Genomic DNA, 72089 nt, shown 5'->3' with positions numbered 1-72089 from the left:
TTTAGGTCCCTACAAAGGGCTAATAATGTACCACCTCATCTGGGTGCTGTGAAAATTAATCCATTCCATTTGTGAAGTATCCAAACACTCTGACACTGAGCATAGCAGAACAGCCATTGAGAAAATTGACAAATCTCTGTTCTAAGGAGGGTTTAGATAGCACAAATTAAGCAAGATGTCTAAGGTCACATACTGAATAAAATAAAAGAAATTATGCTATGTACATGAACTGAATGAGGGATGGTAACTGGGGGAAAAATACCATCATGTAATGAAAGTCTGAATTGTAATGCACACACCCAGAAGGTCAACAGAAAGTTAGAGGTAACCTTTAGTCTTCCCTTCTGAAACTTTTAAATCCTTGGGTTTGCAGTTTTAGTGCTTGGGAAATGCATTTCAAACACATTTTGTTTTCATTCTTTTCCATGAGCCAGGTTGAATTGCAACTTCCAAGTTGCAATGTGGTCTTTATTCCTCTAAAAAGAAGCATAGCAGGTCATTGGAGAAAAAAGGGTAGTAATCAATCTCAAAGTAACTCATGTCTGGTTGACAATATAATGATTCTACAAAACCCAAAATATTTCCTATGTGAGTATTTATATTTAAAATCATATGAAAATCAGAAATATAGTAAAATACAGAAAACTGGATACGATAGGTAATATTTTACTATATTTTTATTTATTGGGTTTTTTTCTATTTTATTCTTTTTTTGTGTGTCTCACCCTCCCTATAAAAACAGAAATATCAGCTGAGCTCTGAAAGCAAAGGCTATGCAGATTTGAAGTCATTACCATTGCCAGTATACAGGATCATACAACTAAGGCTGATGCTTAAATAAAACTAGACCTGAGGATGTATTCTTAGAGCAGTGTAAACCAATTTTATCACTTAAAAAAGCTATATCTAGAATAATATTTTTTTAAATTCCATTTTTTTCTTTGTTTACAGAGGATTTTTATATGTAGTATCAAGGGGAGTTTTTTGCATTCAAGTACAACCCCCAAAAAGCCAGACTATCCTAGTACTGCAGAAACAGGGATCCTAAGTTGCCAGAAATTTTATGAAAATGGCTGAATCAAAAGGGAAGAATTTCATCAGTTTATCCATCCCCAGAGAAAAACTCAGTAGTAGTTCTGGCCTTGCTATGAAAAAGAGAATTCAGGGAATACAGAAATGTTAGAAATATTCTAAACACGAGGAAAATGAGTGGGAACTTTACCCTATTAGGCACTGATGAATGCATTCCTCCCTCAAGATTTTTCTTCCATGTGAGTTCCCTTCACCAATGTTCTCATTTAAAGCTAAACACACATCCTTTAAAATGCTGTTCTCTTCCATTTGTCCAGCAATTAATTTTTTTCCTAGTTGATCTTATTTGTATTTTAAGATTCTAGGAGCTTATTGATGTTTAGAACAAAAGTTTTGTACTTTGGAAAATTTTGTGGCAAGTTTTGGTGGCAAGTTTTTAAGTAATTTAATCAAATGTGTTAAATACTTCTGGAAAACCTCAGCTCTTCCTTTATTTTCTTTGCTAGATAGCACAAGCTGCAATAAAATTTCCTCTCTCAATAGTACATGGTGTTTAATGAGGTTGCAGCTAAGTGGTTGCAGCTATCCCTTTTATTAATATGAGCAGACTGTAAAGACTGTCTGAAAAGATTAGTACAATAGTGACATATTGTACATCAGAAGTGACATCCCAAGATCAAAGGCAGTGAAACTGAAGCTATTCAGAACAGAAAGAATTTTCTCTCATACTAACTCTGGGTGTTCATGGCTTTTTATGTTTTGTTACTTAACTTCAGGAGGCCTTTTGAAAAATATTTGGCATCACATCTGAAAAAAAGTTTTAACAGATGATTACCTTATTTTTCAAAATAATAAAGAAAACAAAGTAAGAGTTGATATTTATTGAGGTTTTTCAAAGTTAACAGGGGAAAAAAAACCCACCAAAAATAAACAATAGTCCCTTAACAGTCTTCTCCTCAAATCCCTTTTTTATACAATTGATAGATAGCACATACATGCCAGCAGTGTCATCAGAAAGGGCTCACAGCCTTAGAAAACCAGATACCATTTTTGCAGATCACCTTTAAGACAGGTCTTCAAATTTGCAATGTCCAATAAACCCCTTTATCTTACTATGAGTTCATAAGACATGAGAAGTTTTCCTTTTAACAGACTGAGACCTCAGCTGACATATACAGTCTATAAATAAACAAACATTTCTCTCCATGTCCAGCCAAGATATTGTAAAGAAATGTTTATAAAAAATATGTGTCTAAAATGAAAATTTCAGGATAATACTACAGAAATTGGAGCCTTGAAAACAATTTTTATTATTATTTTGGGGTCAGCTGCTGTGAAACTGAAATAACCTTAATCAAAATTGTGTTGACATCATTTCAAAAAGTTTCTGCCATCTTTTTAATCCAGTAATTTTATACAGCTGGACTTAATATTTTTATGCATACAGGTCAGGAATTGGCAGAAGATATTTTACTGGCTGGGGAGGAAAGTGAAGGTTATCTTATATATCAAGTTTATTCACATGTGTACTTGTGCATATACAATGAAGGCATGAAGGCAGTTCATGAGAGATATTAAAACCTCATTTTGGAAAGTGCTGAAAGAAATCTTAGTTCTTGTTTAATTAACAATTAAAACATCAAAAAAATCCTCAGAAGAATTGTGTATTTTCTTCCATCCTGGTATTTTTGGAAATGCAGTAACTTTATTGGTTCAAACTTCCCTCAGTATTTTGAGAAGATGCTGCAATTTAATCTCAAGGAAATTTTAAGGAGAGCGTCTCTTCATTTCCCAAAAGACCAAATGTTGCCTTCGGGCTCAAGAAAGTAAAATTCAGCCCCCAGCCCACAGACTGAGATCAGGAAAGCCATCTCTGAGGAACATTTGCAACACCCATTCTGGCAGAACTTAATTTAAAGCTGGAGAGTGCAGATCAGGTAGAAAGACATGAAAGCCATCCAATGTCCAATATTTGGTCTCATAATCAAGCATCATTACCAAAGCCTTCAAACACAAAATCTGGGATAATTCAATTCATCTGGAATGAGGAAATGGAAACAGAGACCTATGCCTGCATTCAGGAATGTATTTAATTGTCTTTGGCCTGATACCCAATTACATGTTTTAAAATCTCCATTTTCTGTTTGTGAATGAAACTAGCTTAGAGCTGTTTTATCTGATTTGTTTACAATTCAGTAGGAATGATTTGGAGATTAGATCTGATTTGTTTACAATTCAGTAGGAAGGATTTGGAGATTAGATTTATCTCCCAGAGAAAGTTATTACAGAAGAATGAAGCAGTTTGAAACAAAATAATAAACAAGAATATGTATTCATCTCAGCAATACTGACCTTGCAGAAAATTATTTTTCTGTTTATATTACTCTTTCTGAGCAATTCCACAGAAAATGTTACTAAACAATACACAACTTTTTTTTACTGAAATACATTTTTAATTATAAATGTTTGGAGATAATTAAACAGATTGAGCGTTTGTATTGGGAATCAATCCAGCCTTGTGGTGTTAAAGCTGGTTAGTCTTCACCCAGCAGCACATTTTTAGGATGGGGTCCTAAAATCATAGCCAAAGTCCTGCAACACATTGACTCACACTTTTGGACATTAGAATCTTCCAGAAAAATGAGCAGGAGTTGGCAAGTCTGCTCATCATGGTAGTCTGCAAGTACCAAGACTGAGCTGGGAATTTTCTGAAAACCATTTTTCTTTTGTCCATTAACAATAGACTTTTTGGCTTTTGGGATTGTTTCCATTTAAAACTTTCTTTTTGGCCATTCTTTGGGCAACATTTTTTTAAACTTATGTTCTGCCATATTTTCCTTGATTCCAAAAAAATAAAAATTAACTGTGAGAGAGATCTGGATAGTCTTTAGAAATAAGACAACCAAGGCCAGCCATACTGTCACTATATCCATATATGTCTCATGAGACTCAAGGAAGCAAATAGTCCTTTCTGTGTGTACAGAGTATTTGCCAAGACACCCCATGTCTATTTTGCTGTTGCAGCCCTACCAGCTCAAACTCCTAATCAATGTTAAAGTCCATGAAAAAGTGTCTCCTGTTCCCACAGCAGCATGGACGCAATTGATTCTTTCTACCCAGTTACTCACCCAGCACTGGAGAAAACTACGTGCTCCCAAATCACTAATTGGTGCTGCTTGAATCAGATGCTTCATTGACAAAAGCATGAACAAGAATCTCTTCCAGGATGCTGTTCACCGACTGTCCAAAATCACCAGACATTCATATGAGGACAGCTTCCTTCAGGAGGTTTTTCAGTTCTTAGCAGTGTCTGCAAAAGTTATTCTCTCCTTTGTGCTCTGTATTTGTTATGAGGAAGCCTTTTTCTCCCAAGCATGGTTTTACCTGTATCATTATACCTGAGAGCATCATCCCTTTCTTCTACAGGGCCCTTTGGAAAATTCTGATTTTCCTTAATAGAGGTGTATTGTCTCTTTTTGTATATTCGGGCTCATTTTGTTCCATCACTTTTTAATGTTCAGCCTGTGTAAGGAGTTGTGTTAAATGGACATTCCTTGCATTAGTTTGTCTTAGAAAAACATGATATACCATAGGAATATCAGGTTTGTGCTGCCAAGAGTTAATGAAGACCATCCTGGAAGATCTTTCAGTTCAGCCTCTGACACAGGCCAGCCACGCTGCAGTAATAGGTTGCTAATACAAATTTTTTGGGGGAGAGTAGAGAAATTCTGTGGGTCATTCCAGATATGCTGCAATTCTTTGGAGCTCCAGTTGTGAATATTATTTTAAACTTCTAGCATGAGGGGATCCATGTACTGTATGAAGTATGTTGTACCTGAATAATTTATGGAATAAGTGGTATAAGAGTAAATTTATGTGCCAAATAAAATATCAATTGAAATAGGTCTTTCTGTGCTTGCTGGTTTGGGAACAGAATGTACAACAGTCTTGGCTAACACATATTTCTAGTTGCTGTTTCTGCCCTTTAATAAACTCTTTTGAGGTTGGTATGATTTCAGTTTTCCATTTCCTTACAATTAAGTGGACACAAAAAGTGCTTATGCAAACTTTGGATGATAAATATATTATCATAAAAATATTAATAATTTTGCCTGTCAACAAGAAATAAACATGCACTTTAAACTAGTATTTACTAATGTGTATACAGTTACTGAAAGTGTATGAAAATCAAAAGGGGAAACTAAAACTAAAACTAGTGTGGAAAAAAAAACCTAAAAGGCAGAGTTTTGATACTGCCTTCCCTTTCCTATAATTTGCTTCTTCATCTTTCAGTGTCTTCTTTCATATTTTGGGTAGAGATGAAGAAGAGTTAAATAAACAGGAATTATTGGCCTCATTTGTTCATCTTCCAGGGAGTAATTTTTAATCCTAAATCCTGTGTAGATACCAGTTATTGAGGATGATTCTGGAGAAGGAATCTGCCCTCTTCCTATTAACTACCTGCAAAACAGCTAGCAAAAATTAATTTGCTTCATAAAACCATTGGAACATAAAAGCTAACACCACCAGGACTCCATACTAATCCAAAACGCTGTCTCTGACAGCAGCAAACAGCAAATATGTACAGAAGAGGGTTAAAATGGGACAGCTGAAAGTGTTTCCTAAGCCAGTGGTAATATCTTCATGCTTAGCCCTCTGTGAGCTTTCCTTCCATTAATTTATTCAATTTCTCTCCTGTATAAATTTTTAGCAACCAGCATCCTCTGGAAAGGTCTAATAATCTGTGCATCTGTGAAAAAGGCAACTTGGCAGTTTAATTTCGTGTCCTAACTAATCTTTGTATTGAGAGTATCAGTAAACTTTCATTATTCATCTTCATGACATCCATACTCATTCCCTGGAATACCTTTTAAAAGTTTGTATCATATGATCTCACTGCCAGCCTTCTGCACCAAAGATTGAAGTGAAACATCACACACTATTAGCAGCTCAGTTAACAGCTCAGTTCTTTCACTTGGAAATTCATCTAAGATCTTTTGGGAATATTGCCAGATCTGGTAGTTACTGTTCTTCCTGTCTCTTTATTCCATAAACTTCTACAAAAATCTTAACTACAGACAGATTTTCCTGAAACATCACTCATGATCAAGGTTCTGCCATGGTCAGCTCTCTATACTCACTTCTTCACTGTGTACACAGGTGGAATGAATCCATTTGGGTTTTTTTCTAAGGCTTATCTTTTTAAAAATGTTGATGCATCTTGATCCTCTGTTTGCTATAATGATGCTTCAGCAGGCTTCCTGCTTCTGATGTGTGTGGAAAAGACTTCATTGGTGTTGATGCCACTTGGAAGTTAATCTCCTTCCTCTTCTGCTTCTTCATGTGTATCATATGGAGTTTTATGATTTTTCTAACTATTCTCTTTTGAGCTTTTGAAGGTTCTTACATCTATTAACATTCCCTACCCTTTCTGTTCAGCCATGCTGGATTTCTTTATCTCTTTCTAAAATGGGATGGCCTGAATTCCCATATGGTATCTTTGAAGAGCCTCTGCTGCTTGCCAGGGCTTTACCCTTTGGCTATCCCTTTAACTGAGCTTCCTCCCCTATATGTAATTCTTGTTTTTGAAAATAAGAGTTGTGGCATTCTTGTTTATATACTTTGTTCCAAATTTGAAAGTTACATAATATTTAGGCCTTACACAGAGACATCATTTGTTCTTTAACCCAGAGGTTCAGGGGCATCACACTCCATACAAAGTGACAGACTGTTGAGTATCAACCTATAGACCTTTCCATACTTTATCATTCCATGACCATTTATTGGATTGGAACATTCCACAATGAACTGACTATTTCTTCAACTTTGTATTACCTCCTGGAATTTGATTTTTCTTTTATTCATCATTTCTGCAGTGTCACATCTGCATCTTTCTTCCCTTCTGCATTAACATAATCAATGCACTCAGCCCTTGGCAGAATGGCAAGCCCTTCATATTTCAAAGTATCTACAAGAGAATAGAAAAACATACCATTAATTTTCAGAAACACATAATTCAGAAATAACTGAAAGGCTCTTAGTTTCACATTCAGCTAGGTAAGTGACCTCTATGAACAATATATTCAAAATGAAGTTGTACTGAAGTTGCAGTGGCTACTGCATTCAAAATCATAGCCACTGTCTATTCTAATAAATTCATATATTGACCAAACACTGCACTCCCAAAATAAGTTATCATCACAGCTTGATGAGGGAGAGGTGGAAAATGACCGTAAGTGTTGAGGAAAAAAGAGTGAAATTGCTACCAATGTTATCTAGTGTCCAGCCAGTACAAGGCAGACAGACAGCAGTGGAGAAAGGCCCATGCCAATAATCGTTGAGATAATCAAACACAACAAAAATTGAGAACATGAGTAGATGACACTTTGAGCCTGAAACCTGTAAATCATCACCAGTCTACAACCAAAACACAAACCAGCAGCACAGAGTGATGACCAGCAGTGAAGGGACAGAACTTACAAAGACACAGGGTGAGAGTTTGGGGCTGTTTCAGTAACAGAGAAGGAGTATCAAGTATCATTAACATGGAAGCTTAGCCCTGCATGAAAGCTGGTATCAGCATTTGACCTGACAACCTTTCATGTCTTCTTGTGCCACTGTGGATGGAGATACTCGCATTGAGCAGATGCAGTTAGTTCAAGCATAATGTAATTTGAAGCTCATTTACCACAGAGCAGTCCATGCAATCAAAGCTCTGTGATGAAAGCTGTTTTTCAAATAAAAAGCATCAGCATTAAATGTTTGTTACCAATTGGCACATGCAAATGCATTAAGAAAAAGCAGGGGAAAGTGGAATGACTAGCAAGGGAAAGCGTGCACTTTGGGTGCTCTTGCTATGTTCTGTTTGGACAGAATGTCAACATTTCAATCCTGCCTAAAAAGATAAAAGATTAAACCTTAAAATCCCTGTAGACAATTGCTCATAATAATCTTCTAGGACATTCTGAGCTTGTTCCTTTGTTTTGTGTTCCTGTCTTTTTTTAACTGCTTTGTGTCCTGTGTCATTGCTTACAAGTGTGGAAGGAATATATAAAATACTACCAAATTTGGAAAATTAGCACATTATATCCACTCCAGTCATTTTTCTCCAATGTAAATCACGGCACAAGGCCCAAAATAATCAAGACTGAGCGCCATTGTTATTTCCATAGCCTGACCTTAATATTAAATCCTATGACTGGTGAGTCAGTTTCTGTCTGGTGTTTTGACATTTGCCTCTCACTAATCATTCTGCACAATTCCATTAAAAACAGTATATATTAAAGCAGAGAAATTACTTCTAGAATCAGTTTCTAGGTTCTCAGTCCAAAACAGCATTGCAACTGGGGAAAAGTTCAACTGGCGTTTCAGTTGTGGAGACTGAGTTAGGTAATTAATTACTGGCATATTTAGTGCATATCATTCCTTGGTACATGAGATGCCCACACTATAGCTGATGTAGGATACTTAAAAAAGGAAGGGTCTGTGCCATCATTCCTGTGGTGATCAGAAGCCCAGCCAGCTATGTGCTCACCTTGAAAAGAGCAGCATGATTTGTGTAAATTTTAGATTTGAGTAGAATTTACATGGTTTCACAGCCAAATGCTTGATTTTGTTCCCAGCTGAAGCCAATGGGACTATTGCCATTGATCTCAAGGTGAAGAGGGCTGGGCCAAAAGTGAAGGATTAAGGCAATACCCAAGTTTCTCTTGAGGGTTCCTTGATTCCAGTCTGAGCTTTCTCAATATCTAGTGCAGCTGCACAAACCCAAGGACTCTCAACAACTCCCTAGGACCAGAGATAGAGATTTCAGAATAACATTTTCAGGGTTTAGCTAGCACTTGTTAAAAGAATGGTTGTGGCAATATGGGGCCTCATCCATGGACACCCATTTTCCAGCAAAATGCAAGCATCTAGGGCCTACAAGCACTTTATTTCATCTGTTCAGAGACAAAGTTGTTAATACCTATATTCTGTGTAATACCACAGCAATAAATGCACCTTTCCAGAAAGTGGGAAATGTAGGCAATCCAGGGTTATGAATGGGAGGTCTGAGCATGCAACTCCTGGCTGTCCAATCCACCAGGCTCTCTGCTCAGTGACATCCCCCCTGTGTCCCCCTGGAGCTGGGCCACTCTGCCACCATGGGTCTGGCTCTCATTTTCTATCCAACCCTTTCAAACCAGACAACCCATCTCAATCCAAGACACAGTACCAAAGATGTAATCTAGAGAAGGACAAAGCACACCTCTGCTCCTATTACTGCATTTTCCAGAGAGACACCTGCTCACCTGAATGCCCATCTGTCTACACCCATTAATGCTGGCAGCCCAAAGTACAACTGCCCTGCCCTATCCTGCCTCTCTGGTGTTTTCTGTTTGACTTGGGTCCTGAAGTGGGTGGTGGTACAGATTCTGCCTATGGAACATTCCTGTGCATTACAAGGGCTTGTTTTGTCAATATCGATTTCTTTTACCCTCCTGCTACGTGGGAAAATTCTGCATGCAAGCCTCAGTAATCCTTTCCTGATCAGAGCGTCATTCAGATCACGTTACAAGGGACAATTAGGCTTCACTTACAGTGTTGTTACTTTGCTACATGATGACTTTTTCTCTTAATGGAGACAGTAAATTTAGAGTGTTTAAAAGTTCGATTACATCAATGATGACATTTTTCCTTTCCTATCTCCTGGGTAGGCTTGAGCTAAGCAACAGAAACCAAGCCTCATATTGATAACTACACTGAAATCACATTTCTCCTCTTTCTAAAATTGTTGCTTTATTTATATCCATTATGCTCATGGTTAGTCAAAGTTTTTGACAGAATGATGTTCTTAATTTCAAAGGCATTTCAGTCTTCTTCTTGAAGTGTCAAAAAAACCCCACCACAGTGTAAACAATGTTCTGTCCTAAAGATACAAAAACTTGACAATCAAGACAACTTCGAACTGCAACTTACTCTGACTGAAAATTCATTATACGTTTAATTGGCTCTACTCCAAGATTTAAAATAATGCAAAACTAGCACCTAATCTTTTGACTACATAAAAGCAATTCTCCCCTTCTCCCTTTACCAAGACTAGTTATTGCTGGGATTCTTCATCTCTTTTGTCAAACATCCTTTAGTACAAATCTAAATCTTTTATTTTCCCCTATTTCTGGAGAAGTGGCCAGTACAGATTTCCTGATACAAATACTCCCACATTGCCAACAAGTGAGAATCCAGATGAAGTTTTTGCAAATTTGCCTAAAATCTGCTCTGCTCCCAGAAAAGATTCCATTGAACAAGAAAACTTCAGAACGTAGAGCCTAGTAGTGACTTCTGTTTCCCCTCTAGCAAAATTTATGCTTGTTTTGAAAAGCCCCAAATAGAAATATTTATCCAAAAGTTAAATATTTGTATTTCTGGCAAAGAAAGAGATTTTTGATGAAAAATAGAATTTTCCACAAAGGTGTGCACTCTGTATAGAAAACCACTTTTTCTGTGTAAAAATTAAAAAAAAATCCATCAATTGATTTTCTGTAGGACAGTGATTTTGACAGAAAATTTGGAGAAGGACTATTTATGACAATGTAGGATAGGGGCTTGGAAAAGGCCTAGAGAAAATCACAGTCTATTGTTTGTGCACAGAGCCACAAAAAAATCCTTTCAACTGGCTCATCATGAAAAAATAAAATTCTTGGCCTTCACTGTTAAAATATTTATCCAGAACAGGCACCTGGTTATGAATCTGCACATTTACTCTCACCTAGATTAATCCACCCATTTCTCTGCCAAATTTCCTTTCCTGATGACAGTTTACATTTTCACAGGCAATTGAACCAAACATTCTCTAAAATCCTTAGGTCTTCATTAATATATTCTTTATCTGCTGAATTAATCTTTCTTGACTGCAGATTGCTAAATTTATATGCAGTGCTCCAGATAAGACCTGGCCAGACCTCTGTGTGTGACCTGACCTCCTTCATTGCTTTTTAACTCTACAACAAGCCTCTGTCCCATGTGTCCTGAGATCACATCTATTTTTCACAGCCATGTCACATTAATACTCATATTTGCCACCCACTGACATGCATACAAAGGACTTCCTGCTATTGCCTTTTAGCTTATGGTGGTAACATTAATTCGCTGTTTTTAGCACATGATGTTCCATCTTGCTTTATTAAATTCCCAACTACTTCTTAGGACTTCATTTTCAGGTGATCCAGTTCTGTTGGATTACCTGAATATCAGGTATACTACTGACAGCACCTTGAATCACCAGCAAATTTTGTTTTGTCAAAGATGAAAAAAATTACTGAAAAGGATAAAGCAGGACCCTGGCCTGATCTCTCAGGAACTTTACTGCTATTTCCTTTTTTCCTCCTGTTTATACATCAGCCTTATTAGCCTGGCTTATTTAATCACACTTTAACCAAATAGATGTTTCAATAAGCTCTATCAATTCAACTAGCAATTTCTATGGTAGCATATCAAACACATTACTGACAGCTACCTAGAACAAATCTAATGACTTTTCTTTGTATAGGAAGACATTTTCGTACTTTTTCTCAGTAAAGTATCATCTCATGCTAGCACTAACTCCCTTTGATAAACAGTATTTGTATTTTATTTTATTTTTCATTTCTTCTGCACTTACTCTTGTCTATTCTTCCAAAGCCTTTTATACCACCTTATCAGTTAATTTTTTCTGTATTTTTTTTGGGGTTTTTTTTTGGTTTTTTGTTTGTTTGTTTGTTTGTTTGTTTTTTGTTTTTTGTTTTGTTTTGTTTGGTTTTGTCTTTACAGATTTTGGGAAGATCTACCCTTTATTTTAAATTGTTAAAAAAAAAAAAAAAAAAGAAAACCAAACATACTAACTAACCATTACAAAACCCCTAAAATTAAATGGGAGAATTTTTTTCTCATTGTATCAGAAGAAAAAGATTCGATATTTTCATGTCCAGTAAACTCTCACAAAAAAGCACTGACCAGATCTGGAGCTTTGAAACAAATAAGAGTTAAATTAGCATTAGCCAAATACTTTCCATTATGCCAAATACATGACTTCTTTATTTTAAATTTAACCTATAAATTTAAAAGATCAAATTCTACTTCACCTACACATGTGAATGTAACTGAATGCCTATTAGTTTAATGAGTATAATAAGGATCTAAGGATAATGGACATCAGAAAAATTGGATACCCTGGCCAAGAAATTGAAAGAGTTCATTATACTAAAGGGATCTCTCTTGCTCTTTTGAAATTATGTGGAAGTCTTCTAAATTTGAAAGAGAGAAAGAACAAAATTGCATACTTTACACAGAGTACTGTAGACTACATGCTGTGTCTTCAGTGAAAAGCGTCCCTGTGCCATTTTCTGACTGAGGAGTTCACAGTTACAGACATCACTTTCAACAAGCTATTTAGCAGTCCTGAACTTAACAAACCAGACAGGAGAGTGTCTTTGTTTTCACTGAATTTCTTTGTGTTTGTGATCTGCAGGAACATCTTTTTGTAGCCAAGCTACTCACCCACTACAGAAAGACAGCTCTGGAGGGTTCTCCACGTCACTGTCACTGGCTGGGAGTCTCTGCATTGGGGTGGAGTTGGTGTGCTGATATTGGCAACTGCCACTGCACAGACCACTGCTAAAAGTGTTTTGTGGAGTAGTTTGAGCCTCACCACTAGAAGATGCACCCTTAGCTACATCATTAAGGTATTCTTCATGGCCAGACATAGCAGGACACTGTTGGAGATGCTCAGAGGGAGGAGAATGAAAAAGCTGAGGTGACACAATTGAGGACAGCCTTTCCTTAGAAAACCCTCTGGCCGTGTGGTGTTGCTTCTCTGCCTAGAAAACATCAAATGGTTCAGGAGATTATGGGGACATAATATGATCAGTAATGGTGACAAAATTTTAGAACTCCTGGACACCATCTGGATCTTCAGATAAAACACAGAGAACCTGAATTTCATTTTCTCATCTCACTGCAGCTACAGTATTTGATGCTGGAGATTTGGATAGTAGCATCACTGTGCTCCTTCTCAAAGAATGGTGCTGTTGCTACACATCCTCCAGGGTGTGCCCAAGGTCTGAAATCCCAAGTCATGAGCAGGACACATACTCTGCCTCACTCAGACCTGGAGCCTTCTTTGTCGTATTCTATCTGATTATTGAGAGAGGCTTAGCAAGATCAAGTGTGTTAATAGTTACTGATACTAAAATTTTAAAGAACTTTCATTTTCTCCAGCATAAAAGATCCAAACTGCACATACATTAGTCACATTCTTTCTTTCCTGGAAACCCTTTCTAAAATCTATTTCCAAGCCTTAATGGAATCTTTCCTTAAATATTTGGGCTGCAGGAAAAAACCCAAACAAACAACTGAACAAAATGCAGGATGACAGTAGAGAGTGCCTTTGGGAGATTTAGGAATATCTGATGAAAACCTAGTGTCTTTGAAAAGTGTGAACACCTAGGAAGAGCACTCCTTTGGCAATGAGACTTAGTGCAGCATTCCACATAAAATCCCTGTGGTCTGGAACACAGGGCTCAAAACACATGAAACAGCTTGAGCAGCTCGAGAGACAGACAGGCTTGCAAGCAGCACGTTGCTCAGGATGGCTTGTACACATGCTTTGAGGGAAACCCTTCAAAACTTTTCATGCAGTTTAGGCATTTCTGGCAACTCTATGTTATGGATTGTGCAAGCAATAATTGTTAGATGAGTAAACAAAAGAAAACTCATTTTAAACAATGAAACAATGGATCTGGAGACTTTATACGCAGAACACAAAGATTTGGTGGTAAAATATAAATTTTCAAAGCATCTTGAATTCCATCAACAATTTAAATAAAATTGAGCTCAAAGAGGATTTGTGTCATTACTTCAGTATGGAAACTCTAATCAGCCACTTACTGCCAGCACTGTAATAGAGGATTCCAAACAGACAGATGGCCAGGCAGCAAGTAATTGTTACTTATAGCTCTACTGGCATGTACCTTTCCCCAGCAGGCAGACTCTTCCAACAACTGGAACTGAGGAAAAGCTTCTGGGTCCTGACTGTGTTGTGAGAGCAGAGAACTTGCCGTACCTTGGCACTGCCTGCCACTGTGAACTTTCTGTTTCCACTTTTACTGCCCACTGAGGAACATCCAGGCTCAGCTGATCCAAAATACTATTTATTTCAGTCAAAATGCATTTACTTCTCTATCACCTCTATTGTGATGAATTTTTGTCCATGTTTGGACTCCATTCTCTCTGTGTGTTTGCAGTCCTATGCCTCACGGATATCTCCACAAATTTTTTCCCTTTAATTTGTCAATCCCTTCTCAGAAATGTCATCAAATCAACTCTGTCTAAATTTATGACTCTTTTGTTCTTTCATAAACCTATCTGTTCTTTGTTGATTAGGAGTATCAGTCTCATTTATATTTACCTCTATATGTCAACAGCTGTTCTAGTTTCATTCTTGTTCTTTATTTCCCTTCTACATCCACTGTAACAGAGCACTAAACCATGATATGTTTAAGTGAAAAGAACCTGAACCATGATTTCTGGACTTCATCCATCAAGAATTTGTTTTATTCTTAGGGAAAAAAAAGCCCTTAGCTATATATAAACAAAAATATTAGTATTTGATGCATCCCTTCGTCTGCTGTCTCTTTCATGTCAAAGAGTCACTAGGAACAGCAACAGAGGAAAGGGTTGAGAAAAAACTGATGATATTTCTTTTCACCTGAAAATGTTGATTCATTGAAAACAAAACATCACAAAAATCTGACTGTGTACAATCTTCTGATAGAACAGATGTAAATTTCAAAATTTCTTTTCTAGTTCTAGTATATGTGGACTATTAATATTTGAGATATTAGTTTCCATCATTCCACAGAAGGAATAATGATGACAGTTCCCAAGACTGTTTCTACACAGAACGTTAACAGTAATTTGTTAATTGGTTTCCCAGGCTACTCAGCTTCAACAGCCTAATGAATTATTTGCTCGAAGAATTAAACACTGGGGTTTGGTGTCTGGCATCTCCTGTGTCCTCAGCTGCTGGGGCAGCCCAGCTGGGGCACAGCCTGCCTGGTGGCTCCTCTGCACAGGGACTGCCCTGGGGTTTATTGCTGATGAACCTGATGAGCCTTGGCATGTATTAATTCCACTCATGAGAATCACTGCTCTCTTAGCGGGATGCCAGTCATCACAAAGAGCAAGAAAGAACTTCTAAAGAGACAAGACAGGAAGGATTTCCAAAGCCTTTCAGCTTCTTATGAATGATAAAAGAAATAGTTTGTAGATTGTTATTTTGGAAAGACTGATAGCTCTTAAGAAATTGATGCAGAATGCCTGTGTCAGCCAAGAGCCTGAAGAGGAATCTCAGACACCAGTCTCAGGAATCAGAGGGGCTGCACTGTGCAATTCTCCGTGTCCAGGAGTCTTGATCTGAGAGCTTGCCTGGGAATCTCAGAGCTAACTGCATAACCAGCCTCCTCTGCAAACCAGCTGTGCCAGTAGATGCAATCTGGCCTTTCAGTCCACCTGTCACATACAGATCACAGTCAATCCAAAGGGGTATTCTTTTCTGCTAAAATGAGAATATTTTCATTGCCTGAAAATTTGCATATGCATGAAAAAATTTTAAATTCTCTTTAGCTTTTCTCATGGTAATGTTCTTGCTTTGCTTGTAGCTGGTTTTTTGGAGTGCTATTTAGGAGAGTTTTATGCTGCCTCCTCAGTCCCTTTTAGTACACAATACTTATATTACAATGCATATTAAGTAAACGGAGAGGCAACTGTAATATATTACCATTCTCAGCTAAAGCCAATATATAAATGCTTCTTTTTCTGTAACACAAGGCATGTGCTAACATGCCACTTAACTGTGTACTTTCTATGCCTTGTGAGGCAAAACCCAGATCCATGCCTGGAGTAAACTGCCCAGGGAATATAATGTAGTTGCCTTAAAATCTTGGTTCTCTATTGAGAACTCGAAAAAAAAAAGAGTTGTGGGGAAGAAAGATTTAGTAATACAGCTGTTGCTCTACACAGTGGTAAAACGGACCATGCCAGGGATCACTTCACTCATCCCTCAACGTTTTTCGCGGGGTCTGTGTTCGATGATCTTACTGGTTTCACCGGCAAAAGGCACCCCGGTGCGGGCACGGATGCGCTGCCGGGACGGCACCCAGGCTGCCCGGGCGTGTATCACGGGAAGGGGGGTTCTCGGGAGCCTGAGAGAGGGCAGCGAGGGCTAAGAAGCATCCAGTGCCCGGCAGCAGCCCGGGGGTGGCGGTGGGCACCTGCGGGGCGCAGCGATGGGCGGGGGGCGTCCCGGCTCAGGGCAGCGACTCGCACCTCTTATGGGGGGAGCGCCGGCGGCAGCGACAGGGAGGAGGAGAAAAGGAAGGCGAGGAGAGGGGCTGGGGAGACACGGGCGGGAGGGCAGGAGCCGGGGGCTAGAGGAGGAGCTCCGCGCAGAGCGGCGGCGGCACGGCCGCGGTCGGGCCGGGAGCTGAGGCGCCGGAGAGGGGCAGGTGCGGGGGAGCCGGCAGCGGCCCCGGGCCCTATGGTGCCGGGCGGGACCCGGACCCCGCTCCCCGCCTTCCAACGGGGCCCGCGGAGCGCCTTCGGACGGGCACCGGGCGGGCATGAGGACCCTGCCGATCGTGCTGCTCTCGCTCTGCTGGAGCCTGGGGCCGGTAAGTGTGGGGCGCGCAGCCCGCCCAAGGCAGCGCTCCGGGCCGCGGGCCGGGCTGAGCGCACGGCGCTCACCTGAGGAGCCTGTGCGGAGCCCGCCGGGCTGGCCCGCAGCTCCGCGGGGCGGGGGCTCTGCGCGGCAGGTGCGGGGACAGCGCTGCCTCTCGCCGCTGGCTCCGTCTGTCCCCGGGCAGAGAAGGCGAGGGGAGCGGGCGAAGCCCCCGCCCGGACCCCCGGGCACTCCCCCGGCGCTCCTGCCGCATCCCCGGGCGCTCCGCAGCGCCGGGACCGCTCCGCTCAGCCGGGTACGGTCCCATCCCCGCGGAGCCGCCACTTGAGCCCCGCAGTTTTCTCCGTAGCCGGTGGACACCGCTGGTTTGCGAAGAGTTTTCAAGGAGCGCTGCCCGGGAGCGGTCCAGAGGCCACTGGCCGTCATCGTGGGGGGAAAAGCCCCACATCCACAGCTGCTCTGTAATATGTGCGATGGGATTGCGATGTACAAAGTAGTCAGAATATTGAAGTCTTCTTTAGAGGGCCTGCTTTTATCATCTTTATATTTTCAAGCGTTTCTTAAGTAGTTTGTAAAAGTCAGTTACATTGATGGAAATACGATACACAAAAACGCCTTTTTTTAAGCCTTGAGCCAATTTTTTGTTACTGTATAACACCAAAAGTCGGGAAACCATACTGAAGGTGAGTGCAAGCTGCTTGTCAGAGGAAATGTTTATTCATCGAATTGCTGGTCTAGATGCTTTAGAAATTCCTAGGCTGCTTAATATGCTGGGATACTTCTGAGCTGGATTTCCAGCTTGGTGTGCACCTTTACATGTGGTTCTGTATTCACTGGTGACTAAGGATAACCTGCTGTTGGTTAAGCAGAGGGAAATATGCAGGAGCACAAGTCCTAAAAAGAGGTGAGTGCCCTCAAAATCTTGATGAGTTTCACAAGGTAGTCAGAGCCACATAGTCTGGAACCCTCTAAATCTCTTTAGCTTTGTGAAGTCCATCTGAATGAACTGGATGTATTAGAACATAGCACAGTTCAGTTCAGCATGTAGCTCAGCTGTGAAAAGTAACATTGTACCTTTGGGTAATAACAAATTTTTAACAAAACTTTACTATTAATCACTGATATTACAGAGGTACCAGAAAGAGAAATTGTTTATTCAGCAGGCTTCTTAATTGCAGTAGCTGGTTTGACTTAGCCTTCATTTATTTAACATTTTTATTTAGTGAACCTTCTTTTCCAAGATCCAGTAATTGTAATACTTCTTGATAAGTAGGAAATCTGCTGTCAAGTTACAGAATGTTAGCACTTGGAAATGAAAAATAGCCAAAAATAAATTTTGTGAGAGGAAAGTGCTATTAAAAACATTATATATACATGGGATTTTATTTTACGTGGCTGCTATCTGCAAAAAAGATTATACATATCTAAATGTAGGTATCTTCAGTATAATGCTGAACTTTCAATTATAAATTCTAGAAATCCTAATTTATGTTAAATATGTGTCTTTGAAAGGAAAAGAATTCTGCATTTGAAGCTTATATTTTCAACGCTCAACTTAGAGAAGAGACATGGAAAAGGAAATCAGGTTCTGATGTTGCAGACAGTAAAATGAGACATTTGGGGAAGAGACAGATTTTTGTGAGTTTTCATAACAGCCCCTCCTATTATGCTCATGGCTCTTGCACTGTATTTTTAAAAGCTGTGCAAGTGGTTTGTCCACAAAGAGACTGCAGCATCACCAGGTTCTCAGTCCTGACTCTGGATCCGAGGTTCTGAGCCCAGATTCACAACTTAATTAATTATTAACATTTTTTTAAATTGCTGTGTCATGCATCAGAGAACATTACCAGATTCTGTTATTAAATGTCTCTTAAAAGATGTGAAAGAAAAGACAGAAACTTGGAGAGAGACCACCTTTTTCTTGGTAATTACAAGTGTGAGGTGTGAGATGACTGAAATACTGCATATTCCCATTTTATTTATTTAAAATGTGATTTCATTTGGGCTAATCAAACTGTCCCATCAGCTCCACTGAAATTTCCAGCTTTTCCATTTGCCACCTCCTGCAGTAATTTCTGCCATGCACTCTCTTTCAGACTCCATGTGTTTCTCTGTGAGGCTCTGACTGCCTCTCTGAATTCAGCTGACTCCAGCACAACTTTCCAGAGTCTTGTTTCTCTCTCCACTACTGCTGTATTCCTGTCTCTTCCTGTGGACATACGTAAACTTTTCTGAAAACCAAAGAACTAAGGGCAGGACTTTGAACCAGTAAAGGCATGAGTGTTTTAATTTTTAAGTAGTGGGGTTTTCTTCCTGTTTAGCATTTGCTTGAATCAAATAATCATGGTCTGGGGTCTTCAGGAGATAAAACATATATATAGTGGAAAAGGGAAGAAAAGCAGAATTTACCATGTCAAAGGGAATGAAGTTTGATCAATTTTCATGTTCTGTGATTTGTATTAAATTGTCAGCTCTCTAACTTACTACAAAGGGGGAAAAGAGCAAATGTATCTACTCTCCTTTTTCAGTTTCAGCTCAGAGCTTCTCTGGAGAAAAAGACCTGGTGGCACAGTATTGAGGAATGCACTAGAAAGCTAAATGAATGCTACAGGAAGAAGCCAGTAGAGTGTTTCAACATTTTGTTCTGAAATGTCAATGTGTGAGAAGCTAAAATGGGCATTGAGTGTGTCTAGCACCTGCTTGGGTGAAACCTGTGCCAGTTAAAGTCGTTGTTTTCGTTATTAGTCGCTGCATTCCTCATGAAGCATTTTCATTCTAGTTTCAAGACATAACCCATTTGTTAATTTGACACAGGTGAATGGTGTCCATCCAGAATGCAGATTTCAGCTGGAGATTCACAAGGAGGAAACCAGATGCATGGAACTTCTAAAGAATGCAAAGCCGGTGGATTACAAGGGTAAGAAAACTGTAATGTAGAGATAACTGGAGTATTGAAGATTTTCTCTCTTTTCCTTCTTTACTGTAGTGATTGCACATTCTGTAGTTGTCTGAACTGTGCCTGGGATTTTACAGTTTTTAGAATTTATGGAATTTTGCATTAAACACACTGTTCCAGCAAGCATGTGGTGAGAGCTGTGCAGGCGCTAAGAGTGCCCTGGCTGGGACACCAGCTGGGAGCAAACACACTCTCCTGTGCTGAGATGTTGTTTTAGCATTTTCTGACTGGCAGAGCAGCTGTGATGACAGGACTGGCAGGAAGAGCAAATCTGAGGGAAAGCTGAAAGCTTTGGGTCCAAGCATCTCTCCCTAGCTATGGCTGAGAGTAAAGTGCTAGTGGCAGAAAACATCTCCGGGTTTCCCAAGAGGACAATGTTTCAGACTGAAGATCAGAGTCACACTTAGAGGACCATGGAGTCGTGCAAAGGGAACACCAGACAGTCGTGTTATGCCCAAAACCCCAACTCTCTCTGTTATTTATTGTTTTATTTTCTTTCTGCATAGAAAGATAAATATATAGCTAGCCATAGATCAAACTGTAATTTAGTGGAAGGAAGAAGAATAGTAGATGTAGGGGTTTTGTTAGGTTTTTGGACTTGGGGTTTGTTTGGTTTGGGTGTTTTGGTGGGGTGGTGTGTTGGGGGGTTTTTTCCTGGGTTTTTTTTTTTATTCTATTAAATTTCCTTCTTAACTTCTCATGGGAGGAGAAAAAAAGTTTATGGAAAAATAACATTTTTCCTGTAAATTGAAGCTTCTGATAAAGCTATTTGTTCAGCAAGCGGAATAAAACGGTGACAGATAAAATCAGATTGTCACTACGTGGTTTATTTGGGCTTTTTGTGTTCATTTTGTTTTGAATACACTCTGATGATGGCTATGGGACCTCAGAGACCTGCCATCTGCAGTGCTCTTTGAGCATAAACATGAGTCTCAACTTATGATGCTTTTTCCACCTCTCCTCAATTTAAATGTGTAACTCTCTCAGTGCATATTCTAATACTAATTTGTATAAAAAAATTCAAAGGATCATCAACAGTTTGTATTTTATTATAATGTCTCCATTTTATTAATCAAGATCAGTAATTTTAAAAATGCAAAATCTTACTGGAATAATTAATCTAGATTTAAGGCTTTTATTTATATATGAGTAGTGAAGAGAGATGGCTGTTACATAAATAATACTAGTGCGAAGACAGATGGAGAAACAATTAGTAGGCCAGCTTAATGAATTAAATCATGAACCAATAAATTCCTTGTTAGCTGTTACATGGCTTTGAAAGTCAAGCTTTCCTCAAGACACACTTTTGTGATCCAGATGCTGAATTGCTCCAAGGGTATCTTTGTGATGCACACCAATTTTATTTTGGGTTCCTAGGGGAAGGAAGAAGTTTGCTGTCAGTATTTTCTTCCCAGCCTCTTTTCACTGGGAGAGGGGTGCCTCCTGAAGTAAAATGCTGAGATAGAAAACTCATGTCTTGGAAGGACACAGGATGATTGAAGGTGTTGATTCAGCCCTGCAGACAGTGGCAGAACAGCAGTGAAAGAATTTAGACATTTTATTTAATATCAATCTGAAACTAAGGGAATATTCCATTTTGTTGGAGACTGGAATAAAGCCCCCCCTGCTTTATGAAAACTGCATGTTTAATAGTACGGGAGAATTTGTTCTATGCTTTCTGTTACAGATACCCTCACCAAGAACCTCCAAGCCTATGTTAAATGTATGCATTTACATTTCCAAAAATAGACATTCTCTGTGTGTCCTTATTTTCCTAGTAAGCTCTCTGTAATCATACAAAGAAGTAAGGATTCTTTTGAACAGTAATACTCTGTCTGCTGAAAAAGTAGAATTACTAAAGAAAATTGAAAAGCTGGAACTGGTCCAAATTGTAGCTCTGCGTGTAACTTGTAATACATTTGAAACATAATTCTTTACAATAAATTCCCAAATACCATTCCACTTTTTCCTGTATGGGAAAGATGGATATACAGGCCTTGTCATACTTCTCTAGCTTTAGTATGTGCTACGTGACTTACAAAAACTGTTAATGAAGTCTTGTGAAGGAACTGTCTTGATCTTGGAAATAAGGGCTCCCTGAGATTTTCCACAGAAGGCTTGGACCTCCATTATCAAAGTCAGTGGGAATCTTTTCATTAATTTATTGGTCACCTGGGAAACCTTTACACCTCCATGTCGCATGGTCCAGAATTTGGCTGTCATGCACAGCTTCTGAATTCTTGAGTATCCAAATTGTCTGGGGCAAGTCATTTCTTCTTTGACCTAGATGACAATTACGTAATAAATATCTTACCTTCTCAGCTCCCAGTTAGGGAGGTACAAAGGAAACATTTAAGGGCTATTTGGGTTTCTTTGACATGATAAAATGATCTTACACCTGAGCTGACTCAGGACACGGGCTGAAGAATTTTGCTGAGTAATTTTTGCATTGCACCTAAAATCACTGACTGTGAAGTGTATGAAGCACTTCATGGCTTCAGTAGTGTGTTTCCCACAGTAGTGTGTTTTCCAAAGAAACATTGTATAAAGACAGTGTAAGCATCCTTTGAACTGTGCTAAGGATATGCTGAAACCAAGGGACCCAGCTGGTCTAAATTCTGCTCATTGGCCAATGTCAAACTGTGAGACACCCAAATTTTCAGGCATTGGCACATACTTTTCCATTAGTGGACAGCCTTACACTCCACTTAGGGGAGAAGTCACTCTCCAAAGACCTGTGGCAGTGCTTTCCTCCCTATAGTGCTCTTTAGAACATCTGGTTGTTTATTTTATGAAGCCTGCATTAGCTTCTATCCTCATTTGTTGTCTTCTTTCCTCCTGTAATTTGGCCCCTGTGATATGGATGCACCTAGCTGGAAGCCTAGGAGAGGTTCTTCTGTCTTTGGGCACATTTCTTTATTATTTCTTTATTTTTGAAGGGCAGATGAATTGCATTCTAACTAGCTCATAATAGATACAGATTTTGAGGTCTATATGGAAAAAAACTGATTTGTTTTTTATTTGCTACCAAGGGCTTGTTTCCTAACAAAAAAAAAAAAAAGTTCCCAAGAAAATTGATTGAAAATACATAAAAATTGTCCTTCTGCAAATTTCTTCCTTTATTGAGTTTTTAGAATTTTTCCTTATAAAGTAATTGGCTCATTTCTCTTCACCTTCAAGTGAAAAAATGAGATCTTGTGGTCAAAAATGTTAAAACTCAGGGGGTTTTAACATGGTTCTACAACTAAAAGTTTTAAAAAAGATTTCATTATGAAAAGAATGAAGTTTAGGGACTTTTGATTGATCTTGGACTGAGTGGCTGTATAGTTAAATATGTCTTTTCAGATTTTGATTTCCAAAATGTGTTTTTGTGAGACCCCATACATCAGACAACATTTTTAATTTTAGATATGGCTTTTGAACTTTAAGGAAGGGATGTAGACAAAAAGAAAAATGGTTTTGGAAAGAATTTCATAAACCTCTCAAAGAGAAGCTTCATAATGCAGCTTGTAATAGGAAATTAAAAGAGACAAGACACCAAAATTATGCTGTTCATTATTTATAAGTTTAAAGCAAGAGGGACCAATATTGCTGTGTAATCCAGTCTCCTGAATTGCACTGTCAATAAAATTTTCCTCAGTGATTCCACACTGAGCTCATGATCTTGTGGATGAAACAGAGCTGTTCAGAACTGTGGGATGAGCATTCAAATGTCAGACCCATGGCAAGTTGCCCCAAAGTTAAATTTACCTGATCAGGTTACCTGTTAAGGTTGTTTTTCCAGGAAGAAAGGTGCATATGTTGCATTTACACAGACCCCACTCCTTTGTGTATAATACACACACCTCTCTGTATAGCCACACAAATGTGATCACTCCATCCTCCACGTTAGTAAATAGGAAACTGACACAAAGCCAGATGAGGCCTTTCCTTTGCTACGTGAACAGGAATCTCCTCAAGGTTTCCCCTTTCTTATGCTCCCTATCTCATCAAGGTCTTGCATCAGGTTTTATTTAGAAGTTCTTTTCTCTGTAAAATGGGTCAGAACTTCAGACTGCAGTGCTGCTGACAGACCTCTAAAGCAACATTCAAAGTAGAATTAAATGAGATGGTGGGGTCATGGAACTTCTTCCATGCAGCACCAGTAACTCTAAGAACCACAACTTCACCTTAAATCTCTGTGCTGCTGCTTTTCCAGGTGTAGTACAGATATGTTGCTACTTTTTAGTTCACACTTTTTTTTTTTTTTACATGAAGGAAGCTAAAGGGGCTGCTTTGGATATTTTTATGTTTTGACTTTCACTCATTGAAATGTCATCATTAATGACACCACATAAAACTGACCCTTATGGTATTGACAGTGTCTGGGCTTTGTGGAAGCTGTACTTAAATATTTGAGGGCAGAAAAGTGGCAGAGCTCTGTCTTTTAAGGAGGCTGGGTGAGAAAGGTGAGAAAGCACCTAGAATGAAATGAGTTGCCTACTGGAAAGTAACAAACTGTAAATAAAATGGTGAAGACCAAGAAAACATCCTGATCAGCCTCATTCAGAAATCTCACATAGTAAAATTTACTAAGAGTGACAACAACAAATCCTTTTGGAAAGAAGAGAAGCCCCAGGTGCCCACAATGATTTTGAAGATCTGAAATTTCTGCTCTACCCAAAATGTAAATAGAAATTTAGTAGTAAATGTTAAGATAAGGCATTTGTAGCCCTGAAGACTGAAAATGCACATCCATAAGTGAATTTCTTGTGTTTTCCAGAAGATTCTGAAGGAAATACTGCCCAGCATAGTCTTCTACTTCAGTCCTGATAAAGACAGCTGTGGCCATGACAATCTATTCTCCATGACATCCAAAGCTGAAATACCACAAGGAAGGAATTTTGGGTACCAAAACACTGAAAAAGCTTCATCTAATGCAACTAATAGCACTTGGGTTAGACATAACACACACTAGCAGAAATATATGGTCCACTTCTTAATAGAGAATTTTAACATTTTGCGTTGGAGTTTATGTGAACAGATTAATTTTTAATGTTAATTTTCAAGAATGTACAGCATGTCAGAATTGGGCAACATAAAGATGAGAGTACCTCTTAGAGCTTTGACTATATATACATTAATATATTTGCATTAGAATAGAAAATAATGTTCTTATTTTAAGATTAGCATCATTTTCAGTCATTCGAAAATAAATGCTCTTGTCTCCACAGGACATTTTGAGTAATTGGAAAGCAGGATTTACCTGGAAAATTTGGATGAAAGTTTGTTTTCTTTTTTGAAGGGATTTTTTCAAAGTTTTGGCTGGCCACTTCCCTATTTCCCCACAGAACCCTAAAAATATTTAAATTGATTTAAGTGTAAAACTGGCCAATAGATTTTTGATTCTCCAAAGGGAAGCTGTTCTTCAAAAGGGAAACAAGACATTTCTTCTGGTGTGTTTAATTTCGTGAAAATCCAGAAATCCCTTAGAAATCGTGGAAACCATATTTTTGCCATTCCTGGTAATAGAACTGGCTTTTGAAGAACCTATGAACTGCAAATATTTTAGGTTAATATGAGATAGACTCTATTGGTTTCATCATTCTACTTAAACTAGTTAAATCTGATGTATACCATGGAATTTCAAATTTCTGTTTGCTGTCTACAAGTAGCATTTGTTGACTGGAAATTAAAAGTTTTTCCATTGGCATTTCCTCTGTTTCTGAGCAATTTGAGCTGCTTCTAGACTCCAATGTAGCCAGTGTTTGTACTGCTACAGGACTGCAGGCAGGCAGCTCCACTCAGAGGGGCTTTGGGCAGACAGGGTCTGGCAGGTCCTACCCCCTCAGGACAAGGCAGGTGTCCCCAGGCAGGTGTCACCTCCCTGGGACAGGGACATCAGCCTGCAGAGGGGGGTCAGGGCCCAGCACAGGGCACCGGGGCTGGGCAGAGCCCTGGGATGGCTGGGCAGGGCCACAGTGCAGGGCAGGGGAGAGGAAGGCACAGGCTCTGAGGAGGACGAAGGCAGGGCCGTCACAGCCTGTTCATGCTCTCAGAGCCCTGACAAAAGCAGTGGGAAACACCTCAGTGGGGCAGCCTTTTTTGGGACTGTCTCATTCCTGTTCCCACTCTGAGCAGTTCTGCTTTGCTCCCAGCTTGTGCAGCACCTCTTTTTCGTTTGTTTTTTATCCCTAGTGTGAAAATGCAGAAGGAATGTCAGTCCATATATGTTCATAATTCCCATACGACCTAAGTTCCATGCTGTGGCACACAGACCTGCAGTCCAGAAATCATTGCCCATAAGAGTGAGATAGCTCCTGCTCTGCCAAGTTAACTAAAAAATCAAAACATTGCATAATAAACCCTGGGCTAGCTGTCGACTTTCTGACTCATTTTTAAAGCACTCTGTTGTTTTTTCATGTTTTATGCACGACTAGACAGTTTTGAAAAATGCTAAACCTCTCTTGGAAGTGACAATTTTTAAATCCAAATACAAAGTGCCACCTAGTGGTTATATATTTATAAAATGTGTCTATAAACAAAATTTTCTAGCACAAGCTCCAGTGTTTTATGTTTTTATAGACAAAGAAGCACACATGGGTAAGTGAACTTGTTGCTCAAAGACTGGATCTCCAAAGGCAGATGATGGAGGGGGTGGCAGCACTTATGTAAGCTGAAGAAAATGGGAAACAAAATGTAGTTTATAGTCTGTTATGTTTCCTTTAATTATGAACTATCTGCAAGTGCATGACAAGCATTAAAGACCAAACATTCAAATAAAGTAAGTGATCTCATTGAAACTAGCTAACAATAGCATCTGCAGTGTCCTCTGGAGGAACAGGAGAAGAGACTTTGGGCGAGTCACTGAGCAAAGGATTTCAGGGAAGCTTGGTTGTTTCCTTGGATATTCTGTGAATGACACATCAGAGAAACAAATGGTGCAAATGAGGAGACTGAAAAGGGATTGTTCTATGCAGGCTGCAGGAGTGTTCTTCTAGACACCACAGAATCAGGGATGAAGAACCTTTTTTCTTTTTGCCTTTGCTAGTTTTGTCAAGAGCTGGTAATGGTTAAAACCCAGAGACTGATCCAGCCCTGCACAGGCAGTCACTCACCCCCCCACCAGCAGGGTTGGGGAGAGAATTGGGAAGGTAAAAGCTGGAAAACTCTTGCATTGAGAAAAGGACAGTTTAATAGGTAAAGCAAAAAACCCACTGCTCAGCACAAATCCAAACCAGCCTTGTATTAGCAGCTGTGAAGAAAATTATCTCAGCCAGAATCAGCCCAATAGTTAAATAAAAAGGTAAAGAATATAATAGTTGGCATGCAGAAAAAGTTGAGGAGCTAACACAGATCTAAGCTGGACTGACTTTTATGTGTGCATCAAAGTGAAAGGACGAAAACACTCAATACTTGAGAATTTATTGAAGCACAATGCAAACATTGAGACTAAATCCAATAATGAGCATAAAAGAAAATAAAGATGTAAAATAAAGTATATCTGGGTACTTAGAATACTTTAAAAATAGTATAAATAAAAATTATAGACATTATATGAAATAAACATTGGAGCAATTAAAGTTGCTACAATGTTTACAATTGTAGTTTTGCCTTAAAAGTGAGCTACAGAAAGAAATAGAAAGCTAGCTATGGAAATTATTATTTTACTGGTAAAATTATTACCAGAACTCACATGTAGACATTATTTAAACCTAAAAATATGAATATATTTTTTATCTGACTTGATCAATATCCTTCAGAGACAGTAGGAAGCAGGGCTACATATGTGAGAGATGGGTAGAACTTCCAGAAATTGAGACTTTAGATAATGATTTTATGAGTGATGTACTGATGGATGACACCCCAGAAATCCTAACACTCAATGAATTAATGCTGGACAGAGAGTTGTAGAGAGAGTTGAGAGGAGAATACTAAGTTTGATCAAGTTAGATATTCTATGTAGGGAAACAGAAACATTTAACATGGCATTTACCACACCTTCACTTCCCAACTGTGTGGTATTTAAAGCACTCTAGACTGCTTTGTGGTCACTGGAAAGAATCAGGCAATTGTTGATGGCAATTAACTTGGCCTAATTTCACGTGTTTTAAGGTAAAGTCAAGTTAATTTTATCCCACCTCTGCATAAGAGTATGTTTTCCAAAGAGAAAAAGGTGATACATGAATGCAACACTGTTAAAAATCCATAGTGATTGGAAGAAGGGGGCAATGAGGCAAGGTGTGATTTGAAAGCCCAGAAGATGCATTGTGTTTAGCAGTTGCAATTCCAGCAATAATAACACCAGTAATTAATACCATTTCAGCTTTCAGACTAGATTCAGATGCCCACTGTAGTCATTCAGTGACTACAAATGCCTCCAGAACATTTCAGCAGTTTTCTCAGATGTCCTGTACCATTATCAATAAGCCTGTAGATAATCATAAATTGAGGCTTAATATTCTTGGAGTTCTGGTGACAGCCACTCCAGTTTCACTCACATGATTTGTGATTCATTTGAATGTAGTCTACATGTAGGAAATACATCTTTGGTGTTACTTCATCCATTTGATTTGAGGAATCTGAAACACTTCCATTCTCTCCTGGGCCATCGATGCCTGTAAAGTCCTAAAATACTGAGGAAAAGTAAAGGAATAAAACATATTCCAGAAACCATAAGTGACTTGTGATGTTTTGAACATCAAAAACTTGTATACTGAGTTCCTTGCAGCAAGCTTTGAGATTTGATACAAATTGTGTTGATTAATTTTGGTAGGAATAGGACTTGAACTTCAATTTCTCTATATAGTATTTCATCCAATTGAGGCTTGAATAAGATTTTAAAGTGTTTTCTGTGGAAAACACAACAATGGAGCTCTGAAGTCCATGCTGTTCAGCTGCCTGCTTGGCAAAACCTTAGCCCAGTCAATGTACAGTAGCATAGAAAAAAATTTACAAAGTCCTCAGAGCTGTTTGCAGATTACTGTAATAAGCCCACCATTTTACAGAGAGTGGATTAAACAAAAGGGAAAATTTGAGAAAGTCATCAGCTTACATGGGTGTGCATGAACAACTTCATGACTCATCTCAGCTCTCACTGTTTGTGGAAATGGGGTTGAAATAAAAACGTCTGAGGTCTTACAAGATGATAATTATTCTTGTGTACTCCAGGGCTTGTTTATGCTGGCTCAGGGAGTCCATCAATCAAAGCCAAAAGAGTTTCATTTTGTCACTGTAGTTCTGAGTGCTGGCAGATGAAGAAAATAGTTTCTTTGTCTTTCTGATTACTTGTATGTCTTGTTATTGATGTTGGTTTTGGCTTAAAATCAATTGGGGAGGAAGCATGACCTGAATTGGTTCAGGTAAACATTCTTTTAGTTTGAGTAAGCTCTGGCGCTGCATCATTGAGATTTGGACTTGATTTTGACCCAGAAATGCAACTCAGGAAGGACTTAAGCATGTTGAAATTCCATTTCAAAGGCTCTGAAGGTGACCTGCTCAGTGTAAACCTCTGAAATTGTGTACAGATGGCCAAGCCACTATCAGAGATCTCTCAGGGATACTGTTGGTAATGCCAAGAGAGGCTGATGCAGCACACAGGGCAGTGGAGGATAAGGCATTACGTTATCTACGCACAGAGATAAACTTTGTGAAGTGTTCTCTTTAGTAATCCCTTATTTTTGGCATAATCTTCCTGAATATAGAACAGATGCTGCATTTAGAACTGTGCAATCTTATGAGGAGGGAAAAAAGACCCAATCCCCATAAGCAAGTGAATCCTCTGGAGAATTGCACTTCCTTGGGAAAGTGCATAAAGAGGACTCTGTGGAATTGGTGATCAAATGCAGAATTTCTCCCATAATCCTCCTCTCATCTTCATTTATCATCTCCAGACCTTGTTCTTGTGCCACTCAAGGCTCCCTCACAGCTATCACACTTGGATGGATGTTTCCAAAGGAAAGCAAGGCTCATGGGAACACTGTGCCACTGGCTTTCCTTCGTGCTGCAGCTAGGACACAGCCCTGGGACAAATCCAGCTGCTGGTCCTGTTACACATTCTTTGGTTCCTTGGTTTACGTGTGCTTTAAAAGTAACTTAAACTTTGAAAGCAGGATGCTGCATATTATAAGTCAACACAAGCTGTCCAAGTTTAATTGCACTAAAAATTTTTTATACAAATATAGAACTTCTAAATATTCCTTTTCAAGTTTCATTTAACTCATGTGGCTTGATTTTGGGCATGACCTCACTAGCACAGAATAAATTAATAATGAATTGCTAATACTATAAATATTCTGAAGAATAATATGGCTGTGAGCAGTTCCCAACCCAAGTTTTATGTTCTCAACAGAAAGGAACAAACTGTCCCTTATACTGCTAATAATCTTATGGAGATTACACCAGTGGAATAATAGTTTGATTTCTGTCTTTAACATTAATTACAAAATAAATTTTTTAATTGCCTTATCTGAAGACATAAATGCCTAGAATTTGGCACGACTTTTTTTTATTATTTTTTTTAACTTCAACTGAGATAATATGAGTAACATTTCCTTACTTCTTTGTCCTTGCAAGGCTTGTGTTGAAAAACTTTCATAGCTCTTTGCTTAGCTTAGAAGATATGCATTATAAAAAGACACCTTTAAACAGGGCATGATTGAGCCAAATGCCTAGAGCAGCTATAGGAAGATTTTCACTCATGCACAAGATACAGCCTTTGAGCCACATTGATATGGATATCAACATGGGCAAAGCTGTAGCAAGTTGCTTTCTAATTGTAACAAGCATTTACTGCCACTATAAAATATATCTATGAAATTTGAAGGCCACCTGCCCTTCCTGAAACCAATATATAGAAGCATTCTTTGGTCAAATATCTGTTTTTTAGTTTGAGAGGTTATTCTGTAATTTCATGCCTATTGTTCTGAACACTCTCCAATCATAATGCATGCCTGTCATATGTGGTGCTGAGTCCAATGACCTACTTACATATTTATCTGTGATATTCAATCTGCTTGAGAGAAAACTCCATTTTAACTGTGAGTAGGAATTTCTCAAAATTTTGCAACTCTTAATAATCCATATCAATGCTCAGGAGTTACTTTTTAATCTTTCTTATTTTTTCTTAGCATTCTCACATCACAATGACATTGTTTTAATCAGACATTCTGCAACCAATGTATTAACTGACCTCAAAATTGGCTGGTTAATCAGCAGACTATTATGATGCCTTTAAAGTTTTCATGGAAAATATCATATTTTCAGCTTTCTTGAAGGCGTCGAATATTTTTCAACCACTTGTCCAAAGCTTTCACCAGATCTTTATAAGTAAACCCAGCTTTCAAGGCTGCTAATGCTGGTTTTGTTTCAGGATGTGTTGGAGTTTGGGATAACATCACCTGCTGGCGTCCTGCGAAGATTGGAGAGACTGTCACTGTCCCTTGTCCAAAAGTATTTAGCCTTTTTTCTGGCAAACCAGGTATTTTACTTTAAGGTGTATTTTCACTGGCTTCTCTCTGTTATTCTGTAACATAATGTGCTAAAAATGGTTTATCTGGGGGTTTAATTTTCTTTGTTGATTAAAAATTCTAGTCAGAGCTGTTCAGGATACACCATGAAAAGACCAAATTACCATCTTTGGTGTTCTTTGAGTTAGATACTAAGTATATTTCTGATACAGTGAAACTCACCAAAGCTGCTGACATTGCTTGCTCTTTTTTGACCTATTTTGTTAATTATTAGGGCAGCTGAGCCTGACTGACATCTTTAACAGTTGCCAGCAGGCCACATGTAGGTTGTTCCCTCTGTGTCTCAGGAGGGGAGCTTTGCCTTGCCATCATGAGAATAAAGAGCCCACATTAACAGATAATACCTAAAAATTACTGCTATTGCAATTTAAGGTAGTTATTGTGAAACCTTTTATTCTCCTTTTTAATGGAACTTGAAAGGAGCTCATCAGTGTCTCAGACTGCTGAAACAGTTAACTGGTTTAAGTCTCCCATCTTCTGCACCATCTTGTCAATACATCAGATTTTACCCTGTGGCATTTAAGAGGGTTTTGAAAATAAATGATGCACACTGAGTATTTCACATGTATCTCAAAATGCTGCTGGAAAAATCTTATCCCCATTGCTCAGGTGGGAAATCATTGTCATGAAGAGCTGGTAAAAGATAAAAAAAAACTTACCACAGTTATGTAATTATTTTTTGGGTGGGGAGGAGGGATTGGTGTCTCCGTGGAGAGCTTTAACAATATTACATTTAACTTAGGGGCTAATTTGGGTTATAAAATAACTTTTGACTTAAAACTGCTGAATAAGTCTTGTTCCAGTAAAAAACAGATAAGTAAAACAATCTACAGATGAGCAAAGGTTTTCATTCCTGGAACTGGTGAATCTGGATTAGTTTACCATGGATAGTCTAAACAGTTTGTAAAGGGGAAAGTATGTGTAATCGTCGCTAAATGTTGTGAAATCTATAAAAGTTTTCAAATTACTCAAACAAAGATAATAAAGTGTTGTCATGAGACAAGGCAAACTAATAAATATCAAAAATTCAAAATCTGAATTAAATCACACTGCTTCTGCCTATTTGCCAAAAGCTAGAGCATGCACACTCTCTCTGGAGTTTATTTCACAAACTTTAGTTACATTACAACAACATTTTAATATTACTATAAAACAACTGCAATAAATATTTAAGTCTGAAACCTTCACAGTGCATTGCAACCCTATCTCACTTCACCATGGTGTCAGCAAGACTGAAATATTTCTTCATTTTATAGTTTGCTGTAATTTTTCCTGATCCAGCTTTTTTTTATAGCTACCTGTTAAATTCCTGCTTGTGGAACCTAACAGGATTAATTTTTAGAGGTTCCTGTTCAATTAAGAGTGTTTTTTTAAATCTTGTCTTTCTAAAATTTCAGAGAAGGAAGACAACAAACATTTTGCATGGTTGATTCAATTAAGAGCTAACTAAGCATCTTGGTACTTTCATAAGCTGATTATGCTCAGGCATATGTAGTTTATTTAATTCATACACAAATACAAATTAACTTCATTCTTACAGTGGAAATTTATGAAAATACCTTCAAACAAGAAATTTCACTCTTTTTATTTACCCAGATTTGTGATATTTATGTTTTAGCTTTTAGTGTTTAGGAGCAGTTAAAATTCCACTACAAGGTGATCTAGACTACCTTATTTTTATGCAAATATTCCAAACTTCATGTAGGCTTTTAAATGCCATCAGTTTCTTAAAGGATTTCCCAATTTAAATTGTGAATTTGAAAAAAGTAGTTTTCTTTTCATCTTTAGAACTTTTGGAGAGCTGGCTCTGTGGTGCTCTGTTGTAGTTTAGCAGACCACATGATTAATTCTGTATTGACTATTAGTAACTTTTGATTAAATGAATTTTTACTGTAAAAGTAATCGTATTATCCTATAATGTTTTTCCTGTATTTTACAAGTTTATTAGTCTCAGAAAGTTATTCTGTAAAGTATATATTGAAATGTATATGCCAAGTTAGAGGTTTTAAATAAGGTTGTCATCTGAAATACTTAATTGCATGAAGAGATGGTTTAGAAATAAACATTGCCTTCCCTAGAACATTGCCCAACTCTCTTTAGGTTAGAAGGTATTACAGTATTTGAAGTAGAAAATACTTCAGTGTCTTGAGTACATTGAGTTTTTCTTGCAAAACTGGCTTTGACGCAATTGTGGTTCTGTTAACACATTCCTCTGCTCTGCCTGGTCAGAGAATCTTGATGTACTCTTAAAGTGAAGGCTCTTCACAGTGTATAAATAGGTGACATTTTCTTTTAAAAATGTCATTCCTATGCCAAATGGCAAAAGTGGTCCCGTTGTTTGAGGAGACTGTGGGTTCAGGTCAAGGTCTTTTATTAGCTGGAAACTGAAGACTTTACACAAAGAAGAAATTCCAGTAACCAATCAACAAAATAAAGATCACAAAAGCTTTAGTTTGGAGTGTATATAAACAAGTTTGGGTTTTCTTGACCAACACTGACCTATGGCACAGAAATTTACTTTTCTATGGTGAAAACCTGGAGTCTTTAAGTCAATTATAGATCAGTGGTAAACTCCAAACCAAAGCAGTATACTATTATAGATTTCAAGTATCACAGATATACAAATTGCTCTAAGCAATGTGAGAAGTTGGCCATGAATTAACATTGTAAGAGTAAGTTATAATAAATGTGATGACTATTCGTTAGTCTGACATCAGGCTTTTCTGTTTTGTCCTCTTGAAGTTGTTCCATATTGCATGAAAATTAATTCATTTTAATTAGATTGGCAAGTAGAATCATGGATTGCCCCCATGTCATCTGTGTGACTTCGTCTCCAGAAGGAGTCAACTTTTTCTTTCAGCTCCAAACAGAAACTTTCTGAAATTAATAAATCTTCAAAATTCCTTTCCAGCCATACTTCCACATGTCCTGTACCTTCCCTGTCCCACATTGTTTCAATACTGGTTCAAAGGGTGAAAATCAGCCTGCATCTTTACCTCATTCTTCAGTCTGTGACATAACTTGTCCTTTGAACTTGATTACCAAACTTACCAACATTTGCTGTAGCAGAAAGTCTCACCTAAAGTCTAAGAGCTTTTGTAAGTCTTCAGTAGATTCCTTGGTGCTGGCTTCTCAAAAGCCTTAAATAGGAAGTTAGAATAACTCTCACTGAAATTACTTTCCTTTTAAATTACCTACAAATAGCTCCTTTACAGAGTGAAGTGTATTTGAAATAAAACAGCAGAACAGTTTAGGCTTTTTCAGATGTGTAACAGAAATAGGAAAGGAAAAGTCTTGGGTTTACTTCTGGTAAAAGCCAAAGGAATATAAATGAAAAGCCCATGAGAGGAAATGGCTGGGTTGAGTCCTAGGAAACAAAGGAAAAAGAGCTAGGTTGTGACCAGCTAATGACACAGATTGTCTAAGGAGTCATTGATGAGGAGAGTATTGAATCTTTCTGATTTAAACTCTCTAATTTTGCTTTACAGGAAACATTAGCAAAAATTGTACAAGTAATGGATGGTCGGATATATTTCCTGACATCTTAAGCACTTGTGGATATAATGACTACGAAGATGATTATAAGGTAGGAAAAAAAACCTTTTTCTATTAATTTAGATGATGGTGTTCAGTACAGCTATCATATATTCTGCTTCTAAATAAATCCCATTTTACTCAGACTGAATAAAAATGAGATTTAATGAAAATCTGTAGTAATTTTTCACAGCATTGGTTGCAATACGCTTGAATTGCAATTGTCTAATAAGATAAAGTCAGGAATGTAGAACTCAGTAACTTCTAACTCAAGGCTATAAACAGTTGGTAACTGTAGTGAAGCATCTGTATATCTAATATTGCAGTGCTACTCAGCTGGTGCACCATATGTTTTGCATTGTGTTATTTCTAGAAGTTTGTTATTTCAAAAGATTGTATTTAAAAAGTTATCTCAAAACCTAATACTAATAATCTGCTATAGTCTGTTAATATTACATGCACCACTTGGTTGATTCTATGTGTTAAAATTATAAGTAAAATAGAATTGATTTAGGTCAGTGGAGTTACTGGCAGATTTATATTGGACTTGAAATTGTGCAAGCAGTTGTAAGTTATTCAGAAAGCTATCAAGGTATCCTAAATGCACTATGCATGGAAAAGTGAATTTCTTCACTTTGCAGATCCTATCTCTTTTTGTTAGGGAAGGGTTTTTACCATCACGTTTTATGTATTTTCTGTCTGCTTTCCTGCTGAGGCTAACAGATCAAGAGTTTGTTTACAAGGGTGAGCTCACAGTGTTAGTAAAACTCTTGTTACCCAAAATGGATTGAGCCTTCTCATGAGGGCCAGTTGGGTTTTTTCCCCGGATTTTAGTATATGTGGAGTAGCTGTAGCAGATCAGGTCTGTCTGGCTTGCAGAGATGCACTGGTATTCCAGCTAAGCCAGGAAGGTTTTGGCATTTTTTTTCTGTATTTAAAAGCCCAACTATATACTGTAGTTAAAAATTAGGAAAAATTGAGAGAATATATTGTTTTCCCAACTTTCCTGAAGACAAATTCTAAAACATCTGTGTCATTTGACAGCTTGGGAACACACATGTATTACTGCTAAAACAGCCACTTTAAACATTGTCACTCAACCCAAAAATTGCCATGTGGTGTGAAAATGGGTCAAAACATAAAAATTCAAATTAACAAAATATAATATTTCAAGTAGTGAAAAACAGTTAGAAGATGAACTAGTATAATAGAAAAGCAGTTCTTGTTTGACATATTCATTAGTAAGTTGAAGGAGGTGAATGAAATGCAAATTGAATGTACTTGCAGGAATTAACCTAGACAACTTGAAATAGGATATAGCAGCAACATTTGCAAAAGCCTTGGAAAAAAGCAAATAATAAAAGTGTGAGGATGATAATCAGGAGAGGGATGTGGAAAGCAGGTAATGGAAAATTATTGGCAAACATGCAATCAATATCATATATACAATATAAATCATAGAGAAAATAGAAAAATGCAAGTATCACACAGTAGTGAGATTTCAGGAGGCATTTGAGGTTCTGTACCAGCTACTTGTTTTCACAGAAGATGTTTCCCTGAATTCAGATCTTGGTGCTCAATGGTAGCCCCTCAAACCAAAACCTTTACTCATCATAAATCAGTATATTTTGTTGGGGTTTTATAAATCTAATATTTCAACTATGAGAGCTAAAAATAAAGTCCTAATATTTGGGTACTGAGTGTTCTTGGCATAAAAATATCATGCAACAACATGATCTGCAGTGTGGGGTATGAAGTATATGAGAGTGCCCTCAAGGTTACACTAACTAATATTTTAGGGAAGGTGGCAAAATATTTTTCCTAGAGTGAGTCCTAAGTGCTCTTTTTTATGTTCTGTTTTGAAGACAGTGTTAGAGGAGTAGGTAGAAGTCCTACTCCTCTGTCCTTGGTGTAAGTTTAGTGCCTGCATCTTCACTGCTGAGTGAATTTCCATTATAAATCCAACTAAGTAGTTGTTCCTTTGGGGTTTTTTTTCTGTTCTTTTAAGATACAGACTTTTATCTTTAATCTAAAGGGGGCTTATTTCTGTACATTTTCTACATATTGTATATATATATGCACACACAGAGGTATATATCTCTCTACAGTTATGCATTTATTTTGGACAGCTTTGAATATTCTAGAGAAGGTTTAAATGATAAAGATCCATCAGCAAATACTGAATAATTTGTTAACAGGTACCAAATTGCTATGCTTAAAATCCACTGAAATGAGGAAGCTTATTTAAAAATAACATAAACATGTCACCTCTTATTTCCTTTCTGAAAGATCTTGCATGCTTCCACAGTTTCTTTTGATTTTATGTTCAAATTAAAATGTTCCATTTGTATTCCATGTTAATGATATATTAGCAGGTTCTATAAAAAGAAACTATTTGCCTAACATTTTGAAATTAACTGTAAGTGCCTGATACAAAACCCTTGGTTTATTCTATGTTAGATCTTGCTGCTCTTTACTGCTCTTGCCATTATTTTGGTAGGATCAGTTTGATAAATATGACTGTCCTGGTTTCAGCTGGGATAGAGTTAATTTTCATCCAAGTAACTGGTACAAGGATGTGTTTTGATTTTACTGAGAGAATAATTTTGATTATTTGGTATAATTTGATTGTAGTGGTCTTTTGCTGTTGCTAAGTAGTGCTTAGCCTAAGTCAAGGACTTCTCAGCTTCCCAGGCTCTGCCAGCAAGCAGATGCACAAGGAGCTGGGAGGGAGCACGGCCAAGACAGCCGACCCCAGCTGGCCAGAGGGACATTGCCCACCACAGAATGTCATGTCCAGTATCCAAACCAGGAGGAATGGGCTGGGAGCTCTCAGCTGCTGCTCAGGAATGGGCTGGGCATCAGTCAGGGACTGCTGAGCAATGGAGTTGGGCATCACTTGTCTTCTTATCCCAACCCAGGTTTTCCCTTCTTCCCAGTTGTCCTCCCCACCCCGTGGCAGGGGGAGGAGGGGGAGTGGTTGTGTGATGTTTTTTTGCCATTGGGGTAAAGTGCACCCATGATAATGTCTGAACAAAATATTTGTATGTTGTTATGGCATCAAAGCGTAGACCTAAACCTTTATTATGTACTTCCAGACCTTTTTCTGTAAGTAAACTAGTTACTGCTAACCTTGAAGATCAAGTTTTAGGTACATCTTAGGTATTCAGATAAGTATCCTTTTTTTCCATTTTATATTTCTGTGGAGCTCATGGCAGTAAAACATGCAAACAGCAAAAAAAGCAAGCTTGATTTGACCATGCTAGAAAAACACATCAAGGTGTGTTAACCAAACTCAAGCCTCACTGAAGTCTTTCCTTGACATTCTTTGACATCTTCTACCTAGACTGAACAAGCTGAAGACATGTCCTTGCTGTTGTCAGAAGGTATTAAACTCTGTCAGCATTATTAATATACAGCAAGATGTCTGGTGAATGTAAAGCACCAAAATGTGTCCACTTTATTTAAAATAATGACTGAATCAGTTAATAGAGCTGTGTCTGATCTTCGGCCCAGGCTTTATTAGATCACACAAAAGCCTAGCTACATACAAGTTTCAGGCTGTGTGATTTGAATGTGGAGTGTCACAGGAAGAGAAATTCATGGAGAGAAAGATCCTCAGGGCTATAAAGTGTGCTGATACTATTGCAGCTTGCACCTTTAGTAGAAACATCATCTGCTGCAGTGGACTGATGGTAAGGGTGCTGTGACCTTCCTGAGGAAGCATCCTGAGAAGGGCTCAGGGACACGGGCACCTCCTGAGAAGGGCTCAGGGGCCTCGGGCACCTCCTGAGAAGGGCTCAGGGGCCTCGGGCACAGCCTTCTCAGCCCAGGGTGTGAGATTCTGCTTTGGCTTCTTCTGGGCAACACAGAGAAAGAGACCAGAGCCTTGCCTGGCTCTGCACAGAGTAACAGCCTTTACTGTGAGCAGGGCCACCTCCGGAAGGTGCCAGGCCCAAAAACACCAAGGAGGAAGGAAAAACAGGGGTTTATATGGGAAACATGAGGGGCGGGACAACACTGGGGAACCAATAGGATATGGGTGCAGGGGCGGAGCAAAGGGGAAGGGCCAATGGGGTGGGAGAAATCAGCATATGAGCGCAAAGGCCTCTGGGGGTGGGTGAGATTCCTGCTCCACCCAACCCAAGGTTGTGGCTCAGGGCTGGCTCCCCAGGGGAGCACAGGGAGCTTGTCCCTGGCCCCAGTCATCCATGGAAGCAGCATCCCCCGTTTGCCCACTTCCTGGGGTGTTCCCATCACCCTGGGTGAGCAGCAGGAGCGCCTCCCCGGCCAAGGGGAGCTGGGGCAGTGCGGGCAGTGACTCGAGCAGGGCCTGGGCTGCAGCTGCCTTCAGACAGCAAGTGCATTGCTGCTCCCTGTGGAGTGGGACATTGCTCTGGAATAATGCATTGTTTGCACTGAGTCTAGACTGAGCCCTTGCCTCTCACCAAAATCTGACACCAGGCACACACCTACCAGTGTGTTTCCTCATGCCTGTAAGTCATGCTAAATTTATTTACGTTATGCTGCCTTTTTCATTAATATTTTTCCATGAGGTGTGATTAAGAGACCAGTCTTCCTTAAAATTAGTGCAAAAAATTTCCACTGATTTCAAGTGAGGACTAGGACTGAATATTAGCTGGTATTCTCGCTTGTAGAATACAGAGGGAATTTGCTTCATATGCAGAATATTAATAAACTGCTAAATTCCAGTCCAAAAGTGTTCACATACACAGATACATCTGCTGATACACGTTTACACAGGAAAATGTGGAAGTTTGTGTGTGCATTTTTAAAGTTGTCATCTCTCTCATTATGGTTAGGGAACTTCGAATAAGAAGGCATTGTGACTGACATAATTAAAATTAATGATGCCACTGTTACTAAGAGATACTTAAGGCACTGCTGATCTCATCTTTTTTCTGGGTGGTGTTTGGGCTCAAAGTGAATTGAAGGACAAATTTCAGAAAAAGGATATCCTAAATTAATTGTATAATGATTATTAAATACCGTGAGGAATACCAATTTTATTACATGTTTTTAGTAAATTTTATTCTTTTCTACATACATAAGTTTAAAATGTGTAGGTGTCCTTTAACAGAAAATTAAATTTTCCACAACATGTAATCCATCTCTTTATCTCAGTTTATATTTATTCTTGTATAAGTTCAAGATACTAAAAATGGCCACTGCCTTGTTGAAGTTAATTTTGCAGAAGGAAAGAACTCGGGTTCCTTACTCCATTTCTATTGTCATTTGCTCATTTCAGTGTTTTTAAGGCACTGAAATGCCTTAGAAACATTGCTAGGCCAAGTTCAAATTTTACATTGCACAGTTTAAGAATTTCTGATATGTTCAAGTATGAATATTCAAATATTATGAAATATTCAAATATTGACACATGAATAATGAAAATTTAGGATCACAATTTTTAATACAGTTGTACATAATTATATCTGTAAAGAGGAAACTCCTACATGCAGTATTATAAAATTTTATTTTATTGTTTATTAGAATAAACAAAATGAGGAATCAGTTGGGATGATAATGCTCATATATTCCTTAGCAATGATGAATTACATTTCTGAATGAAATTAATAAAAATTTGAGGGCTTTTCTTTTACATTAAGGGTGATTTCTGGTCAACAGCAAAACTCCTTTGGACAAAGAATCAAGCCCTTAGCATTCTCCAGCGTTTTCTCCTCCAGCACTGAGCTCCCTTCTCACCCCTAGAGGTCCTTCCAAACCAAGGCTGAGGTTGGCAGATCCTCCGGGTCACAGCTTTGCCTAGGAAGTGTCTCTGCTCTTCTGGGCTATTTCATAAATAAACAGAAGAATTCTGTCTCCTGAACTTAGTCAAAATAACACAAAGCTAAATCTAATGGAAACATTAGCAGAAGCAGGTGTCTTCTAAGAAAACAAAACACAAGTGTGCCTAAATATAGACTTTACAAAAAGTTTATTGAACTTAGGTCAGGCAAACCTGTACTAATCTCATTTCATTTTATGTGTAGGGGTTTATGCCCTTTTAAAACCTATTAACATCAAGTAGCCACAAAAAAGAGGAAACATTTTAGGATTAGCTCTTTAGAAAACATTTACACTTCCTGTAACCATTTCCACTATTTTTTTGTGAAAATCATGAGCCACTGATTTTTTTCTGTGCCTAACCACCTAATGACTTTGGTTTAGTGGTTGGAATTTTAGTATTTTCCTCAGAAGTTTAAAAAGAAATAGTTATATTCCAGTTTTGGAGTCAACATGGATAAATAATCATGTGAATGTTTTGCAGAGGCCAGCTGTTACTACTATGTTCTGATTTTGTTAGATCTGCAGAAAGTTCATGTCATTTCAATTTCATAATGGGATTTCAATTTCATGTCTAAGACTTGAATCAGTTTTTCTTTTGAAAAGACCTATAAAATCTGAGGGGTTATAATATTTCTTCTGTGTTAAAATATGTTGAAAATATAATTTCTGAAATTCTCTTTTGGTCAATCCACGCCTTTGTTGCAGTCTTTTTATTCCTGACAATTTTGCAAATTTATATTTTAAATTTAGAGGTTAAAGCTAAATGTTACTTGAGACATGGGTAATTATGGTTCACATAGAGCAATAAGAAATAAAAGATATATCCCATTTTGTATAAAAGTCACTCGTTTTTGGGCTATCAGATTTGGCATTGCTTTGCCTGTTTCTTTTGCACCAATGAAATACAAAGAGTTTGTTTCTAAAGGGTACTAGCTAAAATACAGATGAGTTACAAATATTCAATAGCTGTGACTAAATAAATATTGGTCTAATGAATGTCCTGTTTTTCAATTGCCACAGCACAATGTGCAATTAATTCTTTGTCTTTATGGAGTTTGTGTGTTTAACTGACATATAATTTGAGAACACCATTTACTAATTTTTTATTTTTGTGGAGTCACTAGGAGTTATAGAGGTCTTACATTAAGACAAATTAAGACACATCTTTTATGTTCATACAGGAATGGTAAGGAGCAGTGTGACTGCATCATCTTTGGTGCTGAGTCTGATAAGGTGCTTCATGCTAATAATCTAAAGCTTTCTAATAATCTAAATTTTTTTGGAAAATCAAAGCACATGAATTTGAATAATTGTAATTTTTAATGGATTTAATGGATTAAAAATGGTTTAGTGTTTACTTACCTTTGCAACAGTTTGAGATGCAGGGTTAGTTTTTGACCAGTAGAAAAATTTGTAGCATCTAAGATTTCTGTCCCTTATAAAACTAAACCACTAAAATGCCTGAGAAAAAGGGAAAGGTGGTTTTTTCTACCATTTCAAGTGTAGAATAAGGATAATTATTATCATATAATAAAATAATTTCAACTGTGGAATTATTTCTTATTTTCTCATGCCTAGCCTGAGTAAAATGACAATGGTCATTATTAAGGTTATGTCCAAGCACTCTTGGCTGATTAACTTCAATCCTGACATAGTTCCATGCAGTTATTTCCCATTCATCTGTTTGGCCAAGGAGTGGCCAGCAGAGAGACTCAGTCCTGCTGATGCTGACAGCTGTTTGCTGGGCTAAAACTACATGGGGTTCTTCTTTTGGTTTTAGCCAGACTATTTGTTGTAGGGGTCATGTGTGTGTACAGAATGCCAGAAACATTACATGAAATAGCTGTGGTTTTTCCTGGCAGAAGACAACCTCTTCTGCTCTCCCTAGCAGGGCACAGTGACAGAGTCCCTGCAGGTGCAGCAGCCTGGCAATTCCTGTCAAGCTCAGAGGACATGGCCAGAAGATTAATTCAAGGCAGTGTTATAGCACTCAGGGCTGGACAACTGATGCTTTTTCAGTAACTTCATGCAGGGTTTCCACCTTTTTTCCCTTCATTTAGGAATTCTGAAACCAATTTTAATTTTCAGTTCCAAAAGTCTCAGTCAGTGGAGTTTTCCTGAAATCAAAGCTTGACAGAATTTTCAAAATGGTGTGGAATGATGAAAAAAATTAAACTAGTGCAGCTTTCTTGTTGGGCATGTCCCAATGCAGTTTGAACAGCTACTTTCTTTATACCAAAGTACAAAAGACTCTCTTATTCTACAGTCTGATGGTTGAAATACATAACAACAAAACAGTTGCTATGAATGCACTTAAGATCCATGGCAGTTGCTTCCCATATTTTTCCACTTTAACCATATCTACAACAGAGCAGTTGCAAGAGCCTTCATTCATTTCACATTTCATTTTGCCCTTTCCGTATCTGTATAATGTTTACAAAGGTATTGTTCAGCTAATTTCATCATGAATTGTGGTTACTAAAATAACCTCCTTACTTGGCCTTTTGGGTGCTATAAAAATAAATACACTAATGTAATTTGAGATTCCTTTGGCTATGTTAGTTTACTTAAAAGTGTTGCTTCTTTGCTACTTTTTACCAGCCTCATTTGGGAAGGCAAATGATAACCACATGCACTAAATATTGAAATTCTGTCTCTTAGATGTATCATGTTCTGTGTTGCTTTTAAAATCTTTAATTTCATACTGTAATAAAAAAACTTCACTGTCTTAAATATTTTATTTAACATGAGTGGAAACTAATGTCAGTCTAATGACTTCCTTTTAGGCATAAATGGAGAAGAAGTTTAGTTCTGAAAATATTTAGCCCTATTTTTCCCTGATGTTGTTATTCAGAATAGGACTTAATGTAGTGTGTAGCTGGTGAGTTTACAGATATATGCAGTTTATCAGCAGACTGTGCATTTCAGCCTGCTTTTCCTCTGCTGAAAAACTTCCTTTCCAAGTCTTAGCAAGTAACTTTACTAAAGAAAGGGTTTGTGCCACCATTTAATAAAGTATTTGAAAATTTAGAATGAGAAATTAATGAGACTTACACACGTTTTTAAAATTAAGTTCACGTATAACTGCATTACAAAGTACTCTAGAGCAGAAAGACTGAGGGAAATTATCTCTTTTAGAGATAATCCATTCTTTCAAACTGACTTGCTCTTACCAGTTTGATTGTGTTCATGGAAATTGATTAATCTGATACTTTATTTGACCTCATTGACATGGTATAATCAGCTGGAATGGTACCAGACTGTGTGTCTAAGTTTTGAGTTCCTGAGGCTGAATTTTCTACTGAAGTCAATTGTCTTGAGATGTTGCCTTGCAAAATGTGTTGGAATAGAGATATAACATTCTCATCATGTACTGTAGAGCAAAGAATAAAAATCATGCTATAGCTTTCAGAGCTATTTAATGGACAATTACATCATTTCACAGACAATTTGATGGATCAGTAATGAATTTCTGCATATATATTTTTCTGTGCAGGTCAACTTCTATGTGAGGGTGAAAGCAATTTATACACTTGGACACAGTGTATCTCTGATTGCTCTTACAACAGGAAGTATAATTCTTTGCCTTTTCAGGTATGTGTTTTTCATGAGTAAATATTAACAATGATAAGACATCTTTAACTATTTTCTGATTGCTTATCTATTTAGAAAATGCATTGAGTTTACACTTTTTGCAGTTAAACAGCTGACAGTAATGTAATGCTGACTAGATTTTTACTAGCAATGATCATATTAACAATTTTCAAAGCATTTTACAAATTTACAGGCATTACAGCCCATGAATAATTTAGGAATGATTACATAAAGCATTTTCTATTTGATTATTAGAATCAACACTTTGAACTGCTCTTGAGAATTAGTTGGATGCTGATCTCACCACTGGACAGGAGTGTGGCATTCACATTCTCTGAAAAATCCCTTCACCCAGGATTTTTTTCCTGGGAAGCCTCAGAGAACAGGAAAACAATTCTTATCTCATTTGCTTCTCCTGTGTTTTGCTCCTTTGGAATGTGTTTGGAGATTGTTTACCCACAGGTGATTGTCTCATTGGACTCTGGTGTGAGTTGTTTTGACTCTTTGGCCAGCTGGGTCCAAGCTGTGTCAGGACTCTGGAAAGAGTCACGAGTTTTCATTGTTATCTTTTTAGCATTCTGTAAGTATCCTTTCTGTATTCTTTAGTATAGTATAGTATTTTTAATATAATATTGCATTATAAAGTAATAAATTTGCCTTCTGAGAACATGGAGTGGGATTCATCATTCCTGCCTTCATCGGGACGTTTCTCAGCAAATACAATACAGCAGTGCAGCCACATTTTGCAGAAGCTTCCAAGTGGTTTCCAGGCGTACTGTAATCAAAGGCAATCACTAATTTGTCCAGCTGTAAATCCCAGAATCACCAAATCACTGAATCAGCAGGGTTGAAAGAGACCGTCAAGATCATCTACTCACTGCCATAATCATCACCCCTAAACCATATCCCTAAGTGCTGCATTCAAACACCTTTTGAATAATTTCAAAAACAGATGACTCCACTACCTCCCTGGGCAGCTCATTCCAATGCCTAACCACTCTTTCAGTGAAAATTTTTGTCTAATATCTAATTTGAACCTCCCCTGATGCAACTAAAGGTCATTTCCTCTCATCCTTTCACTTGAATCATGGCAGAAGGCACCAGCCCCCACCTGGCTGCACCCTCCTTTCAGGTGGTTGTAGAGAGCAATGAGGGCTCCCCCGAGCCTCCTCTTCTCCAGACAAAACAATGCCAGTTCCCTCAGCTGCTCTGCACAAGACATGTTTGCAAGACCCCTCACCAGCTTCATTGCCCTTGTCTGGACACACTCCAGCACTCCAAAAATGTCCTTTCTGAAATGAGGGCCTAGAACTGAATATGGTGCTCGAGGTACAAACCTCACCAGTTCCAAGCACAGTAGTAAAGTGTGGATAATTGTGCTGGGTCTGCAATGTTTTTGTTAGGCAGTTTTAGGAAAGGCAGTACTGCCTGCTGATATTGCCTAATTTCTGTGACTTTTCTCAGACTGAAGGCAATGTTCAACTAGTAAAATAACTTTTTACTGGTCTTACCTGTATCACAGTTTTTCTCAATCCCTCCACCTTCATGCTTTTATGTATCACTCCCACCTGTCTAACAGAATAGCCTTTATATTCTCCATTATGAACTTCACACAGCTTTTCTGCTCCACTTAGGACCAAGAAAGCCAAGAAAGTGCATCTCACAGTTTTGGTAGAAAGGAAGTACAAATAATACATAATAACAGCATGTTGTTTGTCAGAGCCTCATGCCTCTCATGAAATATTCCTATGGTGAGCTCTGTAAGACTTTCAGTCTGCCATCAAATTTTCTTAATATCTAAATCTTCAGAGACCATTCAGAGCAGATACATAACCCATAATTATGTTTGCAATGCCTTTAAAAAAAACTAATTGAGGCATTCATGGTTATATTCCTTCTACCAGCCAAATACTCCAGGCAGATCCCAATGCAGAATACTGCAGTGTCAAAACTGCTAAAACCTAAAACCACATTTAATACAGGGAATTACAGACATGTGAATGTCACCCACCACCAGAAGTCAGGTGTAACAAATCAAGCATTTAAAAGGTGTACTCAAAAATTTCAACTTCAATTTAAATATCCAGCTGGAGATATTTTTTTCCCAGGCTTTCAGTTGAGTCAGGGAAAACCAGACTTTTTTTTCATGAGGCAACATATGTTCTTCTAAGCCCCCCTCCAAGAAGAATCTTTTGCAGAGAGTGTTGGGGCCTCCCAACTTAGTGAGTTGAATTAAGAATTAATTTCTTTCCACTAACTCCAAAATATTGACTTGACAGCCTTGTATATATCCAACATTTATCATTTGAGTTACTGAATGGGATGAATAACTAATCATCTACATTAGTTATTCAAGAAAAATAGTTTCCTCATATTTGCAGCTTGCATGTGTTTCTGAATTCCACAGGAACACATGATGCAGTCCAACATAATAGTGGTATTTCAGCAAAGGATGTGCATGGCCACAGCAATCACATTTTTTGACAGCTGTTTAAAATTCAGCCTGGTATTATGTCCTTTGCCAAATTCAGGGCTAGCATGGCAGATCTGTTCTTTATTTCCTTGCACTCACTGTAACTATCCTTGCTTCAGTAATTTCAGAATGGATTGTGTATGTTTGAGAAAAATCACAACTGGAAGAATACTTGTTAATTGCCACTGCACACTCCCATGACACCTATTGCATCTTCATGTTTCACTGCTCATGCTTGCTAAAATGCCTTGGCTTCTGGTCTGTTTCCAGATGCAGCTCAAGGTGCTGGGTGTGACCAGAAAAATCTCTTAGCAGTTTGATTTCTAGAGATTTTCAATAAAAAGAATATTTTAAACAGGAAAATCTTGAAAGAACTGTATTTTAAGGGAAAAGCCCTCAACTTCTAACTTGCTTCCCCTGAACACTCATTCACTTACATGGAATCTTTTATCTGTCATTTGTAAGGCTTTCACATGACTTAAGAAGTTTTGAATTCATTGGATAGAAAGGATGGGTGATCAAATGCTCTGAATGCATTTTTAATTGTTCCTGCATATACCATCATCATAGGATCAAAAGTCACTATATAGCAAACTAAAGGAGTTAAATAAAAGAATGAAACCAGAAACAAATAGGTGAGAGCACATCTGAAATATATCCAGGATAATCAAAGTTGTATTTGTAAGAAAAACACTGGAATGAGTGCACACACAGAATACAATAGCTTATGTTTATTGTCAGCTTATTCTGTCAGTTTATTATGTGATGTTAAAATGTGAGAGAAATACCATTGGGATCTTTTAATCTGTGATACTAAACAGAAGCAAGAGATGAAAGAAAACAGCAAGGAGGCAGCACTGACAAAATGACAGAAGAGAGTATGCTCTTACTCAAGGTTCATATTGCTAAGAAATGTCCAGAGAGTGATAGAAGTCTGTTCAACAGTTTCTGCCTCATACTCTAAAATGCTTCTTTTTAAATCTCTTTTTAGAAAACTTCATTGTACTCGGAACTACATCCATCTGAACCTGTTCCTCTCTTTCATTCTAAGAGCAATCTCTGTTTTAGTCAAGGATGATATTCTCTATTCCAGCTCCAACACGGCTCACTGTCCAGAGGATCAAACCTCATGGGTAATAAACCTCATTTTGCTACCTGGTATAACAGTTTTGTCACTGAATTTTCCTCTCTAATCCTTTTAAATATTTAGGAGTACCAAGATTTCAGTGTAGAAAATTTTGAATAGAATATAATGACTGGAGAATGGAGGCTTAGACATATCCAGATAGAGAAGGTTGTAGCACAAGTAGGAGACCTTAACATTGTTTGCAAGTCCATGAAGGACAACTTGTCATCAGCCAAGACAATTTATAACCAGATACAGCTCAGAATAAATATGGCCACTGTATTATTCAGCTGGGAGGGTTGAAGACCAACAGGAGTGCCATCAACTGGGAGTGATTAAAGGCAGATGCTCTGGAAGTGTTCCAGCAGCTTTATCAGGGGTGCAGGAATTGGGCAGGTATCAGTGGAGGGAGGGAATAACTCAGGAAATTAAATATTTGCAGGAGCTGTCTTCATTAACTCCTTGGTACTTCTGGGCTATGACAGAAGTGTTACTATCTGCATTCTTGGCAAGCTGATTTGTTTACTGCATTTTCAGGTACAGGGTTTAAAAAAATCTCAAGTCTTGCTATTAAAAAACTGACCTCTATATGATATGCCTCATTTGCTACCTTGTTGTTTTAGTCAAAAATCCCTTCTAATTTTAATTAACTACAGTTTAAGCTTGTGAGAAAAAAAAATGGAAGTTTTTTTTTTTTGTCTTGATGAAGCCATATTGTCCCAAAACGTGAAGTTCTTAGCAGTTAATACCAAGCTGTATATAGGAATTCATAATCTGGGATATTTCTAATGGAGAAAAACAGGAACTGAGTTAGTAGACCCCAATTAGGCAAAGTAGATAGCAGACAAATTGGCAGGGGTAAACAGAACTTCTTAGGTCCTTGAAAGACTCTTCAGTGGACTCTCAAAATTCTTCTTGGTTTCTGCAATTTCATTTATTCTCCAGTTATTCTTGGCTACGTTCCTTTTTAAATATGTCAGTTTTTGTGGACTGCTGGCTAATTTCCGTTGCACTGTATGTGGGATGATCTGGCACCAGCCTGACAAGGCTGGTCTGTCTGTCCAGCACTGGCTTGGTGCTGCCTTTCACACATAACAGCACGAGGGGTTTTCCCCTTTTGTCATGTGTCTGTGATGTTCCACAGTTCTGCTGCACTCACAGAGCTCTAAAACACACAGTTCATCATAAGCTCTGTGAGTAGGTCCTGGCTCTGGATTACATAGAGAATTCATTTTGGCTAACTTTACTGATAGATACCTTCCCTGTTCAGCATCTGCAAATACAGCTAATACAGGAGTACCTGCAGGAGGAAGGCAAAATACTTTGATGCAGGGTTCTGGTATGTAAATTGAGAATGTAATACAAGGGAATATTGGAATTTATAAAGGATTACAAAATTTTCACTGCTGATCTGATTGTAAAGAGTCCTAAGCATAAAAGCAAATTTCAACTTGCTTGAAAATTTCAACTTTTCACACATTTTGAAATGCTTAATTTTATTCATATTTTATTTTCCTGGCCCATTGCTGATCTGCAGTGGGTATCCCAAACTCTAGAGGTAAGATCAGTCTTACCAAAGTTAGCAAGCTTTCAAACTTTGGTTGTAGGCAGATAAAATCAGGTGAAATGAATTCAAGGTGACTCTTCCTTAGTTTTCAATGTAAGCATGTACACAGGCATGGATGTTACTTGGGATGCACTGAGGTATCTGAGACATCCTGGGGGGCTGATGGATACAAAGAAGTCTCCCTGAGGAGGTCTGTGCCCTTCTGGCTTAGCAGCTGGTGACTGCATCTCACTTCTAATTAAACATCTATGTTTAGAGAGAGGAATTAATAATTGAAAATGAGTAGGTTACCTGCTTAGGTACCTGGTGTACTTGGAACTTGAACAGAAAAATGCAGGGATGAAGGGGATTTAAAATGGAGAAGTGAGTAAAGCTGGTAGAAACTAGAGATTTTATTTGGTCCAGTTTGTGTAGTCTGTTGCATTCACCATATCATCACATTTCTTGGCACAGTCTCAGTCCATATGAACATTTTCATATTCAATTCTCACATCCCAGATTCCTATTGGGAAGTACCAAAGTAGCAGCAGCCAGCACCATGGAATATCAGCAGCACAGACATCTGAAAATTAATTCTGAAGAGCAGCACACAGACTATAAGCAACAATTTTTGATATATGTCTTTGTGTTTTGTTAACTAAGAAATTCTAAAACATTTTCTAAAGGGAAAATATTATTTTTAAAATTCCAGCCAACTTTTTGCTCCAAGTCTACTGACTTAATAAAATAAAGTTATATTTTTCACTGAGTTTCACATTTAGCTTTGAAAAAATCATGAAGTAGTTTCTTTGTTAACTTTTACTGCTTTAGGATGCCATGTGAGGTTTTAATACATTTATTAGACTCCTGGTAGATTATAATTTAATTTTATAGCTATTCATTAACAAACTGTTGCAAAAGTGTGCATTTATTGATAACCACCATATTTCTCTATATTTATCCTATGAAGTTTTCAAGCTTTTTGAGTGAATTAGCAATGAGAGACATCTAAATAAGTTTTAATAATTTTTAATAATTCACTTTCTTTTAATATATACAGTAACATTTACGATGTTGCAATTTGCTTGACTGAAGATAAGAATTTCTACTGGACCTGGTTTATTGATGCTACAAAGACAGCTAAGATTTTTGGCTGTAGTAATAAAAATAATATGGCATCTTTCCTGTGATAAATTTGATCCTTCTTCTCATATTTCAGGTGGGCTGCAAGGCAATTCTGGTGTTTTTTCAGTATGGTGTTATGGCAAACTTCTACTGGCTCTTAGTAGAAGGACTTTACCTCCACATCCTCCTTGTGCTAATATTCTCCCCCAACAGACACTTCACCATCTACCTGCTGATAGGATGGGGTAAGAACTTACACATCTCCCAGTAATGTTCTTTTCTCTGTGTGTGTGTTGGTCAGGTTCAGTGTTTTACACCAAGGTAGTTGAGCTGTCTCTGGTGGTGACTCCTCAGACTCACAGATTGCTCAGCTCAGCTCCAGCACAGGTTACAGATGCTGCAGCATGGCTAAGAGCAGGCACAAAGCTGCTGGAGCAGTTCTTCACTGCTGGCTTGAGCCCTGGCACAGCTTTCACCTCTGCCATCTGCACCACACCCAGGGGTTGCTCTGGTGCAAGGGCTGCCACTGCAAAACATATGATTCAGGTGTCCTAATTTGTGAGGAAAATTAAAGCTTAGCTGCACAGCCATGAGCTATGCTCTGCAATTTTCCTTTTTGAAAAGCCCAATAATACTGTCCTTCTGGTTTTAAATACATATAGTCCGTTCATTTACAGAAATTGCCATGATATTTATATGGAACACTTTAATACTTCCAGTAATAGGTGGTCATAAAACATTTGGGTGTTGCTGGGAAATGGGAATAAACCAGTATGTGGACAAGGTTCCTTATGAAATGATTTATACTTCTATTTTATATTGCAGTCCTTGGAGGTGCATTGGGAATGCATAACTTGTATCTATTTCCCTGTAAGGCCCTCTGACACCTCGCAAGAAACCTAAGAAAGGCTTTTTTTTGTGTGTGTGTATTAGTAATTATGGCTGCATTTCTATGAGAAATAAACTCCCTTCCCTGCAGTCTTTGTTTGTAATACATTACTGATGTATACATGTAATCATGTAGCTGTCCATCATCAGATGGACCTCTCCTTCCATTCACTGAGCTGTTTACTATATGCTGTGTATTTGGGGAATAACTGCTTACTGGCAGGCTGAACTTTTTTTTCTTTTTTCCTGTGGACTTGAATTTTTGTGATCATTCTCTAAACATCTTTGGCATTTTTCAGGAATTCCTACAATATTCATTATTACATGGACAGTGACACGGATCATTCTAGAGGACACTGGGTGAGTGTTTGTGGGAGAGAAAGTTTAAATTCCCCCCATGCCTTTGCAATCCTTGCCTTGGGTGTGGTACTGCTCACACAAAGGTGGTTTGCTGCTCTGGAGGGGATAAGCACAGAACTGAAATTTCAGAGATGGCAATAAAAGGGCAGGTGTTTGGGAGCTCTTCAGCTGTGCTTTCTGCTTGATGTTTATTTGAAAAACTCAGAGAGCAGGAGAGAGCAGGGATAAGTTATGGCTACTGTTATTCCTTGGCACGGCCACATCTGGAGCTATCTGCTTGGGAAGTCAAAGTAATGTTTGGAACAGCAGTGGGGTCCTTGGGCTCAGTGCTGCAAGGTGTGGCCCTGGCCATTCTAATTTGCTAACTGGGAACTCACAAGATTGAAGTTCAGATAGCTTGGGGAACATGTAAATTACATCCCCAAAAGTGAAGTAATGTAAGAGTGTATCAGATGCACATAGCCAGGTAAAGCTAAAGCTAACTAGAGCTAAGCCTGGCTCCTGGCATGTGAAGGGGAACTGAGACAAGAATTTTGTAGGAAAATCAGACTTGATCCAGCTGCTCCCAAGGAGTGGGAAAATGTCCTAACTAGTGGAAAAACAGTTTGCACAGTCCTGTTTTAACCTGTTTTTTATTATTTTTCTTTTTTTTTCTGTAGTTATACTGAAAAATCATATCCTACATAATTTCAAGGCTTTCTTTGCAAGACCTCTAATGAGTAAACCAAAGGCAAACTCCTTTTTTCCTTTGTCATTATGATTACAGAGGAAGTCTGAAGGGTAATTAATCTCTAATCTGACTAACCTTTCAGAGCACTTAAGAGTATTTGGATCAAAAGTACTGAGCCCAGGGTGAAAATTAAATATTCAGTTTTGCAGACAGAACTTCAGGTTCAGTCTCACATTTTCACAAACAGGTTCCAGGCTTTGAACCTACATATCCCACAAGAAATTATGTAATTCCAATTGCACCTGTCAGTTGCTTTAGATCTTCCTGCTACCTAGAGGTCAGCATTAAGTGCACACTGGAGAAGTGTCCTTACACAAAGTGAAACTGAACTTGGTTCCCACAAGGTCAACATCCTCCATGATGTCCAATGGATGTCTAATGCCCAGTGTGCTTGATGTTTTAGCTGATTTCATAGAATCATAGAATGGATTGGGTTGGGAGGGACCTTGAAGATCAGTTGGTTCCAACCCTTCCTGCCATGGGCAGTGATGCCACACTCAGGTTACTCAGAGCCCCATCTGGTCCAGCCCTGAGCACTGCCAGGGATGGGACATCCACAGCTTCTCTGAGGCCACACCCTGAGACCTGTGTCCAGTTCTGGGCCACTCACTGCAGGAAAGACATTGAGGTGCTGGAGTGTGTCCAGAGAAGGGCAACGGAGCTGGGGAAGGGTCTGGAGCACAAGTCTGGTGAGGAGCAGCTGAGGGAGCTGGGGATGTTTAGTCTGAAGAAAAGGAGGCTCGGGGAGACCTTGTCACTCCCTCTGCCTGCACAGAGGTTGTAGCCAGGTGGGGAGCATTCTCTTCTCCCAGGCAACCAGTGACAGGGCAAGAGGAAATGGCCTCAAGCTGTGCCAGGGGAGGTTCAGTTTGGACATTGGGAATAATTTCTCCACTGAAGGGGTTGTAAAGCATTGGAATGGGCTGCCCACAGAGGTGGTGGAGTGAGTCAGCTTTCTTGGAGGTGCTCAGGAAATGACTGGATGTGGCACTCAGTGACATGGTCTAGTGGTGCTTGGTTGACGGTTGGACTCAATGATCTCAGAGGTCTTTTCCAACCTAAATGATTCTGTGACTTTCTGAGTAAAGAATTCCTTCCTGACATCTGAATCTCTCCTCTTTCATTTTTAAACCATTCTCCCTTGTCCTATCACTACATACCCTGGCAAAACGTCATTTTCTCTCTTTTTTATAACCCCCTTTAAGTGCTGAAAGGTCACAATGATTTCTCCATGGAGCCTTGTATTCTCCAGGCTGAACAAGCCCAACTCTCAGCCTGTCTTTGCAGGAGAGGTGCTTCAGCCCTCTGATCACCTTTGGGTGATCACCTCTGGACCTGTTCTAACAGGGCCACATCTTTCTTATGCTCAGGAGTCCACACCTGGCCACAGTGCTCCTGGATGGGAAATCAAGTATGCATATTAAAACAAAGGGAATAAAATTAATAGCAGGAAAAGATTGAATGCCAAATTCTAGGGTAGAGCAGGCATTATTTTAGTGTGCTTTGACTTGTTTATAAGAAATACTTCTCATAGGTCTTGCTTGCTAGTTGATATTAATGTCAACATGATTTTCCCTCTTTTTTTTTTTATAGCTGCTGGGATACAAACGAGCATGGTGGTCCCTGGTGGGTTATACGAATACCAATTTTAATTTCTATTATAGTAAGTAAAATCTGAAGCATGAATTATAGATCTGTTCAGCATTGTGCAGTGCATGTTGCCATTATTCTTTTCTGCTAGCTACAGATAGGCAAGAATTCTGTTTTAATGAAAAGAAAATGTGCTGCAGGAGAAATGTTAAACAGGTGCCATTAAAATTTGTTGCCTTCAAAATTTATCTGCCTCCTATTAAATTAGCAGTTGCTTTTATTTGTATGTTGTTCTTTCTTTAACATCTCTCCTGTTTATAGTCCTGGAGGAAGGAAAAATCAAATTATACTTCTCAATGAATTGCAGATTTGATTTTGTGTGTAAACAGGTAGTCTTGCAATTGAGAATTTGATATTAGTCAAAAGAATTATGGCTGTGTATATCTTTCTTTAATTGGTAGCCTACTGAAATATATATTGAACATGAAGTATTTGCAAAATAATACCATTTGAGAATGTTTCACAGGGCTTTTCTTGTTTGGAACTCATTAGAATTACTGGAGTAGTGTAATAATATTCCTGTTCACTGTAATGATTGTATAATTAACTTTGGGCATAATATACTATGGTTATATGTCCATTTCTGAAAATAGAGGGCAAATTAGTGTATTTTAGATATACTTGCTTCATTTTTAAAATTATAGGCAGAAGATCTAGGGCCTTATTAGATTACACAAGATGTCAGGAGTTTGCATTAAGCTTGGGCTTGCCTTTCAATCTGTGCCTGCTGAAAATAATTTTGGGAGAAATTCCTGTCACCACTATCAGAGTGAATTCTGCAGTTTGAAGAGAAAGGAGAGTAGGCCATATGTGTGAAAAGACATAAAGTAAGGGCTCAAAGATGTTTTATGTTATGAAGAAATGAGCATGCAAGAGAACTACAGCAGGAAGGGAATACTTGGACCTCAAAGGAGCTGGAGAATGGGGAACAATCCAGAGTTAATAAAATATGTTGGAAGATAAAAGCAAAACAAACCACCTGGTGTTTACAGGAAACTGTGTTCTCTGGATGCTCAGTTTGAACAGCTATCTGAGACTTCATGTGCCAGAAGGCTGTGCTCCTCCAAAGCAGTCCTGGAGCTGGAAATTGAAATCATCCCAGGGCACGCTGGCAGACCTGAACTGCAGCTGGATCTTAGTGAAGTCAAATGGAGTACTGGTCAGGCAGCAAAGTCTGATCTATCCAACATTGTGAGAGCAAGTTCTGATACCATTTTGCACAGTGGGAATGGCTTCAGTTAATTCAGTGTGTCAGATGCCTCCCTGGCATTTCCTCCTGGGAATTCTGGCTTGAGAGAAGTCATTTGGCAGATGTTCCCACCTCATGCTGTACACACTGGAGTTGGATGAGACTGTTCCAAATGAGTGTGCTGTTACCCCTATTTTCTCTTTGTCCATCAATACTGGCTCCACTGTGTATGGCAAGTTAATATCCCCTGCTGTGGGCACTCAGCTGCATTAAGTCTGCAGATAAAATCTTCAATAACAGATTTCTGTCTGTTACCTTCATAGGTAAGCCTCTAAGTAATCATTTGCCTGCAAAAAAAAATGTATGTTAAGTTCACCAAAAGCCTATATTTTCTTACATTTCTTTTTTATTCGTTTTAAAAAATATATTAGATATTATTTTCCTGAATTTTTATTTCATCCTTGTCAGTTCCTTTCACTACCTTTCACCTGTCATTTCAAACAAAATGTTAAAAACAGAGGCACATGCAGTTGCTATGACTGAGTTTTATTTATGAGTATCCCAAATTCTATAGATTGTATTATAGAAGACACAGAAAGTAATTGAACTTGAAAAGCTTGGAGCCAAATTTTTAGGAGAAGGAAGGGTTCCACCAATACATGGAGACAGAGATTTATAACAGTGAGACAGGCACTGTCTGGTTAGGTACCCCACCTTCTGATTTTGTGCTTTGGGATGGGGTTAGTTTAAAACAGCAAAATTCTCATTTTCACCATGATACAAATTTTTCTCTAGATTAATTTATTCTAAGATGTGTACATTTGATGCAGCTGTTTATGTAGCTGAAGCTGCAGTTTTTAGCACACATCGTAGGTCTGAACTGTTCCCTTAGTTCAGCATGGACATGCTGTATTTAGTGTGCAGTTTTCTAGACCACACTAAAGAATCCAACTCCAGAAGGGATGGTGACCAGAGGAAGATGAAAGTCAAGACTGAAGAAATTATGAGAGTGAGACTTAGGATATACTGAGTTTATACTTCAATTTTCTAGACTGATTAGGTTCTGATCATAATGATTTTTTATGCAAGTGCCTTTCTGAAAAATAAAACATGAAATAAAATACAAAATGAAATGCTACTCTTCTGTCTTAGAGGGCTGTCGTGAGAATTAGGCTGCAGGGATTCAGATGAACTGGGTGATCTCCACAGGTCCCTTCCAACCCCAGCTGTTCTGTGATTCCTTTGTTTGTAATGTCAGCATCCATATCCAAAACAACCAGACACTTGTGAGGGGCCCTTTTTGTGCTTAGTTGGAGTAGACAGATCAGCTGTGCAACAATCTTTTCTAACCCTAATTCAGACAGAAAATACTTAGAGTCGAGGTGAGGAGCAAGGGAGGGTCAGAACTGCCTCTGGGTTTCTGGTGGTGAATCCATGTGACAATTTAGGATGATGCTTGATTGCAGAAAACCACATCCAGTGTCCCATCCTGTCCCCAGCTGAAGTAGTGGAAGGAGGACACGTCTGAAAATTGGGACTTTCAAAGATGTTTGCCAGCCAGAGCAGCAGTGGTGGGCTTGCAGAGGTTGCTGGACATGGCAAAAGTGGTGCTGCAGAACACAAAAGTTTTGGCACTGCAGAGCTGAGGGGTTCTGGAGGGAGGGCCACAACTGCCATGCTGACCTGCTCCAGTCTGACTTGATAAGAATTTATTTTTGCTGCAGATTGAGTGGAGAATTGAGAAATCACCATTATATTTGTTTTCTTTGCAGGTGAATTTTATACTTTTCATTAGCATTATAAGAATCTTACTGCAAAAGTTAAGATCTCCAGATGTTGGAGGAAATGACCAGTCACAGTACAAGTGAGTCATATTTATAGATATTATAGACAGCACCAAAATAATCTCTGTAAGATTTCATCTGCTGAAAATCAAAAACTGCTCTGTTACTATATTTACATTTAATTTAGAACTACTCTTAGATATTGTTTAATAAATAGGACTATGCTGAAATGGAGATAAATATATTTTTTATCAAACACTAAATTCAATAAAAAATACTTAATATTAGAAAGACCAACAAGTTATTTTGAATCTGAGGTTAATCCATGAATGAGTATGCTGATACAAAATATATGGAAAGTAATATTTTCCTTTCGACATATAAACATTTAATTTTGACATAAGAAATTTTTAAAATCCTTTTAAATTATTTTCCTTCAACCTCCTTAAAACCTTTTTTTTAAATTTCTGAAATACTTTCATATATTTTAAGAGATTAATTTTTTATTTTTACCTAAAATTTAAACATTAAATACAGTATTCTAAACTGACTTAAAACAGGGTCTTTACTCTTTTAGAGGAGAACAGTTGTTTCTAGCTTAGAACAACTTGATTTCTGTTCAGACTTTCCTCTTTTGTGTTTTGGTGTGAGCAGCAAATCCTAAAATATCTCTTGTTTCCACAGCTTTAAAATCAAGGCATACTGGGAGACAATTCAAATGCATTGCTAAAATAGGTTTTGTTCTTTATTGCCATATCTGTTATTATTGTTGTTTATTATAAGAGCTGCTGGATAAGTAATAATCTGCAATCAAGTCTGTTGTAGAAGGTTTTATTTTAAAGCCCAGACAAGACTCTGACAGCTCAGGGTGTCAATATGATACTTCAGTGAAAAACTTCACATGAACACTGAAAATCCAAAGCCATATGAGTGGCCTTTGAAACTCTGCTCCTGGATAAACTGTGCTTCCCTTCATTTAAAAAATAATGAATCCCTGTTCAAATAGCTGACAAAACATGCTGTGCAGAAATCAAAAATATTCTTAAAGCCAAGAGAAGCAGGACCTTATGTGTTTTGTAGACAGTGTGTCATGTTTGATGCAAAAAGTGAAAAATTCTGATGTGCCACAGAAAAGTCAGCACAACTGGACTGACAAGCATGTTTGTTTTGCAGAGCTACAAGGGTCTTGGTTTGTGTTTGCTGATTCAATTATCTAAACATGTGGGAGAGCTTGTTGATTCTAGATGAAACTGTGCAGTTGCCACATTATTATGTAGCACAATGGCCAACCTATGGGCAGGAAATCCCCTCAAGTTTACTTCTTATGACATAAAGTTTTCATTGCTTCCATGTGGTATTTATTTTATTTTTGAAAATTAGGCATTCCCTTACTTTTAGTCCCAGTATTTTCCACAGTTTACTGTAGCACTTTATAATATGAAATATTCACATTAATAGCAACCTTGTCCTTCATTATTCAGCCCTGTAAATTCTTTGCTTTTAGCATTTGATTGCCTGATTAAGTTTGCATTTCTGGTCTTTAGCTGATACCCTTGGGAAAGTAGATTAACTTCCTCAAGAAACTGCATCTACAGAGCAAATTAAAAGATCTGGGAAGCTCATTTATAAAATTGCAAATGCATTTTTTAAAATGCAGAGAAGAATAAGGATGCTTTGTTTGTCCCTTTCTTTTACTAAAATGAAAGTGCAGTATAGAGAAAGCAGCATCAACCAAACAAAAATTACAAAGCCAAGCCTGGAGTGAAAGTGAAATATTAATCTAAAATGAATACTACTCATGCAAGTCACCAATTTAATTCCCTTCCTCTGAACCTGCTTGTAGCTGGTTCCATCCTTTTAGTTGTTTATTTTACTCTTGCAGTGAACAAGGCTAAGTTCAAATAAAATCAGTTTTCCATTTCATTTGGGAAACCAGGAAATTTGCTGCCAGTGTCATCCCCTCCAGTTGTAAATTAATTTCTTCTGCTAAGAATCCCTATTTTTCCTGCTGCTGGTATCATCTTTAGATGTGAGGGATTTATTTGCTATTTTTGAGAAGCTTTGCTGTCAGAAATTATTTCCACATAAATAGATGCAGCCCCTGGGCCATTATAAACAAAGCAAGGCCATGAAGACAGACACAGGAAAAATAAAACTACTTGAAATACCTTAACTTTTCTGTTAAAATAGGTGAATTCACAACAGCATCCTTTCATTGTTGAATCAAGTCATATTCATCAATACAGTGATGAATTATGGAACTCAACATTATAACTGCTCAAATTTTATCTGATGCCAGACATCCAAAATTTTCCATGACTGGCCCTGTATAATATATAAAACTGATGTTATTAGAGTGAAATAAATGACAGAAAAGGTAAAAGTAGCAATTTATCATTCCAGTGGTTTCATGAGCTGTTTGTCAGAGCAGTTCTGCTTAGTAATTTAAAGTTCTGTTTCCTTAACTTCAGTAAGTAGTGTCTTCTGCTAAATTTTATTCTGTAATTGACAACATTGAAAATTATTTAATGCCATGTGCTTAACACCATCAGTAAAGCTTTGAAGTTTTAGTACTTGAGGCTCATGAAAATCACTTAGTTGAGATGATTCTGGATTACATTTCCTAGGTTCTGTTTGCATACTCTGCATGTGCAATGTACAGACCAACCCTACAGTTAGACATTCATCTCAGTAAAACAAGAGCTCATCATTAAATTGCAGCTTTGTCTTTTCCTTTGCCCAGGAGACTTGCAAAATCCACCTTGCTGCTGATTCCTTTATTTGGAGTTCACTACACAGTGTTTGCTCTGTTTCCTGACCGCAGTTCCAACAATTATAAAATCATCTTTGAGTTGTGTTTGGGATCTTTTCAGGTAAATTTTAAGGTTTTTATACAAAGTTTTATTACCCTTGGTGAGTGCTGCCTACTAACTAAGGAATATTGTCTCTTTCCAGGGGTTGATTGTTGCAGTCCTGTATTGTTTTTTGAACAGTGAAGTAAGTCTCATCTTTCTTACTGGGAATGTTAAATATTGGCTTTAGTAAATGTATGAGTGCCCCCATAATTCTGCTCTGGTACACAAAAATTTTTTAGAAGATGTCAGCATTCCTATTAGTGGAATATATTTTTGACAGTTTTAATACAACAGGAGAAATCAGTGTAGCTGGGGGAAGAGCTTTAAGAGCTGTTTAAAATGGAATTCCTTGCAAACTGAGGTGTTAGTGTCTTCTGCTGATGTGATCTAATGTAGCTCTGTTAGAAGCAATGGGCTAGTGAGGTGCAACATGTCTGAAAATTCATCTGGAACTTGAAATACCATTTAGTAAGTATTCAGGGGTAATGTTCTGTCAGTATCTAAACCTCAGAACAGCAACAGATTCTCAGAAGTGCTCAGCATGTCGTAGTTTTCATAGTCTCAACTGGGAAAGATGCAAAGAATTCCTTTTGATTTCAGCCACTATGCAGTGTCTGATAGAAGGAATCTGTCTGAAGAAGACACCTGCACAGACAATTAACATTTAGCTCTCCTGAGTGCAGTCCTGGTCTTTGATATTCATGAGCTGCCTGATTTTGGGCTAATTATTTGAATCTATGCCTTAAGTACATGAGATAAATAGCTTAAACCCAAAAACCTAATATTGCAGTGATACAAAATTGATTTTTGAAAGTAACCTTAGGGCACCTCTTCACACACAATGTAGGCAGTCTTTGCCTCAGTTACATGACCTTTGTAAAAGGATCCTCCAGAGGGAAGGGATGCCATCCAGAGGGAGCATGACAGGCTTGTGGAGAGGGGGGAAAGAACCTCAGGAGCTTCAACAGGGCCGAGTTCAAGGTCCTGCACCTGGGTCTGTGCAGGGCTGACTGAGGGATGGGTGGGTTGAGAGCCATCCAACAGAGAGGGACTTGGGGATGAAGGATGGACCATCAGCTGGCCATGTGCTCTTGTAACTCAAAAAGCCACCTCTGTTCAGCATTAAAAGAAGCATGGCCAGCAGGTCAAGAGAGGTGAATTGTCACCAGAACAAGAAAGACATGGATGTGTTAGATGGGTCCAGAGGAGGCCACAATAATTATCAGAAGGCTGTAACACCCCTCCTGTGAAAACAGGCTGAGGGAGTAGGGATTTCTCAGCCTGGAAAGGAGAAGGATCTGGGGAGACTTTGTAGCACCTTGGAGTATGCAAAGAGGGGATTATAAAGATGGCAAAAAACTTCTTAGCAGGGTCTGTAGTGTCAGGACACTTTTAAACTGATATGTGGTAGACGTAGGAAGGAAGAAATATTTTCTGTAAGGATGGTGGAGATACTGTAACAGGTTGTCCAGAGAAGCTGTGGTAGCCCCATCCCAAGGCCAGGCTGGATGGTGCTCTGAGCAACCTGGTCTGGTGGAAGGTGTCCCTGCCCATGGAAGGGGGTGGAACTACATAATCTTTAAAAGTTTGTACCAATCCAAACCATTCTATGATTCTGTTCCTAGAGATCCCCACGTGACAGCCAACAGATGTGGAAAATTTCCCCACATAAAAGAAAATGTTCAGCTCATATTGTGCATTTTCTTTTAAACACAGGTGCAGGGGGAGCTGAAAAGAAAGTGGAGAAGCTTGTGCTGGAAGCAGACAGCAGGCAGAGACTACAGACTGCACTCGTCCATTTCCAGAAATGGATCAGAAAGTGTTTCCCAGCTCCACAGGAACTCAAGAGCTCACTCATTTATGCAGACAGAGACCACCATGATATAAATGAGCAAGGTCCCCCAAAACATGAAAAACTGTGGGATATATCATTCATTATGCAGCTTGATGTGATATTTTATACCATGTAGAGTTTAGTGCTTTGCTTTTCTACATGTTGGTATTTGGGGAATTGGTTTGTGCAGCCTGCCCATTATTAATGGAGAAGCCTGCCCCATGGATTTGTTTCAAATGGTATTCATATTAATTCTGATGTTCTCTTGGAGTTTACTAGCCATAGCAATTCCAAAATTCTTTTTCCATAAAGGTCCCTTTCCCTTCCAAAATGGCTACAAGATCCATGCAGGGTATCCTGCTCAATGCAGATTTATTAGGCACATGTAAGGGTTAAGATGGGAAGCAAGAAAATTTCTTACACTTTATTTATACTTAAGGAAACATTGCCTTAAGGATTAGGAAATTCTTTTCTAATTATGGAAAATAAAATTTAAAAAAAAAACCAAGACCATAATTAACCACACTGGGAGTTCAGTGTGCTAATCCAGGAAATCATTAACATGATTTACAAGAGAGGGAAAGAGGTAGCACTTCTAGGCTAATGGTACACATTTCAGAGACTACTTTCTACAGAGTTTGATTCCAATCCTGTTGTTACTTTCAAAAGTGCCTGGTTTGATATTTGGGTACAGAGTGTGGGGCTACCTTTACAGGCCATACAGAAAAAGCTACTATATTACTTCTGAATATAGTAGTTCTCACTTGTTCTCTTCTGTTTAAAGTCAGAGATTTGTGTTGATCTTTCAGGAAGGAGTTTTCTTAAGAGATATGTTTTATTGCTAAAGCAGCCTGGCATAGGATAAACAGCCTTGGAAAGCTCATTACACATTGAAAATACCATTTTTACAGTATTATAATTGAACTCTGTCTCTAGGAGTTACATACTTGACTGCAAAACACAAGGAATATTGCAGTGAAGGTACAACTCAGATTTAACAAAAAATGTAAGTTCTGTTAGGTTTATTCAGTTCCATATCTATCTGAAATTATTTAAAATTTAGTCCTGACCATGACTCCAGAAAAAAAAATTAGACAGAAACCTTAAAAATTACCATAAAAGGCATAAAGAATGAATTTTCAACAATGCCAAGCCTCTTATGCAGACATGTTAAAAAAAAAAAGAGGCAGAGAACTGACAGTCTTATAAAAACACACATAACATGTCCTCTCTTTAAAAGAAATAAACCAGTGATGTTCTCTTCCCATGCCAATGTTTAACCATGTCTACCCTACATTACAAGTGGGAGTAATATGTATTTGCATGAGTGCCTCCATGCAAGCCATTGCCCTCATATTTCAAATAACAGATTTTATGGAGCCAGCAGGATCCAAGGTCCCTACTCTTGTCAGATAAAGGGAAGAACAGCAGCAAGAGCATCCCTTGGCAGGCATATTTGTACATCCTTGAAAATATTACCAGTACTGGGAATATTGTCAGCAGCTGTCTAAGTGTATTACAGTTCTTGGTCTGATTTAATCCAGCTATTTATCAGTCAAACACAATTTGTTTTAATGGGATTGCCATGGAGTCACACAAAGATTTGTCAGACCAAAGACAGAAAGAATCCCATGGTTCTCATGTCTGCTGCAGAACCTGGTGAATGTTACATGACAGCAGCAGGTATCATTTGAGTTAAACAACAATCACTAAAGAATTGTTACTTACAAAAGTTGAATTTAAAGGAGCTATTGATCACTTCCAGACCATTCATAATGTTTTCTGTTTGGCAAAGTAACTATAAGATTCTAGGTGGAAGAAGGCTGCCCAAGAACATTCCCATGGGGTCTAAAGATGTGGCCCTACACATGCATTTAAACTCAATATATTCCCAAAGACTTTAGACTGAAAAAACACTGCTAAAATTTAGTGTTTTTCCTGGATCTCTGGAGAAACTTATCACAAGCTCTTAACTGCAAATATAGGAAGACCCACTGGAGCTGTGGGAGCTGCTTTTACCCCTAAATTAAACACATCTGTGCACATTAGGATTCTTTGTCTGCAGTGGCATTGGGACTGCTCAGTTCCCTGAGATGAGATGTGCAGGATGTTCTTTTTTTCCCCTTAATTTCTGGGGTAGAGAGGCACATGTGACAAGCATTCAAGTGTGCTCATCTTTGTGCTCAAATGAGGTTATGTGAGTGAGTTGACACACAGACAGAATGATAGCACAGAAATAGATGTTTCAGGCAATCATTTCCATCAGTCTGTTCTGCATGATGCATCACCAATTATGTGTGTTTGTAACACATTGTATCTTAGAGAAAACTGTCTTTGTTCTAATTAGGTGAGCATGAAAAAAATCTGCATTTTAATTATCTCTGGGTTATAAAAAAGAAAAGCCTTAATAAGAAAATACATTTTATACTGCAACAAACCAGCATTGTTTCCTTTAACAGGGTGCAGATGCATTTGGGCTTGATTCTATTTTTCATGAGACTTTTGCAGTGGGAGAACACAGAGGTACCACTAAGTGTGTAAAGGACAATGTGGACATGCAAAGAATGGCACACAAGAGAGAGAGGTGCTGTATATATTTTCTTCAAACCAGTGAATAGTACAGTACTTTGGAGAACCTACTCTCTCTATTAATAATATAAATGCAGATAATCTAAATATTGTTTTGTGAAACAGTTTAACTTCATACTGCTTTGTTCAAGCATTATTATGGCAGTAAAGACACAGAGGGCACTATGCTCACTTGCTTTTACTCCCAGAAAATTTCTGATTTCCATATAATTTTATGCAAAGTTACAACATCAGCCCTATCATTACCAGTTTGACAGCTGCCTTTTCATGGACAGATATGAAAATGTCAGTAAAAGGTGCAGAACAGTTTGACAAATCTAGAACTTGATCACTGCTTTTCATCTTTACAACAATCCTAACAAGACAGCTTCTCGAGGCTTTGTCTCTCATGGCATTTTGCTGAGAAGCATTTGATTAAATGCTCTTGCTCTGTGCTGTGGTGACTCTAAAGAGTCAAAAGAACACTGCAATGAAACATCATTTGGCCTTCTGTCATCCTTAACCCTAGTTCTCACTCAGTCCTAGCAGCAGCAGGGGAGGAAGTAGAGACTGCTAGACAAGTGTAACCTTCCCCTGCACTTCCCTTTCTTTATTCCTTTACTGCCTTTCCCCCTTTGGTTGTTGCATCAGGGTCCAAACTGAGTTGCAAAGTCTTCAAGGCAGGAAACCTGTTCTTTTTTGTGCATCCCCACTGAAAAGCCAGTAGCACAGCTTGTACTTACTGAACAAGAATGGTAATGCAGTTCACTCCCAGGACCATGGTTAATTGTTGTGCTTTACCTCTCCTTGAGGCACCATTAATTCTGAGTGATTTCTGTCGGCATTACCTGCTGCTAATGCCTGAGGAATACAGTGACAGCTTGCTCTCCACTTACTAACCACAATTTAAAAATATATATGGACACTGACCTAAATTTTCCTCTGCAGAGTCAATTTCAGCTGGGTGTTTGATAAACTCAGGTGAAATTCATCTGCCCTGGTTTTGGTGTCTAAAAGCTGCATGTTTGTCTCTGAGTTAAAGACACTTTTAAGGTGCCTTCCACAGTCATCATAGAGGAATAGGCACCAGTTGAAGATGGCTCCTTCCATGTTCAGCTGGGCATCTGAGGCAGGTAAGCTGGACCTAGTTTTCTCTGTACTTACTATAAAATGAGCCTAGTTCTTATATTTCTCACTCCAGAGATAGAATCAGGTAAGATGTATCCACCCAGAAGAGATCATTAAACTGTCTGGGTAATTCTACACAGATACTCCTTTTTAAGCCAATTACCTTGGATTGGCCAAAGTTATCCTCCAAGAAATGTGCAGTGTAATTGAGAAGGTCAGGCAGTGGAGGACCCACAGTTCATTGGGTCAGGTGTCCCTGCCTGCCATGATAAAGCTCACAGGCTTATGTCCTATTTTGATTTGCCTGGCCTCAGTTTCCAACAATTTTTTTGTTGTTTTGAGTAAGGTGTTTGGGTTTTGTCTATTGTAGGAGCAGCCATAAGCTAAAGGAAAGGGGTTTACAGCACCCAAAATTCTTTATGTTGTACTGCAGGTAGCCAGCTGAAGAATACCCAATCTAAGCTTGTGATGGAGTGTACTATAGCAGCAATAGATAATTGGTGGCAAATAGCATTACAAAAAACTTTCTACAGTCAAGTTGGAGCCATCCTACCCCCCTCTGTAGCATCTGCTTCATGTCCTGATTCACTGTAGGCTTCCCTTTGCTTTTAACATGCCAGAGGAGAAAGCAACAAGCACAGACCCTCAGCAAACCAGACCTCTGTCTGGGGCAGACTGATGAAATGAGGCATTGCCAGGTGCATGTGTCACACGGTCCACGTGCAAAGACTAAGATGAATCATCTGCATCATTTGTCCTCTATTTTTCTAAAAATCATCTTCTGTTAACTGTGAATTTGCCCAGTTCAGCAAAGTGATTTGGGATAAAGTCTAAATTCAGTCTATTCATATTTTTTCAAACATCCTTAAGGAAAAATCAAGCCCTAAATATGTCTGACATAAAGAAAGAACTGGCAAGTAACCTGCAGACTGTGTCTGCTGCTATGTGTGTAAGGGTTATCATCTGAACAATTACTGTCTGTGCATAGTGATTCAGGAAATACCTTCACCAACAGAAGTACCTTCATGTTACCATGAGTGCCTCTATCAGCTGTGGGCTTTCAGTGCTACCCTGACATGACCAAATACAGAAATTAGGATGCAGTGCTATTCTGTTACAGAAAAAATAATAAAATTAAAAAGAGTTTGAAAATGTAGGTTACAAGAGTACATCAGGATAACATTTAAAAGGAGCATTCTGTGATATGGTTGTACCACTTTGTTGAATCTGGTTCTGCCCAGTGATAGCAGATTGTAGTTAATCTAATTCAGGAACATTTCTATTGTCAGATTTTAAAAAGTGACTGAAATGTCCCAAACCCTTCTATTTCCCAAAGCACTGTAATAAGTTTATGATTACCTGCAGCTTTTTTTGTCCTGGCACAAAATATGTATGTATGAGTATTACTTCAAATTTCTCTTTTGTCATCTTTGTTATAACTTTATATCTGTCAAGTATGGTAAAAATTTAAGATGATGTAAATGAATGTGATTATTTTTTACAAAATGTACAGATTATGATGTTGTATAGATTAATGTGTGTAAATAGATTTCATACTGTAATTCACTATAGTTTTCTTCTAGTTTTGCTCTTTTGTTCTTTTCTGGTTTCAGTTTTTAATGTCACAAACCTAACAGCCTTCTCTGAGATGTTATATATAAAGCTGTGAACAAATAAGTGTTTACATCTTTATGCTGTTACAGATAATAGTAGTCAATAACACCATAATAGACTGAAGAGGAATCAGAGAATAAAAATTTTAAAAGTTTTGCACAAAAATTCCATTATTTATGTTTTTAAAAAATTGTGTACAATGATGCAGTTTTCTTACTGATTCAGTGGGTCACGGCCATGCAGAAGGATGTGGCTAAGTTAATATTTCACTTTTTAATTCAGCAGCTGTTAGACACACATGTTAAAGAAAACCAGCCCCTAGCTTCACTGAGGAATATGTAGCTTTCTGTAACCTAGATGTGCTTACAGGGACATGCTCATGGCACACAGCCAGAGCAGAACCAAGTGATCCCATATGTTGTGTGTGGCACCATCTCCATGGCCAGCAGCTATTTTTGATTTATCACAGCTTGCTCAAAACTTGATTGCCCAGTTATCTGTCAGATGTACAGGTGTCTGTCTGGAGTAAAATCTAATGCAGTGAGAGCAAAGGAAAGCTGTGATATCTCTCCTGTAGAGGCAACACCATCTGCCATGGTTTTTCCCCCCTAAAAGAAATGTATTTTTTTCTATACCTGGAATGGGAATGGGCACAGGAAGGAGACTGGCAGTGGTGTGTTGCTGATGGGGCCAGAGAGAGAGGGGAGTACATGTGGGGGAGGAGGTGGCAGCTCATGGAGCAATCCCACCCCCAGCAGTGACACCAAGCAGGGACAGAGGATGGAGCCTTGTTTGGTGTCTGTCATGGACCAGAGTCCATCCCCTCCTGTGTGTCTGTGACTCACAGAAGCCACACCAAGAGGGCTCTTCTGAGCCTCTGGGAGACCTGAGCTCTCATCCTCTCCCACCTTATGTGAGTTCTTGTAGGAGCTGTGTCAGTCTGGACCCTTGGGCAACCAACAGCCTGTCTGCAAAACACTTCAGTGTCCTTACCCACAGGCATGCCCTCTGTCCCTCAGGGGAGCAGCCCCACAGCCAGATCACCCTGGTGTCTGCACGAGCTGCTTTGGAGCTGCTGAGCATGCAGGACAGCCAGGGTGCAGATGAACAGGGACACTGGACCTGTTCCCATCAGCTCTGGCAACAGCACCTGCAGGTTTCCATGGCAAGTCTCAGCCCTCTCAAATGCAGAAGTGGATCTCTTGCAAAAGTTCTGGATAATTAGAGGAATGGTTATCTCAGAATACAAGCAGTGTACTGTGGAGGGGAAGAATAAGGGAGCCTACACTTGAAAAGCAGCTTAAAGGAAACTCTTGTCTGACAACTCCTGCATGGTCCCACTGGGCAGTATCAGCTGGGTCTGTTAGCTAACAGGGGTCTCTGTACTTGTAGCCACTGGCCCACAGGCAGCTGAATACAGCACAAACTGCATGTGAACACACACACTCCCCTTCCTCTGAGTGCACCAAGGAGCTTCAGACTGGGACACTTGAAAAAGCAAAGGAGATCACTGGATGGGAGGGTGGAAGAGTCAGAAAGAGCATCTGTTTTCATCTCTGTAAGAGAGCTGAGCCAAAGAACTACAGCAGACAGAGGAAAGGTATTGCAAACTCTGTGTGTGTGTGTGTGTGTGTGTGTGTGTATGTCCAGTTTGGTGTGGGTTGTAGAATGAGGTTACTTTTAGACAACACCTTGTTTTCCCCTAGCAGTGCATAAGGTAAATCCCATTTATCTCCCAGCTCCAGTGCTGGTTCCATCAGTGCTCCCAGTTCAGCTTTTACCAAGGCAGAGGTCGGCCCTTAGGTGGCAGATGACAATCTAAAAGGGGTGACACAGACCATGAGGAGGAACAGGGTGCTCATGAGAGCCCATGCTCAGGAAAAGCAGCATCTCCCCCACACCCTGCTCTGCAGAGGCCAAATCTGAGTGTGGCCCCCCTGCAACACTGCCCTGTCTGTGAAGTCTGGGGGTGACTGTTTTTAAGCAGTCACTCTGGCAAGGTACAGGTCATTCCAGTTTGCAAATGGGTTCCCTGCACAATGTTAAAAAAGTCCTAAATAACCAAACCATATGTGTCCAACTGAATGAAATAAAATGCTACCTGTTAGTTAAGTTCTATTATTTACCATCTACTAGATTTTAATACCCTTAACTTAACATAGACTGGGATATATTATGAGCTGGCTGACATGCAATTTAGGTTGAATGATTGTATCAAACCATTTAATAAATAAGTATACATTGCATCAAACCATTAAATAACTTTGTGTTGCAACAAAATAGTTATAGATTTTTCACACAGAATAAATAAATATTTTTCATGTAATATCCTACAAATTACCCTAGGATATTCCATTAAATATGGATATTGGATTTGGAAGGCAACAGAAATCGAAATGAAGAGCTGTGCTTTATGTTAAAATCCTTCTGGTTTTCTCAGTTGGTGCCTTTGTAATTGAGACTGCTTCTCAACACAATCCCATTAAGCTGTGAAATTCTCTGTTCAGGAAGGCTTTATTTAGTAATAGCCCTTGGCCACTGCTTATCCCTGGTTTCCTGCTTATATTCTTCACCTGCTTTTAATTAGTGCCTTGGGCTTTGCCTGCCTGTCTCTGTAGGATATGAAAAAATACTGAGGGAAATAATGAGGGAATTAGTAAGCAAGTTTATAACAGTATAATTAATAATGGACTCTGACTGCAAGGGGACATTTTGTTACACAGAACTGCATTCACGAGAAGCAATTTGAAAATTAAAACATAATCTGGGTAATACACAAAATTGTGCTATAGAGGATGTTTGTGGCTTAGCCAGGTGATGAATTGGACAATTTAATAATTCCTGCAGATTATAGCTTCTTGCAGATAAGTACCAAAATCATATGGCCTGTTTCAAAAAACCCTTAACTTGACCTTATTACTCAACAACAAAACCATGAAGAAAAACAGTGTTTCCCTCAAATACACAACATCTTTTAAAAATCATTTTCATTTTGCTTTTGAAGGCCATAACATCCTGTTTCTTGGGTTAGCATAATTTATCAATTTAGACACTCAAAAGTACATTTTCGTCATGAAACATATGGAATTAATATTTTTTATAAGAAGGGTTTTTTTAAACAAACCTTTTAAAAGCCCAGTGTATTTCTTGATCAATGTACAACTCTGGCTGTTTGTCCTGATGCCCCAAACATGAGCTGAGAGCAGCTTGAAAGACACAGGCAATATTGGGGTTTTTTATCATTGAGGCTTAGTCCATTTCTGTCTGATGTGAAACATCTCAATTAAGGTTTCTATTTATAATTCCCCTTTCTGACTGAATGCAAGGCTAAAAACCCAGCCCAAGCACTGCTCCTGCCTCTTGGACATTTCATGCCTGCCCCAGAGGAGCCTGGTGCCTACAAGGGGCTACCATGAGGAGTCCCATGTACCCACAGAGAGTTCAGCCAGGTTGCTGCTGCCCCTCACACAGAATTCCCCCCTCATTGCTACTCTGACAGGGCTGTGTCATAGATATGGTAAAGTTTTCCCAGTCTTTCAGCAGCTTACAAATTCTGAATCTTATCTTAAACCATGAGATCCCTGATTTTATTGATCCACTCTCATCATATCCAGTAGGAAAATACTTTACAACCTTTTTTTGGCTTCACTGCAGTGAAATATTGAATTTAGAGCAATGTTTTCAAGCATAATAATGGATTGAAAGGATTAAAATTGAGTTACAACTGTTCTTGAATGCACAAAAATCAGCAGCAGGTGTTTTCTATGGTTGTAGTTCCTATGCAAATTTACATATAAGAATAAGTCAAATATTGACTGGCATCACATAAACTGAGGCTGGAAACTAGAAAGTTTCAACTGAGGTTTTGAAAAAGCTTCATGGCATATCAGGCAAATTCCACTTTTAGGTTCCTTTTTATATGGCTTAGGAGGGGTCCCATGTTAGGAGTCTAAAGAAACAGGGGATTAGACCTCATGACCCATACACTTATACTTCCTCCACTCCCATCAGGCTATGGGATCTTAACTGCATTAATATACCCAAAGATTTGGAAAGAAACAGGAAAAGATAGCAAAAGCATCATAAACTTATACAAATCAGAGAGTTAAGACAGATGAACTAGACACAAAAATCATTATGTTTTGATCTGTTGTCAACAGCTCTTACAAACCTCACTACCAGTGCCATTTGAGCTGTAGATTCAGTCTGGTGCTGTCCATTGTGCCTGGATGAATGGAAGCTGCTGTGACGTGGATGCTTTGTGAGCACTACAAAGAGACTTTTGGTCTCAGTTCATCTTCTCCCTCTATTGTGCTCTGTATTCATCACAAGCCTAGAAAAGTTCTTCCAATTTCCTATTCATATAATGATCCATGAATAGTGCAACTGTACTGCTATATCTGTTCTCCAAATGTCTGGGCTGAATAGTTTATTTCCTCTGAGTTGTAATTATTCCTCTCAGCATTTGGCAATGTTTTCAAGTGGTTTTAACTTTCCTCATGCAATGTGTCATCAGGTTTTAAAAATAGTAGTTTCTTTGGACAATCTGGATACTGAAGTATTTGGTTGGCTCATAGGGTGGAAAATGGCTTCTGACCTTCACAACTAACTTGTGGTTGACTGGATTTTCACTGCTTTAGCACATTTGAAAAATTCGTATTAGTGAAAAATGGTAAATTAGAAAAAAATCAAGAAAAATGATGTAAAGTTGGGGAATAAAACTGAGGTAAAAGCTAGGATCTACCTTTGAGGAAATATGTTATGTTCTAGGACATTGGAAGTGGAAAGGGAGGGTTGTTTTTTGTACATGTAGAAAAAAGTGAGGAAAAAAGGTTGTGATAGGAAGTGAGAAGTGGTGCTGAAGATCCCATTTGAGTCAATCACTACTTGAGGACCATTTTCATGAGGAACTGTGAATTATCTTGCTAAATATTTTCATTTGTGTCTATGTGAAGCTAAAGTAGAACCTAAATTTTCAGAAACATGCACTGTATATAAAACCTCTCCAGTTTTGCTCCAGTTTGCAGCTAAGATATACAGTCTGAAAAACTCAGCTGTTCAGGTACAATCCACCTGTCCAGTGATGGTCTA

At 38.5% G+C, this 72089-nt stretch overlaps 1 protein-coding gene across 1 annotated transcript; it reads left to right on the top strand.

The window, feature by feature from the left end:
• The first annotated feature begins 16563 nt into the window (after positions 1-16563).
• On the top strand, positions 16564-67163 carry VIPR2 (vasoactive intestinal peptide receptor 2). The gene is made up of 13 exons (XM_009085809.4): positions 16564-16718; positions 19541-19643; positions 31033-31140; positions 34678-34775; positions 44031-44128; positions 47593-47734; positions 50493-50643; positions 51586-51646; positions 53970-54039; positions 56988-57079; positions 59743-59872; positions 59955-59996; positions 61571-67163. The coding sequence occupies exons 1-13, from the start codon at positions 16668-16670 to the stop codon at positions 61739-61741; spliced, it is 1317 nt and encodes a 438-aa protein (XP_009084057.1). The 5' UTR covers positions 16564-16667; the 3' UTR covers positions 61742-67163.
• The last annotated feature ends 4926 nt before the right edge of the window (positions 67164-72089 follow it).

Source organism: Serinus canaria, chromosome 2, assembly GCF_022539315.1.
Source record: "Serinus canaria isolate serCan28SL12 chromosome 2, serCan2020, whole genome shotgun sequence".
Classification (NCBI taxonomy): Eukaryota; Metazoa; Chordata; class Aves; order Passeriformes; family Fringillidae; genus Serinus; species Serinus canaria.
Note: the sequence above shows the minus strand (reverse complement) of the source record. Positions and strands in the feature narration are given on the sequence as shown.

Bases quoted from the DNA above. Each gene is read 5' to 3' on its own strand.
- VIPR2 (XM_009085809.4), top strand. From the start codon at position 16,668: ATGAGGACCCTGCCGATCGTGCTGCTCTCGCTCTGCTGGAGCCTGGGG. The intron at 19,644-31,032 runs GTAAGAAAACTG...GTTTTGTTTCAG, and splicing joins AAAGCCGGTGGATTACAAGG to GATGTGTTGGAGTTTGGGAT. The intron at 59,997-61,570 runs GTAAGTCTCATC...TTTTAAACACAG, and splicing joins ATTGTTTTTTGAACAGTGAA to GTGCAGGGGGAGCTGAAAAG.